The sequence below is a fragment of the Staurois parvus genome, unplaced genomic scaffold (assembly GCF_062004578.1).
Source record: "Staurois parvus isolate SC_StPar_1 unplaced genomic scaffold, SC_StPar_1.0 ptg000014l, whole genome shotgun sequence".
Lineage (NCBI taxonomy): Eukaryota > Metazoa > Chordata > Amphibia > Anura > Ranidae > Staurois > Staurois parvus.
In genome coordinates, this window is record NW_028317810.1 from 13,519,544 (window position 1) to 13,591,632 (window position 72,089).

Genomic DNA, 72,089 nt, shown 5'->3' on the forward strand with positions numbered 1-72,089 from the left:
CAGAGACAAGGCTAAATCAGGCCATAAATGTGATACTTCCATAAAACACTAAAACCTTTATCATTGAAACAGTGAAGTTTGTTGGCTCTTTCCTACTCTTTCACAGTATTATTGATACTTAAAGTACCCAAAGACATGAAATGACAACTGACCTGATCAGACTGTTTTCAGTGTCTGGCAAGCTTATGTTTGTAGGTTCCGTCCTGTGTTGCTGTTGGTGAGAGCAATCAGAAATTCTGTCCGGGTCATTATTATTCCTCCCCTAAGCTACCTGCCTTTGGCTTACAATCCCTCCCTTCTCCAAAAACAAATATGGTAGGCTTTTTAACGGACAAATAGTCTCTAAATTTTTTGGACAACTTTAAATCAACTCTAAACCAACAGAGAGACTGCACAGTGGGCACCATGAGACCTGCACATCCCTTCCTTGCATTCCTTGATCTGCTGCCAGAACTCCTCAAATTTATTTTGCAATTTCAAACTTTCACAGGGGTAAGCAAACTTCACCCTGGTATTTAAATCAAAACCACCTCCAAATATACTCATATAAAATTCAACTCCCCCACAGCACAATCAACACCCTCCCCTGAAGATGTACAAAATAATATAATGTGAAAATGCTATAAAGAGAAAAATTATATAATACAACAACAGTGAAGTCCAATCCCTAATCAGTCCATCAAATATGAGCCATAACCTTCCAGTGTAATCACAGTGAAAAATAAAGTCCAAAAGTAAAATATGATATAATTAATCCTTCCAGCGATATCCACGATGTATATACCTCAAAAAAAAAAAAGAAATATCATATAGTGCATTACCTTTTATAAACAAATAATATCACTCTAGTGAACACCCCATACAATTTATGTAGTGAATATCTGTGAAAAATTGTGAGAAAACATGAAACAATCAGTGAAGACATTGTGTATGTGAATCACTCTTCAGTGCCACACAAAAAAGAAACAAATCAAACTGGTGTACACTTCTAATTGTAGTAAGGAGTAAATACCCTTACCAACAATCCCAATAAATCACGCCTGTAACAATCCAGGAACTGAAAAAGATAGCCCTCCTGTGGATCCTCCCAAGGCACATATGGTCTCCACGGCACTACCTGGATTCCTCAATCACAGTACTCCAAGTGTTCCCAAACACTTAACTCCATCCAGAGATAAAACATGAGGGACAATAATAGTGTAATACCGCCAACCACAGTACAATATACACTTTATTATAACTGCTCACATTAATAGCCTTTAAAACCGCTTAATATATAAATGAAGGAAACTTCTCTGCCATCCAGGAAACGTCCAGGTGATCAGATGTGATCTTTTCCCTTCTCCAAAATGGCCGCCAGTCAACTTCCGGTTCCCGTGTGCGTCTTGACGTCACTTCCCTTGACGTGTTTCGTCATCGACTTATCCATAAGGGATCAAAAAGGTGATTGCCAACAAACAAAATGTCTGTCCTGTGCTGCCATATTAACCTGATGGCACAGAGGCAAGGCTAAATCAGGCCATAAATGTGATACTTCAATAAAACACTAAAACCTTTATCATTGAAACAGTGAAGTTCAGAGTTTGTTGGCTCTTTCCTACTCTTTCACAGTATTATTGATACTTAAAGTACCCAAAGACATGAGATGACAATTGACCTGATCAGACTGTTTTCAGTGTCTGGCAAGCTCATGTTTGTAGGTTCCTCAAATTTCTTTTGCAATTCCAAACTTTCACAGGGGTAAGCAAACTTCACCCTGGCCCAGTGTGACTCAGACCTGGCAAATGGCTCTGAATTGTGGGAGGTGTGCCCCATATATAGAACTATCAGGCATTTCTCAGGGCTACAGCAGTGGAAAGGGGAGAGGGGGGAGGTATAGTATGAGTAGGCACCCTATAGTACCTGAACAGCAGCATCTTCCTTAATTTGTTTAGTGCTTACACTGTGAATTACTCTTTAATGATCCCGCAAAAATGCAAGCCTGTATATATCCAGGGACAAGAATGCGCACATTTATATAACCTTTATACAACTGCATCCTCCATCCTGGCCTTTTGATATCAGAATATCAATAATTCTTGAACAGTGGACAGAGTCTTAAAAAGCGACTATCTTCTGAGAAAGTCTTCATTAACCTTTCTCTGTTGATTTATTTATATACACCTTCATTTCAATTGTGTTTGCACTGACTGTTCCAAGCTGAATAAACACAAGATCATTAGAATAACTATGTGCAGTAGTACATAATCACATGTAGAGATTGATTATATTAATGAGCGACTAAGATATTGCTCACCTCATCTAATCAACAGATTACACTGGTGTGAGTCATCTGCATGTGTCATCCTAGCAGTGAAATCTCATGAAATCTATCTTGTTTTTGCTCAGAAAACAAGATATTACAAGTAGGAAGGAAAAATCAAAGCAATGCCAAGAAAGAGTAGGAAAAAAAACAAGCAGGCTGAATTTCATTTCTGTGCTTCCCTGAAATTATACAGCTTGGTAGTGTTTTACCTTGCAAACTAGTAAAACATAAGTTCAAACTGAACCTGTGCGCTGTTTACGAAAACCACCAATGTCTCAGATGGAATTAGTAGGACGAATGTTTGTGATTTGTAAATGAGATGGCAGCACTTCAAAGCACTTGCAGGGCAGACAAGTAAAGATGGAGTACATGGGGCGGAGTATTACCATTCAATCACCCATTAAGCACATTTACGTACTAAACACACCCATATCTGTCAAGAGCCTGTTTTTCCAGCCCATAGTACAGATGTCACTGGATACATAAAATATCTTCTTCTTTTTTTTTTTTTTTTAAACCCTGAGGTCATGAGTAACCATGTATTAATTTTTTTAAACAAAGGTTGTAAATTAATTATCAAAAAAGCAATGCAGTTTAAAAACGTACAAACCTGCATATAAAACTAAAAGTGCATTTTCCCTTTAACCTCTGCCCACCTCCCATTGTAAATGAAATTTCTGGGCAAGTTCCCTATGGCAGGATGACATTAATTAAGGTCTTTTTGAGGCAGCTGCATCACCCTCTGGAGATTGCTCTGAGAATTGGGCTGCAGAGTGCTGTGGGGAGATCTAAAGACTTGACTGCGCTAAAGAATGGCATATTTAACCCTTTCACTCCCCGCCATAGCTATGTTATGGCAGTGAAAGGATTAAGGATTTGTTCACACTATAGCGGTGTAGTAACATATGATAAGTCACATGTTCACCAATGTGCTGGGTGCCATTATTTGTGAATGCAACCTGAACACACAATAAGAATATCAGACAAATTATTTTTTTTTTGCATGCTAGTCTCATATAGAAAATGATTAGATTACTACAGTTACAAAATTTATCGTAAAACAGAAAACAACTTGAAACAATGATGTAATGTATTGTATTGTATTGTAATTGTATGACCGCTCTTCCTCAGCCACTGCAATGGCGGTGCTGGGATTTTCCCACACCATCTGACTTTCCCAAACTCCAGTGTCACTAAGTTATTTGACACAAATATTTTAGGCTTTTGGATCAAAAAGAAGAAGTTATATGAGGTATAGAACAAATGAAAAGATGATGGAAGACTGCCTAAAAAATGGTAGTAAAGTTTTAAACTGTACTTACAGGTAAATCTATAATAAGGCGTATCTGCAGGTACAGTGAATATCTCCTAAACTTACAGTATTTAGGAGATATTCACATGGGATGCAGTTGTTAACATCACCAGTGCAAGCACTCTGAAGGGACAACATACTCCTGCCATCCCTTCAGAACTCTGTGCCGTGGCTTGACGGATGGAACCCCGTGAACATGGAAGGAAGACCGGGTGAAGATGGAAGCCCTGTCAGCGTTGACAGCGTACCTACTGTAGGGCTTTGTTTTAAGGTAAGTATGCCATAATGTGCTAGTATGCAGTGCATACCAACACAATATACTATTAACTTGCAGGTGGACTTTTTTTTATTGTTGTTTATGGTCTTTACTACCACTTTAATGTCTTGTATTAGGCATGGCAGAGTAAATGTAATGGCAATGCTGGAATTTAGATCCAGTTGTTGGGTCATTCCCAGAATCTCTACATCTGTGGAAAGCACAATCTGTGTGATGCTACACTGTGAATTGGAGCAGTTGCTGGCAGAAGAGGAGGATGGGTCAACTATTATGCACAGGCGCTGTGCCTGCAATGTTTTCAAACATACAAGCGGCAAGTGTGATGTCATTCTTGAGAATCATGTACACTGCACTCTGTAATGAGGGAAAGCCATAGGAGAATAGGGGAGGTCAGGGGTCTCTGGGCCAACAGGAACCCTTAGGCTTCATTTACATCTGACAGTGCCATTGATTGTTAATGGCACCTCAAATGCTGCCAGTAGTCTTGAGTTTTTTTGTGGCAAAATGCGAAGTAAAAAATGTGCAAAGCTCAAAAAGGTAAAGGATCTTCTTTGACACGATTCTTGTGCACAGACCAGCACATTCATCTGAATAAGTAGCTCTATGCATGTAGTTCGAAAGTGCACAAAAAAACACATTTACATGTAGTGAGGTGTGAATGGAGCCTTACTGGTCAGGGTAAATGAGGGCAGAGCCAGCAGCTAGGTAAAAGCTCAGCAAGAGAAGGCCTGCTGTAGCCTAGGGGGTGGTTGTAGTAGGCAATTGGAGGGACCCAGGGAAATTTGTCACTTACATGGTGGCAGGCAGATACAAAATAGTGGGGGATAGGTAGATGTCAACTAAGATGCACTGTCAGCTTCTCCGGAATACTCTACACACAGTGCCCCTGCCTCCCACCTATTCATAATTCCGGTGACACTGACAGTGCACCTGGCTGTCACCTACAGGTAACATTGTTACTGTGGAATGGAGGATAGGTAGAAGCCAGGTGCACTGTCAGTGTCACTGGATTGGTCTGTAAACTCTAGGGATCTATCCTTTAAAACCCTCCTACTTTAAGCACAATTTTACCAAAGCCAAAATTTGGCATGTGAAGCGTGCTGCACTTACGTCTACCACCTACTCCACCCCAAGTCTTAGGAATCTAAATTTCCAAACGTTGCCGGGTATGGTAATGGTAAGGGCTGCTTTAGTGCTGGTAAGGAAGAAGACTTGGTGTACACAGGGTGCACAGAATAATGAGCTAGAAAGGTTTCCATTCTATTTTACAATTTCCTGCTCTACCTGTGGCCAACACATATTTGGTGCATCTTATACAGCAGTACAGTACTGTAAAGCAAGCTTCTAAGCTATCCAAAGCCTAATTGGTGGACAAACTGGAAGCTTGATGCTCTGATGGACTGATTGATGCAATCAGCATATCTCAGTTCATTTAAGCTTTGTGCAGTAATTCCACTGGAGGATTCTGTAGGCACATTATCTTCGGCACCCAAAGAAACACCCTTCTCCTTTAGGGACCTGAAGAATAAAACCTAGGCTTAAGATGTTTCACAAAAACTGGTTATACCACTCACACCTGCTAGCTTTCTATTAGGTAATGAAATGTTTAAGGAAGGAGGAAGTTGGACATGAATTGGGTGTAATCCTTCTTAGTGGCTGAACACACTTTGCATATATTACAACACACCTTTACTTATTTACCTGTCTACTGTATATCTACATAACTATCTGAAAAGAGAAAGAATACACAGCTTTTACTTTAAGAGATGGTTTATAAAGATTCGCAAAATCATTACTTTCTGTTTTTCCTTATTTTAATGTAAGATTTTTCCACAGTTATTAAAAGTTGAAAAACTTTTATAGTCTACTTTCTGGCTCAACATCGCAAATGATAAATTGGTCTCAGAGTGGCCTAAATAATTAGCAACATTTTAGGAAATAAAAAAGTGTAAAGTATTTTTGAACTGGCAAGGCTGTTGGGTCATTGTCACCAAAGCTAAAATATAGTAAAAATGAGTGGAGAAGGTGTCTAGAGTACTTTTAAAATAGTCACGTATGTTTATACCTGCAATGGACCCACTGGTGTATTTAGGTTTTGTGCTGCCCTGGGCAACACAAAAATCAGACACCACCCACGGAGAGAGCCTGACAGTGACCAACAACACCCCATCCTAGAGAGCCTTCCACTGACATCCACCACTCCCCTCCATGGTGACAGAGACACTCACTTTTACAGCTCTGGACAGGGGTGGCCAACCTGCGGCTCTCCAGCTGCTGCAGGACTACAAGTTCCATCATGCCTCTGCAAGTCAGTAACTTTCCATCTTTGCAATGCCTTATGGGAAATGTAGTTCCACAACAGCTGGAGAGCCACAGGTTAGCCACCCCTGGCTCTGGACATCCCGGGGAACGACAATCGGGGTCTGCATACACCAACAAGCAGCCTGCAGCCTCTCTTGGATCTCACCAGGTCCCTGTGCTGCATATGTCCCTTCTTCCAGGGGGAAGTGCAGCCCCTCTAAAAATGCCGCCCTAGGCACATGCCTTGTGGTAAATATACCCCTGTATAGACCTTTGATTAGTGCTACCCAATCTAGCCATTGTGGCATAATTAGGGACCATTTTATGTCTCTGCTACCAGCAGAGAATACTGACCAACTTACCTCAAGCAACAAAGACTGACTGGACAGGGTTGAATTCTCCCTCAGGTAGCTTTGCAGCTGTATGCCCACTTTTTTTCCCCTCTCCACATGCCAGAGTTTAGTATAAATTCTCATGATACAGCTGCCAGTCTAGTTTGAGGGTATCATGCCTGAATATCCTGCTACCTTCTTAAATATATGGGCAATTTAGGGCTCATTCTCATCAGAAGACATGCATTGAATTGTTTCAGATTTTGAGAGTCCTTTTGGATTGAGATTAACAGTGAATTGCATATGCATTCAGCATACAGGCCATTTTGCTGGAAACAGACTCTATTCAAAGCTAATATCACTGCATTTTGATTGTGCAAAATGCATGAAATTGCATTTGTTGGGAACACGCCTTAAGGCTTGTTTACAATGTTTATGTTAATTTGTGATTTTTTTTTTACAAAAACAGCCAGTTCCTCAAAGGAAAAGATAGGCAGTTTAGCATTCTTAAACAAGTGAACAATGAAGTCTGCTCTGGAGCAATTTGAACATGACCCAATAACAATCTTGTCATTACCCCAAGGACCCAGGACCCTTTCACAGGAGTATTCAGTCTGGATGAGTCTGTTAGTTTCTCAGATGGATCCAGACTAAACCACAAGGTATGTCTAAGGGTGGGCAGATGTAAACAGATGTACTCTATGTCCGTTTATATCCACTTACATCCAACTCAGTTTATACCCGCAGAATTTTACTATTTTCACTCGTTAAAATCACTCCTGTGGTTCATTGGAGAAATATAGCTAAAAGAGCTTTGGCCATACTTCTCCATTAAACATTAAAAAACTGTAGCTGCTGACTTTCCTGTCCATCGGTCCAGAGGTGTCCTTACTACAGCTGGTTTCACCGGCCATCTTCTCTCCTCGGCGCTGGTATCCTTAGTGTGGGCACCCGGCTGTGACAGCTTGCGGCTTCACAGCCGGGTGCCCACTGCGCGAGAAGTGCTGTGCTTTGTGAATGACGCCATAGTCTTCTGGGACCTGTCACATGTCCCAGAAGACTACGGGAGGGAAAGGGGGAGGACAACTTCTGACTCCGATTGTCTAGACAATTGCAACAGGTACCTGTCAAATTTGGGTACCCGCTCTTCAAAGGCGCCAATCCTTAATGGGGAGCAGGGGAAAAAGGCTTAAAGCGGAACTTCCCCTTTTGGGTGGAGCTTCACTTTAAAATACAATGTGAAACAAAGATTAGAATACACTGTATAAAAAGCATTTAACTATTAATGTGCTCTGATGTTATGTTAAACTGGATAACTAATTAACTTTTTTCCTGGAACCATTAAATCTCCTAAGAAGGGTGACCTACTGATGCATGTTGCACGCCCATTTTTCCACAGGTTTTCATTACCTGCAGCCAATTAGCAGCTTTACTGGTTTCTGATCTATGCCATTATAGTGGACCTTTGTAATTAAAACAGATTAACTAGTATGCAAATTGCTAACTGGATTACCAAAAAAGATTATAGTCTTTCTTGTCTCTTGTCTGCCATTTAGACAAGACAAAGCATTATCATTAACCATAGTATAATTTTCAATATTGCTATGGATTTCCATCAAACCTACAGTGCTAATCTGATCACTGCAATGAACCTTACTATTGTGGACAGAAAACAGTATATACTGTAGCTATTGATGCTCATAGACTTTACATGACAGTATTTTGCTATCATTTCAGCTGGATTGGATGACAAGCTAATGTCTGCTGTGCTTGGGAACCGTCAGACAAAAATGGCTGAAGTTCAAGGGGAAAATGAATGATCACACGGGTCACTAAAAAAGCTCCCCATCTTTCAAGGTAATTTCTTATGCACTCTTTTGTGGAGGAAGCCATGTATGGTGCCTGGCAGCATCTTGAAAACGTTCTACTTCCCCTTAAACAGTTTGATCAACAGTATCTGATGGAAGAGGGGCTTTGTAAAAAATTCTTTCTGTGGATACTGCAACTGCCTGCCTTAACGAGTCTCCTAAGTTTCCAGTAAAGGACATTACGGTCTTTTAGACCGTAAGGGGTGGAAAAGAGACCTAAATCTCCTATTCCTTCTGTACTGAAATGTATTGTAATTGTACTGTCTCCCTTATATTGTAAAGCGCTGCGCAAACTGTTGGCGCTATATAAATCCTGTATAATAATAATAATGAATCTCTTCTTTTAGTCTGGCTATAGATTATGCAGTTTTGTTTTCTTCAACCATGGGTTGATTTCACACAAAAAAAACATATTGACTTTAGTACAACCAGCCTGCCCATGGATGGATCAAAATTGGGTCGGTTCCTGCTGAAACCAACCTGATTTTGATCCGTCTATGGATGGCTTAAGGCTTCCTTTGCACTTTCAGTTGTGTTCAAAATAATAGCAGTCAGATATCACTAACCTGATCAATCACTGTTTTTGGTAGAAATGATATTCCTACATGGCAAATAATTTACTAGCAGGTGTAGTAGAGTAATAGAAATCCAACAGACCCAACAGTCATGACATGCATGCTGCTGATTCTGTGTAATTGAATCACTAATTGAAAGGGGCATGTTCAAAAAAATCGCAGTGTGGAGTTCTATTAGTGAGGTCATTCATTCTTTGAAAAACAGGTAGCAATTATTGCCCTTATTTGAGGAAGGAAGGCAGAAAATGTTGTACATGCTGGTTACCGTGCATTTCTCTCTGAAATTCTGAGGAAAATGGGTCGTTCCAGACATTGTTCAGAAGAACAGCGTACCTTGATTAAAAAGTTGATTGGAGAGGGGAAAACATATAAAGAAGTGTAGAAAATGATAGGATGCTCAGCTAAAATGATCGCAAATGCTTTAAAATGGCAACCAAAACCTGAAAGACGTGGGAGAAAGCGAAAAACTACCATTCGAATGGATAGAATAGCCAAAATGGCAAGGACTCAGCCAACAATCAGCTCCAGGAAGATCAAAGAAGGTCTAAAGTTCCCTGTGAGTACTGTTAGAATTAGAAGACACCTATGTGAAGCCAAGCTATCTGCAAGAAGCCCCTGCAAAGTCCCACTGTTGAAAAAAAGACGTGCTGAAGAGGTTACAATTTGCCAAAGAGCACATTGACTGGCCTAAAGAGAAATGGCGCAACATTTTGTGGACTGATGAAAGTAAGATTGTTCTTTTTGGGTCTAGTGGCCGGAGACAGTTTGTCAGACGACCCCCAAACACTGAATTCAAGCCACAGTACACTGTGAAGACGGTGAAGCATGGTTGCGCAAGCATCATGATATGGGGATGTTTCTCATACTACGGTGTTGGGCCTATTTATCGCATACCAAGGATCATGGATCAGTTTGAATACATCAGAATACTTGGAGGTCATGCTGCCTTATACTGAAGAGGAAATGCCCTTGAAATGGGTGTTCCAACAAGACAACGACCCCAAACACACCAGTAAACGTGCAACATCTTGGTTCCAGACCAACAAGATTGATGTTATGGAGTGGCCAGCCCAATCCCCAGATCTTAATCCAATAGAAAACTTGTGGGGTGACATAAACAATGCAGTTTCTGAGGCAAAACCAAGAAATAGAGAAGAACTGTGGAATGTAGTCCAATCATCCTGGGCTGGAATACCTGTTCACAGGTGCCAGAAGTTGGTTGACTCCATGCAACACAGATGTTCAGCAGTTCTCAGAAACAGTGCTTATACAACTAAATATTAATTAAGTGATTCAAAGGAAAGCAAAATCTTCAAACATTTTTCAGTTTATATAGTGAATGTCTGAGTTTGTAAAGAAGAATACAAACACTGCTATTTTTTTGAACAGTCTAATTATCACTTGTCTTCAATTTTTTTAGAGGAACAACACAAATTTGATATATTTTTCTTCATGTTTTGATTTGGAATAGAATGTGTAGTGTTCCCAGTGCATTTGTGTGTATGGAAATTATTATTATTATTACTACGAGTTTATATAGCGCCAAAGGGTTTGCTCAGCGCTGTACAATAGGGGGGACAATACATGGCACAGTACAACAACAACAAACAACGTACGAGGGGTAAGAGGGCCCTACTCTTACGAGCTTACAATCTAGGAGAAATAAAATAAAGAAGAAATAAAAGCTATTAGAAGGATTTTGAGCTTTATTCACTTTTTTCAACACACTGCTATTATTTTGAACGCAACTGTATATGTCCTGCTATTTCTGACATGGAAGTTTTTGAGACCCTAGCTGTCTGCTCCAGGTGTATAGCCCGCAATCTGGACTCTCCTTTTCACAGTCCCTGTTTTTTTATAGTGTTGGGAATTAATTCCTACTACACCTGGAAAGAATGCTCTTAGCAGGAGAATGTCTCTGTGGTGATCATCTGCCTCCAACTCTGGTAAAAGTTTCACCGCAAGCCCTGAACTCCCAAGCTGACCAAGTCTAATTCCAAATTCTCCTTGCTGTGACAGAACATCCCCACTTCTACCTTCATATTCATCTAGGGATAGGTCATCCCTGACCTGAGGATCCAAGACATTGTCTCTAGGGGGTACAGGGTGAAGTTTCACAAATGCACACACTCCTTCTTTGCAATTCATATCCTTAAATCTGCCCTCTTCTCAGAAGAAATTGGAGAATCTGCAGGCTCTGCAGCTGGCCTTGATAGTGAGCAGATCCAGTGTTTCTATGCCAGCTAGGATGGCATTTGTCCCATCTTGGACCTGAAGTCAGTCAACTTCATTGCTCCAGTTCAGAAGTTCCAAATGAAATAAGCAAGGTTGGTCATCTCCTCAACTTCAGCAGGCAAAGCTCTTTGCTTCCACAGATATCCAGGATGCTTATTTGTACATTCCTAATATTTTCTTGCACTACCACTTTGCGATTTGTCTTGGGCAAATGTCACTTTCAGTTTACCACTCTTCCCTTTGCCCTAATCCACAGCTCCATGGGTCTTCACCAAAGTGCTGTGCAATGGACAGTGCAAACATTGCTGGTCTTTGGGTCGATCCTCAACTTTAAGAAACCTACAATAGATCCGATTTACTGCCTGCAATGCCTAGGGCTGGTTCTGGACACAAGCCTAGGGAACAGATCCTATACCTTTGCTCTCAAGTGCAAACTCCTTATTTCAGAAAGCGTCCCTCAGTTTGCTTTTGCATGAAGGTAATGGCACTGTGGCTGTGCCTTATGCCCAGTTTCACTCCAGGCCACTTGTCTGCATGAGACAAGTAAAATCAGTCTCCCAAAGCCCGACTCTCCCTGGTGTGATAGATATCCAACCCAATCCTGGAGTTGGATAATTCATTTTTTCCAGTGACTTCAAAGAGTCTCATGATGGATGCCAGCCTGTTAGACTGGGAGAGGGAGGTTTGTGGGACCCTGACCAGGGAACCTGGTCAAGAGGGTTCCAAATTTTACCACCAATGCTCTGGAACTTGGGGCCATTCTCCTGTCCCTTCACTGCTGAACTGCTCAGTTCTGGAAGCTAACGGCAAGGGCATTGGCTTACATCAACCACCAATGTGGCATCAGAATTTGCACAGCTCAGAAGAGGCAAATCTAATTCTGACCTTAGCAAAACAACAATTTTCCAAACCTGACCACAGTGCACATCCCAGAAGTAGAAAACTAGCAGGTGGACTCCCTCAATCAGTGACTGGACCTATGAGAGGGGTCCCTTCACCTCCAGGTATTTCAGGACCTCTGTTGCTCTAGGGGGACACCAGACATGGATATCCATGAACCCAGGTTCAAGAACAAACTGGACAGGTTTGTTGCCAAGTCCAGGGATCTTTATTGTGGATGTACTACTGACTCAGTGGGATCAGTTCTCCCTGATTTATATCTTTTCTCCAGTAAAGATCAAGGTGGAGGGCATTTTGGTGAGAATGGTACTCAGATATACTAAGCTGCTGACAGACACCCCGTGGTTCCAGACCACCTAGACCTTTTCCTTTGACAGCTGGGCTGTTGATGCCCAGGTCCTGTGGGATAGGTATTTATCGGATTTGGTTATTCCTATGTTTATCCATGCTAAGAAGTCCACTTCTTTATAGCATCTCTAAAGCTTACTTTGCTTGGTATGAGCAGAGGAAGTTCCATGTAAGACAATGCTTTTTGGGAAGTGGGCCATGCTGTCCTCTTTCTGTGACTGCTGGCCTTTCACTCCCCAGTGAAGGCCTTAGAACAGGGGGTCGCTTACTTTGCTACCCTCAGACATTCTCAGCTGACACCATGTTATCTAAAGCTGGTCCTATCATTCCTCCAAGACCCACCCTTCAACTCTATCAGGGATATTAGCTTGGCTGACCTTGCACACATGGTGGTTTTCCTTGTCGCAATCACCTTGGCTAGTTTGGTGTCAGAACTGGCAGCCATGTAAGGAAACATTCAATGTGTTATACAGGATAAGTTTCTTTTTTGATACCTAAGGCCTAATTTTTGCCAAAGATGGCCTCTTCTTTCACTTTAACTAGAACATTGCCCTGCCATCCTTTTTCCTGGATCCAAATACATCCTAAAGAGGTTTCTCTCCATCGTTTAAACATGGACCATGTTGCATGAGTTTACCATTTAACTTTCAGGCAGCGGGAGACACTGAACTATAGGATTTTTTACTTACCTTTAAAATCTGTTTCTCTGAGTACAAAACACAGAACCCCTTCTGTTTGTGTATTTTCTTACGGCTTGTTAAAAAAATGGAAATTTCTGAGAGGGAAGGGTTCTATGAGGGTCCTGACAACTCTGCATTGGCAATGTCCAATCACCTGAAGGTAGAGGCATAAAACCCAGTTATCTAAGACTCTGCCTGTATTCTGTACTATACTCCAAGAAACAGATTTTACAGGTATGTCAAAAATCCTGTATTCCAGTACCACCTGCTACACTGACCTACAGCTTGAACCACATCCAAAATCCTGTATTTCTTGATATGAGGTATAATTATACTTTTTCTCCACCTCCCAATGTGTTCAGTGCCAATCGTCAGACCAGAACACCATCATATAGGGGCATGCTAAATGCTAAGCACATACAATCTTTCTGAACGTTTTGAGCAGCTCTGAGATGCCCACTGTACAGCCACATGTTACTATTTATTTATTTATGTCTGGCACAGGAGCAACTTATCGTGTTATCACATTAATTTAAACAGCAGTTTGGACACAGAACGATCTCTGCTGAATGATGCAAGACCTCAGCAACATTTCACAAACAGGAAAGAGAATACAATCTCTTAGGTATAAAAAATTTTACTTTTAGTAGTTAACAGTTGTCAGAAACTTCCTATTGCAGAAAACAGTTTTATGAGTCATAAACAATAGGTAGAGGGAAATGTTTCTGCACCAACAATCTGAAGCTTACTGAAAAGCAGCCATAAAAATCTGCACGTATGCTGTGTAGAAAAAGTACTACAAACGTCAAACTTGGACCTGCCACCTACAGTGCCTTGAAAAAGTATTCATACCCCTTGACATTTTCCACATTTTGTCATGTTACAACCAAAAACGTAAATATATTTTATGTGATAGACCATGCAAAGTGGCACATAAATGTGAAGTGGAAGGAAAATGATAAATGGTTTTCAATATTTTCTACAAATAAATATTTGAAAAGTGCAGCGTGCATTTGTATTCAGCCCCCTTTACTCTGATACCCCTAACTAAAATCTAGTGGAACCAATTAGTAAAAAGAGTCCACCTAGAGACCACCTGTGTGTAATTTAATCTCAGTATAAATAAAGCTGTTCTGTGAAGCTCTCAGAGGTTTGTTAGAGAACATTAGTGAACAAACAGCATCATGCAGGCTACGGAACACATCAGACAGGTCAGGGATAACGTTGTCTAGAAGTTTAAAGCAGGGATAGGTTTTAAAAAAAATATCCCAAGCTTTGAACATCTCACGGAGCACTGTTCAATCCATCATCCAAAAATGGAAAGTGTATAGCACAACTACAAACCTACCAAGACATGGCCGTCCACCTAAACAGACAGACCAGGCAAGGAGAGCATTAATCAGAGAAGCAGCATTAATCAGAGAAGCAGCCAAGAGGCCCATGGTAACTTGCCGAGATCCACAGCTCATGTGGGAGAATCTTTCCACAGGACAACGATTAGTTGTGCATTCCACAAATCTGTCCTTAATGGAAGAGTGGCAAGAAGAAAGCCATTGTTGAAAGAAAGCCATAAGAAGTCCCGTTTGCAGTTTACGAGAAGCCATGTGGGGGACACAGCAAACATGTGGAAGAAAGTGCTCTGTTCATATGAGACCAAAATTGATTGAACATTTTGGCCTAAAAGAAAAAGGCTATGTGTGGTGAAAAATGAACACTGCACATCACCCTGAACACACCATCCCCACCGTGAAACATGGCGGTGGCAGCATCATGTTGTGGGGATGCTTTCCTTTAGCAGGGACAGGGAAGCTGGTAAGAGTTGATGGGAAGATGGATGGAGCCAAATACAGGGTGATCTTAGAAAGAAAACCTGTTAGAGTCTGCAAAAGGCTTGAGACTGGGGTGGAGGTTCACCTTCCAGCAGGACAACAACTCTAAACATACAGCCAGAGCTACAATGGAATGGTTTAGATTAAAGCATATTCATGTCTTAGAATGGCCCAGTCAAAGTCCAGACCTAAATCCAATTGAGAATCTGTGGCAAGACTTGCTGTTGAAAATTGCTGTTCATAGACGCTCTCCATCCAATCTGACAGAGTTTGAGCTATTTTGCAAAGAAGAATGGGCAAAAATGTCCCTCTCTAGATGTGCAAAGCTGGTACAGACATACCCAAAAAAAGACTTTCAGCTGTAACTGCAGCGAAAGGTGGTTCTACAAAGTATTGACTCAGGGGGGTTGAAAACAAATGCACGCCACACTTTTCAGATATTTATTTGTAAACAATTTTGAAAACCATTTATCATTTTCCTTCCACTTCACAATTATGTTCCACTTTGTGTAATGTGGAAAATTTCAAGGGGTATGAATACTTTTTAAAAAGGAACTGTATGTACAACAGCACAGCATATAATTAAACATATGGCCATGTTTCTGATTATTGGTGGGCCTGCCTCCTGTCAGAGTGACCCTCTAACACATTGAAGTATCTCTGCATACAATAGGTAGCTGTTACCTTGACTTTTGCCTGTATGTGTAACATATTCCAACATCAGTTAAACAGGGAAGACAAACTGTTGCAGGTCCCAGTGTAGAACAAGGATATTTAGGTATACTGTGTGCTAATCTGGCCACATACTTTTGAAACACAGAGGCCACTTTCCCTAATTTTTACCTGCACTTACATAGTTGTATCCCATGAGTTATGGGGCCTCAGGTCAACTTTTGACACCAGATTCACTAGCCAAGAGACATGATAGTTGTTGGAAGACAGGCATGTAATGTCTTCAATACTTTTTACATATGATGTTGCTATCATATAGACAACAATAAATATACACTCAGCGGCCATTTTATTAGGTACACCTGTTCAACTGTTTGGTAACACAAATTGCTAATCAGCCAATCACATAGCAGCAACTCAATGCATTTAGACATCTAGACATGGTGAAGACGACTTGCTGAAGTTCAAATTGAGCATCAAAATGGAGAAGAAAGGCAATTTAAGGAAACAGTAACTCATATAATCACTCGTTACAACCAAGGTATGAAGAATACCATCTCTGTCATGAAGAATTAAGGCAGTTTTGAAGGCAAAAGGGGGTGAGTGTATAATTAATAACCCCTTTACGCCGGCCGCGCACAAATGTGGGGCCTCCCGGCGTCTGGGCCAAGACGCCAAGGGGCAACCCATTTGCGTTCAGGTAAGAAAAAACATATGTGCTGAGAGCGCTCCTAGCACACATGCGCAGTACTCATGGAAAAGTTCCGGTCTGCTCTTTCGATCGGGACCTTTCCCGATCATGTGACCGCCGTGACAACGCGTCACGGCGGTCACATGATCCCTAAACCCTGCCCTGCCTCCCGGCTTCTGAAACTCTTGAAGGGCCGGGAGGCGCCGGCGGGAAGGGGTTAAGGAGTGCCTGTGAGAGGTTTCCTCTTACTTCCTGTTGTGTCTCCAGGACAGAGATGATATAAAATCTCCACATTGGGACACAGATACCTTTACCACACTATTAAAAAAAAAGTTTTGGCTTTTCACATACTTTTAAAAAATACAGGTGGACCAGGACCACATTTTTGTGCATGTAATTTACCTGCAAAAGTGGTGTTTTCCCAAATCACTAAACACCTTGCCGTAGTACTAATAAAGTATTGAACATTACATTCAAGACTCAGCTGTTTTTCTGATCATCCACACACACCTCACATGGAAAGACAAAACAAAAATGATCGTAAATCAAGCTTACAAAGAAAGTCATAATTAAGTCTATTTTGTGTTGGGGTTTTTTTGTTTTTTTTTTATGAAGAAAACTTCATTGCATGGAAAGCTTGGGAGTGGTAGAAATCACTTCCTTATGCCTATCTGCTATATTTTGTGTCAGCCCTATACAGGTTTATAAGAATAGTATAACATCCATCATAAGGCATACATTGGAGGCATCTGGTCTTGATTTTGAATAATGAAGATGGCATTCCAGTACACATAGACATTAATCATCAACCAGATTAAATGGGCAGCACAGTGGCTAAAAGGTTAGCACTTCCGCCTGGCAGTACTAGGGTCGTTGGTTCGAATCGCAGCCACGGCACCACCTGCCTGGAGTTTGCATGTTCTCCCTGTGACTGCATGAGTTTCCTCCGTGTACTCCGGTTTCCTCCCACACTCCAAAGACATGCTGGTAGGTTAATTGGCTCCTGTCTAATTTGTCCCTAGTCTGTGTACATATGAATGTGAGTTAGGGACTATAGATTGTACGCCCCTTGAGGGTTAGGGACTGATGTGAATATACAATATATATGTAAAGCGTTGCGTAAATTGACGGCGTTATATAAGAACCTGAAATAAATAAATAACAATCTTCCAGTTAGTCTATGCTTATTAACCCCCCCCCCCTTCCTTTTCTCCCCAATGTCCAATCAGTAATTAACAGCAATCAGCTGCCTTTCATAATTTTTGCGAATCAGTATTGATTTCCTTAAGCAGGCGCCAGAAATGGTCTAATATACAAGATTCTGTGCACCAATCTATACATGTGTATTGAAAGATCTATAGAAGCCTACCCAATTTACTTGGCCTTTGTGTAGGCAAGAACAATGCTGTATTAAGTACTAATGGTAGCACCCTTCTCATCCCCAAACACAGCACCTTGAAAAGGTAAACACATGTATGTACATAAGATTTCATTAAACACTTGTATGGGAGGAGTGGGCTTTGAAAACAGTGATGTTGACTGTATTGATCTAGGGAATTTACTTTGATTCCTGTGTCATAGCCTTGAGCATGTCCCCTTATCTTCTTGTTCCTTATGTCATCAGTATAAGTAGTGTGCAAAAAGTAAACAAAACATCAAAGGATTCAATTATAGTACAAAAAAAATGAATTAGGGATTTTTACAGTGCTGATACTTTCTCTCAGAAGAATTGGGACAAACACAAAATTTTAAAATAAATACATTTTAATACAAAACTGTATCCTTAAAAAAGTATTTTAGGGTAAAAATACTTAAAAGTATTTTAAGAGTCCCCCAAACAACACAATAAAATTAAAATAAGAAAAAAACACCATTTGTCCTCATGCACACTGGACATTTTTTCAGCGGCTGTTTTTGGCTTTTGACGGTTTTGTCTACAGCTAGTAAACCCCCCAGGGTGTGTGAAGATGACACATGACCACTGTTTTTCACTTCTTTTTGCACAGCGCCCTAAGGACCAGGCCTTTTGGCTAGGACCAGGGCAATTTTTGCTACAGGCCTCAGGGCCTGGTCTGTGCACAATTCGGCACGGAACCACTTTTTTATTTTTTCTTTATCTTTATTTATTATGCACTTCCCACGTTTGACACTTTTTTGTTATCCTATGTGTCCATGCACACATAGACTGTAATCAACTTTTTTGGCAGGGACGTTTTTGGCTGGAAAAAAACCCAGGACTAGTGGGTTTCTAGAGGAGTTTTTTAGTTGTAAAAATGCCCTTAAGCTGAAAAACGGTAAAATGCCACAAACTGGCATTTTTTTGGACGTTTTTCTGACCAAAAAAAAACACTAAAAAACGCAAACGCAGCAAACCGCTAATGCAAAAACGCTCAAAAATGCTGACAAACTCACATTTTTAACGTGACTTTACACAGCTAACGTTATCAAAACACCCAGCGTGCATGGATCCTTAGTTGCACAATGCACATAGCACCACCTCCCAACTTTACCTATATCATCATATAGTATGATCACAAGGTCAATGTTGACATACAATGTACATATAAATCTGGGGAAGGGGGTGCAGAATCCAACAGCATTACTCCACCTTACTTATATCATCATATAATATGATCACAATTATAATGATGCATTATATATAAATATATATATATAGAGAGAGATCTCAAGAAGGGGTGCAAAATCCCAACAGGTTTCACCCTTAGGTTTCTTCAGGGGTTCAGGAGGTGCAATATGAAGATGTCTGTTGAAGACAGAAAAACAGTGACAACATACAAATATATAGAACAGTTGCTATTACACATAATGTAGGGTATAAAAAGCTCTCAAATAAAAAATGTCTTCAGAACAAACATACCCAAATAAGAACAACAAACCTTAATCCAATAAAAGCAATCTCCCATAGTGTGTCAAAAAGCATAGAGGGTCAAAGATGGAACCAAAATGAAGCTGGCACCGGAGATCAAACCCCAGCCAGTCAGGGGTAGCACGCAAAGGGGAGGAGGAGTTAATGCTCCCCTATCACAAGTAACCTCCATAATATATATATATATATATACAGTCATGGCCGAAATTGTTGGCACCCTTGATATTTTTCCTGAAAATCAAGTATTTCACACAAAAAAGGTATTGCATTAACACATGTTTTGCTATACACATGTTTATTCCCTTTGTATGTATTGGAACAAATATAAAACAGAGGCAGAAAAGCAAATATGACATAATGTCACACAAAACCCCAAAAATGGGCTGGACAAAAGTATTGGCACCCTTAACTTAATATTTGGTTGCACACCCTTTGGAAAACATAACTGAAATCAGTCGCTTCCTATAACCATCAATAAGCTTCTGACACCTCTCACCCGGAATTTTGGACCACTCTTCCTTTGCAAACAGCTCCAGGTCTCTCTTATTGGAAGGACACCTTTTCCCAACAGCAATTTTAAGATCTCTCCACAGGTGTTCAATGGGATTTAGATCTGGGCTCATTGCTGGCCACTTCAGAACTCTCCAGCGCTTCTTTGCCATCCATTTCTGAGTGCTTTTTGACGTATGTTTGGGGTCATTGTCCTGCTGGAAGACCCAGGATCTTGGACGCAAACCCAGCTTTCTGACACTGGGCCCTACAGTGCGACCCAAAATCCTTTGGTAATCCTCAGATTTCATGATGCCTTGCACACAGTCAAGGCACCCAGTGCCAGAGGCAGCAAAACAACCCCAAAACATCATTGAACCTCCACCATATTTTACCGTAGGTACTGTGTTTTGTTCTTTGTAGGCCTCATTCCGTTTTCGGTAAACAGTAGAATGATGTGCTTTACCGAAAAGCTCTATCTTGGTCTCATCTGTCCACAAGACGTTTTCCCAGAAGGCTTTTGGCTTACTCAAGTACATTTTGGCAAACTGTAGTCTTGCTTTTTTATGTCTCTGTGTCAGCAGTGGGGTCCTCCTGGGTCTCCTGCCATAGCGTTTCATTTCATTTAAATGTCGACGGATAGTTCGCGCTGACACTGATGCTCCCTGAGCCTGCAGGACAGCTTGAATGTCTTTGGAACATGTTTGGGGCTGCTTATCCACCATCCGGACTATTCTGCGTTGCAATCTTTCATCAATTTTCCTCATCCGTCCACGACCAGGGAGATTAGCTACAGTGCCATGGGTTGCAAACTTCTTGATAATGTTGCGCACTGTGGACAAAGGCAAATCTAGTTCTCTGGAGATGGACTTGTAACCTTGAGATTGTTGATATTTTGCCACAATTTTGGTTCTCAGGTCCTCAGACAGTTCTCGTCTCCTCTTTCTGTTGTCCATGCTTAGTGTGGCACAGACAGACACACAATGCAAAGGTTAAGTGAACGTCTCTCCTTTTTATCTGCTTTCAGGTGTGATTTCTATATTGCCCACACCTGTTACTTGCCCCAGGTGAGTTTACAGGAGCATCACATGCTTGTAACATTCTTATTTATCCGCAGTTGTGAAAGGGTGCCAATACTTTTGTCCAGCCCATTTTTGGAGGTTTGTGTGACATTATGTCGAATTTGCTTTCTTTCCTCCCTTTTTTTGTTTTGTCCCAATACACACAAAGGGAATAAACATGTGTATAGCAAAACATGTGTTAATGCAATACGTTTCGTGAGAAATACATGATTTCCTGGAGAAATATCAAGGGTGCCAACAATTTCGGCCATGACTGTATATATATAACAAAATTGAAAGGATAACACACCTCTAGTATATTCAAATATAATTCCATAGGGTACAGAGTATTACCTGTGTAACAGTGTTCTTAGAGCAAGGTCATAAAAGGCCCCACACAAGACCATGTGACATCTAAGCACAAAAGCATAAAAAGAAAGTGCCCATGAAACAACACCAGTAAACCAGCAGTTCTAACTGAAGAACCAAATAGACCAAGGAGAAAAGACTGAGGCACCATTCAAGCAAACACATGCCATCCCACAGGGTGCTTAGATATAACACACTGATCAGTACATGCCATGATGTGTGATCTCCATCCATGAGGGTGCCTCCATGATGGTTTAGCTTGGTGGAGCGGGGAATCCGCCGTTGTCCCACAAATATCGTGTATGTGGGTAACGCATCCAACGGGTCCGTCCGTCATTGGAGTCATTACGCCTAGGGGCGGATGGATGGGGAGGAGGAGGTGCTGCTCTGAGCATATTTAGTGCCAGGCTGATGTGGGGCAATTGGTGGGGTTTTTTGCTATGATCTTTATTTTGTCGTTATTGACAACTACTGTCCCGATTTGTCTAAAATCGTCTGTTATCATTCCCATCCCTAAAAAGTCAGTTGTGGGTGGGTTGCATGACTACAGACCGATAGCACTAACTTCAGTTATTATGAAATACTTTGAGAGATTAGTTGTGAGGTATGTTAAACTTAGTTTCCCAGGCAGTCTTGACCCCCATCAGTTTGCATATAGAGCAAACAGAAGTCTTCTCGGCCTTTTGGCTAAGATCAAGTGTAGTATCTGTTCTTATCAGTGTCCAGTGGGGGTGCTCCCGACCATTCTAGCTTTGCGGGGATGGTTGTTGTATAGTACCCTCACTTGTATGATGGGGGTCCGGAAGGCTGAACCGGAGGGACAGAAACCAGGGAGCGCCATGATGAGCTCTGGGGCCTTGGGAGTAATTCCTCTGGTGAAGCTGGAAAGACCCAGTACCTCCTGATTCGGACGGATCTACCTTGGTCTGGCCTGGGGCTGGGGACGCAAAAAGTCCGCAAACTCAGTGCCCCCTGGGGAAGACGCTCTCAGGGGTGTCACTAGTAACACTTGGGTGTGGGACCCCACGGTGTGAAGATGACACATGGCCACTGTTTTTCACTTCTTTTTGCACAGCGCCCTAAGGACCAGGCCTTTTGGCTAGGACCAGGGCAATTTTTGCTACAGGCCTCAGGGCCTGGTCTGTGCACAATTCGGCACGGAACCACTTTTTTATTTTTTCTTTATCTTTATTTATTATGCACTCCCACGTTTGTCACTTTTTTGCTCTTATGTGTGCGTTTTTCACGGATGGAGGGTGTGGGTCCTCGCGCCTACCCTGAAGTCTAGGGGGAGGATGTGTGGCCATACGGTTCCTTCCTCCCCTGATCCCTAGGGGACTCTTCTTCAGGAGAGTCCCCTTGCCTAGTACTGGATGTCCGGCTTCGGCTGGGCATAGGGAACGGTGGTCCACCAGGCCTTTTGGCCAGGAGGACCAATTGGGAACCTTGTCCCCGTCAGGAGCTTCATTCCCCGGGGGATCAGGGTAAGCGGTCCAAGCCCCTTTAGGGGTAGGACACAGCACACCCCTAAGTGCACTTTTTCGTGTGGTGTTTTGCACTTGCACTTTTTTTGTGAACACTTACGGGTTTTTTCGTTATAGTTGCACGTTTGCGGACTTAAAAAAAATAAATAAATAAATAAATAAAAATAGAGCAAACAGAAGTATAGAGGATGCCATTGAGGTGGCATTACAAGTGGCACTGAGGCACATGGAAAGTTCTGGTAGCTACGTGAAGATTCTGTTCATAGACTACAGCTCTGTTTTTAACACCATTATTCCAGATTTATTGTTTGAGAAATTAATGAAACTGGGTCTACAGGCATCTGTCTTTGGATTAGGAATTTCTTGGTAAATAAATCTCAAGTGGTCAAAATGGGTCAACATTCCTCTTCTGTGTGACAGTTAAATGTAGGAGTTCTCTTCTTTATGCACTCTATACTTATGACTGTAAACCGTACCATACATACATTATTAAATTTGCTAATGATACTACGGTACTCGGTTGTATCAGAGGTGGAGATGAGGAATACTATAGAGCAAAGGTGGAAAAGATAGCTGAGTGGTGTGCAGTGAACAATTTAACGTTGAACACAGGAAAAACTAAAGAGTTAGTTGTGGATTTTAGAAAAAACAAGATTGAAATAGCTCCATTCTTCATAAAAGGCGAATGTGTGGAAAGGGTTTCTGTTTTCAAGTTTCTCTGTGTATAAAATTCTGAGAATCTTTTATGGTCAGTAAATGTACATGCAACTATAAAAAAATCCCAGCAACAATTATACTTTCTTAGACAGTTCAGGAAAAATGGTTTAGGGCAAAAGGTATTAGAGAATTTTTATGGCTCTTCAATAGAGAGCGTATTGGTCTACTGTGTCATGGTATGGTACCCAAACTGTACTGTAGCGGACAGAAATGCTTTGCAGAAAATAATTTTTACTGTGCAGAAAATAGTGTATTGTAGATTTTCATCCTTGGCAGAAATGTATGATTCCCGCTGTCTTGGAAGAGCTGAGAAAATAAGGAGTGACTCATTTCATCCTAGTTATCACTTATTTGAGTTGTTGCCCTCTGGTAGACGATATAGGAACAATAAAGCCAGAACAAACAGATATAGGGAGAGATTTTTTCCACGGGCAATAAAGGCAATAAATGGAAATTTAATTTTAGGTTTGGTAATAAATGGTAATTTTTTTCTGCTATTTTAAGGGAAGTTTGTAATTTTTCTTTTTTTATGAAAATGTGTGTGTAGTTGGATGTCATTTTATTTTTGGTTGGAGTTCCTCTTATTGTTTTATAATTTCATTGTGATATTTATTCACAATGACAATAAATAATCTAAATTAATCTAATCTAATTTGTATATTGTCATTGTTTTTCTGTCTTCAACAGCCATCTATATACTGCATCTACTGAACCCTGAAGAAGCCTACGGGTGAAACATGTTGGGATTTTGCACCCCCTTCCCGACATCTATATATATAATGCATCGTTATAATTGTGATCATATTATATGATGATATACGGTAAGTAAAGTGGTGTGGTGCTGTTGGGATTCTGCACCCCCTTCCCGAGATTTATATGTACATTGTATTATTGTCAGCATTGACTTTGTGATCATATTATATGATGGTATAGATAAGGTTGGGTGGTGGTGCTTTGGGGGCATTGTGCAACTAATGGTGGTTTCTTCTTATTTTAACTCTATCATGTTGTTTGGGGGGCTCTTAAAATACTTTTAAGTATTTTAAGTATTTTTACCCTAAAATACTTTTTTAAGGATAAAGTTTTGTATTCAAATTTATTTATTTTAAAATTATGTATTTGTCCCAATTCTGAGAGAAGGTATCAGCACTGTAAAAATCCCTAATTCAATTTTTGTACTATAATTGAATCCTTTGACGTTTTGTTTACTTTTTGCACACTACTTATACTCGTGGCATGAGGAGCAAGAAGATATCATGTTGTTTGGGGGACTCTGTTACCCCAAAATACTTTTTTAAGGATGAAGTTTTGTATTAAAATGTATTTATTTTAAAATTATGTGTTTGTCCCAATCCTTCTAAGAGAAGGTATCAGCACCATAAAAATCCCTAATTCTTTCCTTTGTATTTTTTGTTTTTGTATATATTTTGGGAATGTGGTGACTGTATTATCAACTGGACCTATGTTTTGATTTGTAGCGGATTCAATTACAGTAATAAGTCCATAGTCATTCCACTTTTCCTTCATTCAACATGGACTACATGAAGAAGAAAATGACTTGTGTGTAAATTGAATTCTTTTCTGCCCATACATGATAAACAATCAATCATCCAATTTATTTACTTGTAAACTAGAGCTGAAACAACTAATAAACATAATCAATTATAAAAAAAGTTGTCAACTATTTTCATTATCAATTATTTGGTCACCTGATTAGTTGGCCTGCATACAGAATGCATTTTTTTATTTACGTATCAGGAATATGTTGCAGCGCACATTCAGCTCAGTACACTATTCATAGATGTCAGTATACAAAGTGCAGCACACATACAGCTTCTTACACCCTCCATACATGTCAGTAAGTGATTGAGAACTTGTGAATGGGAATGTGTGGGGAGCAATGCCTGGCCAGGAGAAGGAAGTAATTTAAAGTGATTCTAAAGGCAGAAGTTTTTTTTTTACCTTAATGCATTCTATATATATTCCTGTATATTACCTGATCCCGATCTCCATCTAGTGCTGTGCCAGAGAGCACCAGAACTGCTCTCTCTCTCCATCCTCACAGGACTCAGATGCAGCAGAGGGAGCTATTGTCTCCCGCTGCTGTCAATCACAGCCTGTGAGGAGGGGGCGGGGCCAAGGTGAACTGAGTGTGTCATCAGAAGAACACAATGGGGCTAGGGATCAAGCCCGCATGAGTACCCCATATAGGGTTGCCACCTCATCCCTTTAAAACTGAACACATATTAAATACACAGGTTTTGAGGCTTATTTAATACAGATAAGGCACTAAGTGATTTTAATTACCACCTAACTCAGCCATAAAACCTTTGTAATTAAAATGTGTTCAGTTTTAAAGGGATGAGGTAGCAACCCTAACTCCATAGCAAGTGGCTTGCTATAGGGGCACTCTGAAAACAGGAGGAGCCAGAAGAGCCAGCAGGGGACCCCAGAAGAGGAGGATTGGGGTTGCTCTGTGCAAAACCATTACACAGAGCAGGTAAATATGACATGTTTGTTATTTCAAAAGAATCCAATGTTTAAAATCACTTTAAGGCCTCTTTGCAGGGAAGATCAGCATCTGAACCCAGAGAAGCTGGAGGCTAATAGACTAGAGGTAATATACGGCATTACAATTCAAATGATTATATCCATGCAAAAAAAATCTCAGCCTTTAGTACTACTTTAAGATAAGGAATTGTTCACACTGGCAATAAAAGCAGGAGTTTGGGGCATGTTTTTAACTCTCCTAAAACTTCTAGTAAAGCAGTCTGTGATTAATACTATACTGTTCACATTATCACAGCATGAAGAGTTTACATTGTGTGACTCGTGTCCCATTGCTACGCTTCAAAAATTAAGCTTCATATAGAGTTTGGAAGGAATTGAAGCATCTCAAATCCTTCTATTCAAAGCACTGAGCAAACTGTTGGAACTATATAAATCCCGTATAATAATAATAATAATAATAAAAGTCTATGATAATGCACCATAAACGCACCGGCATGTGTTTGCAGCGAGTTTGCAATGTGCTTGCGACACGTTTCAGGGAGTTAGTCCTTGTTCACAGCAGCCAAGAAAAAACCTAGGCATCTGAGGTGCGGTTTTAACTTGAGTCAAAAGTGCATAGAACATTTGGGGGTGTTTTTAACTCGCCTTTAATACACGATAAACGCAACAAAAACTTACTGTATGTGTTCAAATAGATGGCATATGTACTGAAGAGCCACACAAACATAATATAAAGGCATCTTCAGAGTCGTCCGTCTCACCAACTTATCCACAAAAAATATATTATTCATTTAAATAAATTAAATGAAGAAAGAGCGAAAGGGAGCCAATATATAAGAAAACGAAGACAATAAAAACCTGGCTAAGGCTCTACTCCTACATATAAATCAAAAGGGTGTAATTTCATTTAAGGATCTCTGAGAGACAACTTGGCATATATTTTCATATAAACATCCTTTATTCATTGTACAAAAAAAAGAAAAAGTAAAACAAAAAAAATCTCACTTAACAGTCACTCACAAAATACATAATTGGGCAATTATTAAAAACAGCAGCTACAAAGAACCGTGAAAACTGCGTATCGCAACTGGCACACTAATGATGCAAAAACCGAAAGATCTGATGATCAACAAGAATTTTCATTTGGTTTTCAACTTGTCTATGGCTTTTTTGCCAGGTTTTTATTGTCTTCATTTTCCTATGTACTGAAGGCAAACATGAATGGCAAGTGTAGCTATTATAATTACAATGGAATAAATGCTTTTTAGAAAGTTCAGCAGGATCTCTTGAGCTAATGCAATTGTTTGCGTAGGTATAGGATGAAGGTATACTGGTGCTTGATGTCTCCATTCCAAAGTCTTTGGGTTTCCTTTACTGCTTGTCTAATAACAATTTGCAGCCACTGGATCATTAACCTCTTGTCTACCAAGGTACATTTATAAATGTCCTGGTATTCGAGGGGTTAAAACAAGCACATGACTGCTGCTGCAACCACCAGCTTTATATGTTAACTGGCTTCTGCCTTTCATGTAAAAGTGCCACCCAATTACTTTTACGGTACTGCAAAGTGCACAAATGTAATATATTACAGATTACCAGTCCTTCAATGTGGTGTCTGAATTAAGCTGGGCATACATAGGTCAGTGTTTTGTTCAGCGATCAGTGAGCTGATTGAAAAAATTGGACACATTCCTCCATCCAGACAGGTGAGGTGAATGACTGAACCCTCCTTGCTCTGTTATTGTATTCTGAAGGCAGGAAATCCTCCGATTGGCTGCAGTACAAATATTTTCCAACAAGCCTGTTTGTGAGAAGCCGATCATTAGACCGACTTCTCACAAATGGGAATGGCCATATATGGATTGAAATTGGACAGATCCCTACTAAACCACCCGCATTTCGATCTGTCTATGGCCTACTTCAGTGTTTATGTTTCAGACCAAGAATATTTTCATCAAGTACATAAAATACTTGTCAGAAATGCAGTGTCCTTGTCACCTGTAATGTTAAAAGAAAGCACAAAGAACCTTATCTTTATTTTGTAAAGTGCTAATCCCATCAATCCAGTCTTGGACATAAACAAAGCAGACATGTTTGATGTCCAGGATGAGTGACAACCATGGCTCTTTCCGTAGATACTGTGGAGAACAAAGTGGAGACATGAAGGGGGTAGTGTGTTAGTAACATGATTACCAGAAGAAAAAAAAAAGGAAAAAGAACAAGAAATCTAAAGCATACACCACATCTAAGGAATGGTAAACTGCAAAATTACATTTTTGTTTTTGGCTTTAGATAAGTTTTATTACATCTTTGCTTTTATTTTTTTCTATTAGGTGACTATGCATTGCCTCAACTTTGCCACCACTAACTGCCAACCTATTAATTGAAACAAATGGCATTTGCTAGCTGCAAAGGCACTTCAGAATTGTTCACCACTGGTGTCAGATCCCTGCAGCAAGTAACATTTACTTCAATTATTTACAAAGACAGGCGTCACTGCAGAAGAGCAGGGAAGATTTTCCAGTCATTTGTGTATCTTGTAGTGGTCAAACAGGCTTGACAAACAATGCAGCAGATCCAAGCATTGCATTCAATAATTGAGCTGCCTTTAGGTAAAACAATAAGAAGAAGAAAAGCAATAACAATTATGTTTAGGAAAACCTTATTATTGCACAAAATTATCCTCCAGTATGATGCTAAAGCTACTTGCACCCTTAAGCCTAGTACACATGATCAGAAAACCGTACGAAAAATACTGCATTCGAAGCGATTGTATAATGTTCTGATTGTTAGTAAACAGCTTTCGTCCGAAATTATTCTAAGGGATAAGCAGGAAAATGTTTCTTGTACAATACCAGATCGCATTATTTTAATTTAATCAGTAACGTTTTTGGTTGAAAATACAATACAAATACATTACATCACTTTCAAATTTTTATTCTGTCATACAAAAATTTTTGTAATTTTAGTAACCTCTTCACTTTCCATATGAGACTAGCATGCAAAAAAAAAAACAGACGATCATTCGTCTGATATTCTCATCATGTGTGCGGGCTTTATACTCACGTTTTCTAGTTTTTGGCCATCATCCAAGATGATAGCGGTGTGTCGGAAGAGCTGTTATCCTTATCCTTGCCTTGGTGACTCACTGACTTGGAAGAAGCATTTTCACAACAGGCATCCTACACTTCACTAACTGCATTTTTGTTCCAGATCAATGACTCGCTACAAGCCTGCACCTTCAAAAGCAAGGCAGCAGAAGCAGCTTCTATAGCTCTAGGTTCCTTTTCACAGATGCATTGTCAGGTAAGTCTGGAGACCAGGGGCGGACTGAACATTCGAGCACTCGGGCACTGCCCGAGGGCCCGGGGTCAGTAGTGGGCCCCATGAAATGCCCTGGTACCTTTTATAGGCTTTTTTGGGTGTGTTTTGAGTGTGGGGAAGGACACAGGGGCTCCATGATCCCCTATTGCCGGGGGCCCCATGATTTGTCAGTCCGCTCCTGCTGGAGACTGACTCGCAGATAAAGTTGTGTAAAGTCTTACAGATTGTTTTTAGAACACAGACACAGCCCGATTAAAAAAATGCCTGCTGACAGAATTTTGTCGAGAAGGGCTCTTGCTCTCTGGATGGAAGCAGCGGACTTTCTGCAGAGGTCTGATACACCCCTTGCTGAGTTAAAGTGCCTCAATCAGGGAGCAGGAGCTTTGCTATTTGGAGTTCTCTAGATGTGACTCAGAAAGGGATGACTACTGCAGAAAGAGCTCTGCTTCCACACAAAGAGCAAGAGTCCTTCTCTGCAGTATGCTGGCAGAGGGCAGCAATTTCTACTCATTATGTTTCTGCTTTCAAGCAAAAGCAAACTGTAAGGGCTCATGTACACTGCAGCTGATAATCTCACGTTTAGGAGCTGTTCAGCGTTTTTTTCAGCAGCCCCTGAACTCACCCTAATGTTTTCCTATGTGTCCATGTACACATCGTCGTTTACAGTCGTTTACAGGCAATTGAGTTTACAGGCCTTTTTTTTTTAAAGCACAAAACAAGCGTTCAGCAGTAGATTTTATCAGTGTTTCAAATGCCAAACGCTTGTAAACGCGGCAAATCGCGTTTATAAGCTTTTACGGTTGAAATTTTTTTTAACTCTTCCAGTTCCCAATGCTGTCCAGAGCCTTTTTTCATCGTGGAGAATGCATGCAAAGCGTTTTCAAGGTACTCAAATGGACAAAACACTGAACACAGGATGTTCCTACCAAGCTTGTCACACATTGTAATGACCAATTCACACCTCAGACATCTCCCACCCTTGGAAACAAAAGATATGTTAATGACCATTCACACCTCAAGTTCCTCATGAAGACCCCCTGCCAGGTGGCCTTAATGACTCACTCCACCAGACACCTTTCCCACCCTTGGAAACAAAAGAAATGTTAATGAGCAACTCACACCTAATTATCTCAACACATACTGCTGTCTCTGCTTCTACTCTCTGTATTTCTCTGAAACAGTCTGAAATAGTTAATAATTTACCACGTTTCAGAGCATTCTGGGCATTTGGGAGGTTCTCCTGTGCTTATATTTAAAAAACGCTTCTAAATGCAAACGCATATAAACGCGTCTAAACATGTTATGCAAAAGCGGCTAAACAGATGTTTCTTAACCTACATTTTCCAGCAGTCAGTTTCCATTGTTCAGAAGTGTCCCGTGTACATGGGGCCTAAGTCCTCATGCACACTGGACAGCTGCTGTTTTTGGCATCTTTTTCTACAGCCAATAAACTCCCCAGCATGTTATCCTGTGTGTCCATGCACACATAGGTTATAATCAGCGTTTTTTGGCTGGAGAAAAAACCTAGAACTAGTGGGTTTTTAGCTGCAAAAATGCTCTAACACTGAAAAACCCGGTAAAACATGTCAAAACGCAGCAAACCAGTGTTTTTGGACTTTTTTGAAAAAAATTTAGGGGGAAAAAAATGCTAAAAAACATAAACGCAGAAAAACGAGGCAAAACGCTAATGCAAAAACTTGCATTCTTAATGTGACTTTACACAGCTAATGCTACCAGTGTTATTAAAACGCCCAATGTGCATGGAGCCTAAGACATACAAGCCTCTTTTTTGATGCATCTGGAATAGATTTAGCTGATATCCCATAATCCAGCCAATTACAACACTGAGAAGGGATAGGTAGGAAAGGAAGAGCAGAAGGAAGGAAAGGGAAAGAAGGGAAGAACAGAAGGAATGAAAGGAAATGGAATGAAGGAAAGGAAAAGGAACAGAAATGAAGGGAAATAAGGAAATGGAAAAAGCAAATGAAAATGGTTCTAAAGGCAGGTTTTTTTTTTACCTTAATCTCTCTCCAGCAATGTGCATGAGAGCTGTGGCTCTCCCTCTCTCCCCGCCATTGGCTCCTGCTGCTGTCAATCACATCCAGTGAGCCAATGAGGAGAGAGTGGGGGGCTGGGCTGAGCCGCACTGTGTGTGAATGAACAATGTCCATTCACAGGAGTGAGTCTGCACAAGTGCCCCCATAGCAAGAAGTTTGCTATTGGAGGCACTTGGCTGGGGGAGGAGCCAGGACCGTCAGTGGGGGTCCCAAAAAGAAGAGGATCAGAACTGCTCTGTGCAAAACCATTACTCAGAGCAGGTAAGTATACCATGTTTGTTATTTTTTTATTCCAACCTTTAGAATCACTTTAAGGAAAAGGGAAATAAAAGGAAATGAAGGAAGGAAAAGAAATTAATAAAAGGAAAGAAAACAATGAACGAAAAAAGTAAAGGGAATGAAAGAAAAAGGAAAAAGAAAAGAAAGAAAAGAAGAAAGAAAGAAAAGCAAAGAAAGAGGAAAGGCAAGATGGTGAAGAAAGGGGAGGAAAAGAAGGTACAAAGAAAAAAAAGAAAAGGGAAGGAAGGAAGGAAAGGGAGAGAGGAAAGGGAAGATAAAGAAGAGGGGAAAAAAGGGAAGGAAAGGGAAAGAAAAGATTAAAAGAAAGGAAAGAAAAGCAAAGAAAGAAGGAAGGCCAGATGGTGAAGGAAGGGAAGGAAAAAAAGGTAGAAAGAAAAAAAAGAAAAGGGAAGGAAGGAAAGAGGGGAAGGAAGGAAAGAAGGAAAGGGAAGGAAGGAAGGAAAGGGAAGAAAAAGAAGGAAAAGAAAAGGGAAGGGCAGGGAAAAAAAAGAAAAAGAAAGAAAAGCAAAGAAAGAGGGAAGGCCAGAGGGTGAAGGAAGGGGAGGAAAAGGTAGAAATTAAAAAAAAGAAAAGAGAAGAGAAGGAAGGAAGGAAAGGGAAGGAAGACAGGAAAGGGAAGAAAAAGAAGGGAAAAAAGGGAAAGAAAAGAGAAAAAGAAAGAAAAGTAAAGAAAGAAAAGCAAAGAAAGAAGGAAGGCCAGAGGATAAAGGAAGGGAAGGAAAAGAAGGTAGAAAGAAAAAAAAAAGTGAAGGAAGACAGGAAAGGGAAGGAAAAGGGAAAGAAAAGGGAAGGTTCACCCCAGAATTGCACAGGAATGTGGTCTGCATTTGTGTGTTCTGTAGTGCAATTTTCCAGCCCATGGGTTTGAATGGGCTGCAAATCAAACTCTGAAAAGTGCAACAAGTATTGCATGCACTACAATGCGCCATGCCGAATTGCACGGCACTGTGGTACCAAGTGATCTGGTGCATACAAACGCACTGTCTGCGATCTGCATTTGCGGTGCTGTTAACAATAAATTTGCACCTACAGCAGATCACAAAGGCAGTGCGTTTTGAACGCGATGTGGGAACGTGCACAGAACGCGCATTTCCTGCACGGCGTAGTGGTGGGAATCGGTGTAGCGTCAAGATGTGTCTCCCATGTAGGTATGTCCCCCCTGAAGCAACTGTGCATGTCCCGATTCAGGCACGATCAATCGATGATAGAACTACTGTCTCTGACCATGTGGTGAAGTAACCCCTTCCATGCCAATTTGCTTCAGGGGGGACATATCTACAAGGGAGACATCTTGCCGCTACACCGGCCCTTAGGAAGGGATGAATGGGGAGGAAGGAAAGAAAGGAAACGTATAAGGAAGGGGAAGGAAAAAAAGTAAAGGAAGGGAAAATGTAAGGGAAAGAAATGAAGTGGAAGGAAAAGACAGAAGACATTGAAGGGGTGAAGATAAAAAAGAGAAAGAAAATGAAAAGCAGAAAGAATGCAGAAATCCCAGCTCTTCATCCGCTCTCTATAACACAACCCCCCCACACAGCCCATAGCCCCGCACACACCTCCATCACTCCTCCCCCTTCCCCGCACACCAATAGTGGTGAGCCGGCCGTGACATCACTGGGTTTGTCCAATAGGGAGGAGACACGCTGGGTAGATATGAATGGCCTCAGTGCTCAGTGGTGTAGTAAAGTCTCCCCGTCTAGTCCGCCCCGCTCCTCCTCCTGTCCCCGCTCCTCCACCCCGACACCCATCCCAGCTATGGTGGTCATGGGAGCCCCCAAAGTCATCTTCATCCCCGGAGGACAGTCCGAGCAAGGGGAGTGCAATCCGCTCACCTCTGTCATGTTACCGATACACAGCCCGGGCAGTCCGGAGTCAGCGAGCAGCGATGTACCGCCGAGGAAGAGGCAGAGGCTGACTCATCTCAGTCCGGAGGAGAAGGCGCTGAGGAGGTGCGGTACATAGCATGGTGTGTGTGTGAGCGTGCTGGGACTTGTAGTTCACCTCTGGTGATCTCTGTGATTGGCTGTCAGCTGAGATGGCGGCTCCTCTGTGTGTGGGGATAGGCTGTGTTGTGTGATCCCCGGCCTCTCGTGATATGGAGGAGAGGGCTCCCCTGTGTCCTGCCTTCTCTGCAGCCGGGCACCCCCCTCCTCTCCAGGCATGAGGTCCTGCAATGGACGGGGCCGGTGTATGGAGACCAGGGAGGGCTGTGTGTCCGGAGCAGCCGCAGTCCGGCTGTCATTGGCAGTGCGGCTGTAACTGGGCAGCAATTCTGTCTTAGCAATGGACCGGCTAATGCCCACTTCACATGTTGTCTCTACACCCCCCCCCCCCATACCCCATGGTGGTGGCAGCAGCTTCTATTACACCCACACCCTGTCCTCGGAGAATGGCCCCTGATATTCTGTTCTCAGGAAAGGTACCCCCCTCCGCCCCAGAGACCAGGAACGCCGCCCCCCAAGATCCAGAGATCTAGAATGCCCCCCCCCAAGATCCAGAGATCTAGAATGCCCCCCCCCAAGATCCAGAGATCTAGAATGCCCCCCCCCGATCCAGAGATCTAGAATGCCCCCCCCCGATCCAGAGATCTAGAATGCCCCCCCCCCCCCGATCCAGAGATCTAGAATGCCCCCCCCCCAGATCCAGAGATCTAGAATGCCCCCCCCCCAGATCCAGAGATCTAGAATGCCCCCCCCCAGATCCAGAGATCTAGAATGCCCCCCCCCCAGATCCAGAGATCTAGAATGCCCCCCCCCCCAGATCCAGAGATCTAGAATGCCCCCCCCCCCAGATCCAGAGATCTAGAATGCGCCCCCCCCCCCAGATCCAGAGATCTAGAATGCGCCCCCCCCCCCAGATCCAGAGATCTAGAATGCGCCCCCCCCCCCCCCAGATCCAGAGATCTAGAATGCGCCCCCCCCCAGATCCAGAGATCTAGAATGCGCCCCCCCCCAGATCCAGAGATCTAGAATGCGCCCCCCCCCAGATCCAGAGATCTAGAATGCGCCCCCCCCCAGATCCAGAGATCTAGAATGCGCCCCCCCCCCAGATCCAGAGATCTAGAATGCGCCCCCCCCAGATCCAGAGATCTAGAATGCGCCCCCCCCCCAGATCCAGAGATCTAGAATGCGCCCCTCCCCCCAGATCCAGAGATCTAGAATGCGCCCCCCCCCAGATCTAGAATGCGCCCCCCCCCAGATCCAGAGCTCTAGAATGCCCCCCCTCCAGATCCAGAGATCTAGAATGCCCCCCCTCCAGATCCAGAGATCTAGAATGCCCCCCCTCCAGATCCAGAGATCTAGAATGCCCCCCCTCCAGATCCAGAGATCTAGAATGCCCCCCCTCCAGATCCAGAGATCTAGAATGCCCCCCCCCAGATCCAGAGATCTAGAATGCCCCCCCCCCCAGATCCAGAGATCTAGAATGCCCCCCCCCCAGATCCAGAGATCTAGAATGCCCCCCCCCAGATCCAGAGATCTAGAATGCCCCCCCCAAGACCCAGAGATCTAGAATGCCCCCCCCCCCAAGACCCAGAGATCTAGAATGCCCCCCCCCCCCAAGACCCAGAGATCTAGAATGCCCCCCCCCCCAAGACCCAGAGATCTAGAATGCCCCCCCCCCAAGACCCAGAGATCTGGAATGCCCCCCCCCCCCAAGATCCAGAGATCGGGAATGCCCCCCCCCCCCCAAGATCCAGAGATCGGGAATGCCCCCCCCCCCCAAGATCCAGAGATCGGGAATGCCCCCCCCCCCCAAGATCCAGAGATCGGGAATGCCCCCCCCCCCAAGTTCCAGAGATCGGGAATGCCCCCCCCCAAGATCCAGAGATCGGGAATGCCCCCCCCCCCCCAAGATCCAGAGATCGGGAATGCCCCCCCCCCCCCAAGATCCAGAGATCGGGAATGCCCCCCCCCCAAGATCCAGAGATCGGGAATGCCCCCCCCCCCCAAGATCCAGAGATCGGGAATGCCCCCCCCCCCAAGATCCAGAGATCGGGAATGCCCCCCCCCCCCCAGATCCAGAGATCGGGAATGCCCCCCCCCCCCAAGATCCAGAGATCGGGAATGCCCCCCCCCCCCCAAGATCCAGAGATCGGGAATGCCCCCCCCCCAGATCCAGAGATCGGGAATGCCCCCCCCCCAGATCCAGAGATCGGGAATGCCCCCCCCCAAGATCCAGAGATCGGGGAATGCCCCCAGATCCAGAGATCGGGGAATGCCCCCCCCTTCCCAGATCCAGAGATCCGGAGATCGGGGAATGCCCCCCCCCTTCCCAGATCCGGAGATCGGGGAATGCCCCCCCCCTTCCCAGATCCGGAGATCGGGGAATGCCCCCCCCCCTTCCCAGATCCGGAGATCGGGGAATGCCCCCCCCCCTTCCCAGATCCGGAGATCGGGGAATGCCCCCCCCCCTTCCCAGATCCGGAGATCGGGGAATGCCCCCCCCCCCCCTTCCCAGATCCGGAGATCGGGGAATGCCCCCCCCCCCTTCCCAGATCTGGAGATCGGGGAATGCCCCCCCCCTTCCCAGATCTGGAGATCGGGGAATGCCCCCCCCCTTCCCAGATCCGGAGATCGGGGAATGCCCCCCCCCCCCCCCCGTATCCGGAGATCGGGGAATGTCCATCTCCAAACCCCCCCGTATCCGGAGAGCGGGGAATGTCCATCTCCAACCCCCCCCCCCCCCCCCCCGTTCCAACACCAGCCGGATCCCGAGATCGGGGAATGTTCCCCCCCTAGATCCAGAGAAACCCTGTGATCATGGAATGTCTATATACCCAGTGATGATCAGAGAATGTCATATCCTGAGATCGAGTGTCCACTGTAAACCCAGTGATCAGGGAATGTACCCTATGTATGTATATATATATATATATATTAGTTCATGTCTGCCATAGATCCTGTGATCAGGAAATGTCCTATGATCCCTGATTATGAGATATAGAGGGAAGTCTCCTATATATCAGTTTGTCTCCTATAAAGGGAATGTCCCCTATATACCCTGTTCTCTGTCCCCTGTATATCCTGTGTATATGGGGGATTCCAGTAATAGGTTGCTGGAGGGGGAGGATATGCTGATCCTGCCTGCGTGGCAGCTGAGGGAGCTGGCTGCCTTGACGTCACTTACAAATGATGAATATCTGTTGGTTTTATGCCAGCCCTCCTCTTCCTGGAACTTTTTAAGTTTGCACAATTTGTACCATTTCTCAACCATGTGGCTTCCAGGTGGTTGCTCTTTGGTTAGCCTATATAACTATTTATTTTCATGAAGGGGTGTAGGTAGATGAGTAAAGTCCTAGTGATCTCGGTTACTAGTGATGGGTGTTGTTGCTGCACCCAGTTAATCTCTCTATAAAACGTATGTGCAGTTTAAAAATAAGCTCCTTTACAAAGCAGCTCAGATTTTTCTGTCATCTTCTTTTTGGAATGAAGCACACATTTACTGACCTGTACACAGCTGTGTGCATGGGTCCATAGAAAACTACACAGCTGTGCTCAGATCTGAAAAAATTCAAAACAATTAAAAAAAAAACAAAAAAAAAAAGTCCCTTTTGTGTGCCCATGTTTGTTTATAGATTTTTTTTTTTTATTTTTGTTTTCTATTGTCAGGGCTCTCTTTTCATTCCTATGACTTGTATTTGGTGTTATGTTTGTGGTGCCGATCAGAGCAGATCAAGCTACAAGTTGTGTAGTATGAGCTCCTGCTGTCTTGTCAGTTACTTCTGTGTTAATCCTCCAAGGACTAAAATAAACTGCCAGTGTGTCCAGCACCCAGCCCATCTCATCATCTGAGAATAGTATCCTGTTTTAAAGAGAAGTGAAGCTTCCAGTTAACTGCTGAAAGAGGAAATGAACTTTGGGTTTTACTCAGAAATGCTTGTGATGTATGCGTCATCCTTTTGTCATTATAGCCAGGAATGCTAGAAGTTCATTTCATTTTCTTTAACTTCCTTGAAGTAAATGATCACCGTAGGACTTTTATACAGGTCTGTTTTTAAAAGAATAAAGGGCTGGATCAAAGGAAAATACGTTGGTCATGGCAGCCAATTAAAGTCAATCAAACATATGGAATCAAGCGCACATGACATGCGTGTCTATTTTGCTGTGTACCTGAATTGGCACATTTTATGATCTGTAGGGATTCACAATTCTACCCAGGGGATGTCCAGCCCTGGAAAAGACTTGCAAAACATATTTATTTATTTCAGGTACTTATATAGTGCTGTCAATTTACGCAGCGCTTTACATATATATTGTACATTCACATCAGTCTCTAACCCTCAAGGGGCATACAATCTAAGGTCCCTAACTTACATTCATACATACACATACTAGGGCCAATTTAGACAGGAGCCAATTAACCTACGAGCATGTCTTTGGAGTGTGGGAGGAAACCGGAGTACCCGGAGGAAACCCATGCAGGCACAGGGAGAACATGCAAACTCCAGGCAGGTGATGCCGTGGTTGGGATTTGAACCAACGACCCCAGTACTGCCAGGCGGAAATGCTATCCATTTAGCCACTGTGCTGCCCATATGTTGTGGAATATGTGTAAATGCTATTAGCAGGATGGATATGCATTAATCTCTAGACTGCAGCCAACACTAGGCTATTACCCAATATGCTTCCCGGTAATCTGGAGGAACATATGGTTGTCTGCTCTTGACATATGGTTGTCTGCTCTTAATAAATGAGTTAAGAAAGTGTACATAGCTTACAGTTGTAACCTCTCCTGCAGTGCAAATACCCTCACACCCATCTAGGATCCGCCACTGTACACCCCTTATGTTAATATTTGTACACAATTTTCCTGCTTGTGTTCCATTGCAATACTGTAGAACTGTACAAAGCCATGACCGTGGCATACCAGTTACTGATCTCTTTAATACTGTCTCCTTGGCTTCCAGTAAGACCCCTATCACACAGGCAGACTATGTCAGCCAATCTGCCTGCTCAGCGTGGGCTCTGTTCTCTGATCCTGCTCAGCAGGCTGATGACAGGTCTATGGCCGCTCCTCTTATGCAGAGCAGATACAGGCTGCTTTCCTCTATGGGTGGTCAGATGTAAACTGACCACCTGTCCCTTTACTGATCGCTGGTCTGTTTACATCACACTGACATCCAAGCTGATCTGCTAGACCACGGGTGTCAAACTGTTGGCCCTCCAGTCCCATGAGGCATTGCAAGATTGACAGTTACAAGCATGACTCCCAAAGGCAGAGGGACTTGTAGTTTCGCAACAGCTGGAGGGCCGCCATTTTGACACCTATGCGCTAGACAGATGGAGAATAGATTCCCCCATCTGTCTGTTTTTAGCAGATTGGATGCATTGTCCATTTACATCCAATGCTCCATAAAGGGCAGTGTATGGTCTGACCAGGTCAGCCTGAAAAACGGGCAGGGGGACCCATTTGGTCCACCCATGAGAAAGAGGACTAAGTTTGCTTTCACACTGAGATTTTCTTCTGTTTTTGCATTAAAGGAAAAAAAACTCATGACCGTTAAATTCTATGGAACTCTTAACACTGGTCAGTTGCAGGCCCATTGGGTTTTTCAGTGCGGTTTTGGTGCAGTAAGAAAAAAACACACCTCCCCATTGAAAAGTATGGAACCATGGGTGCGTTTTTTATATATTTTTTTTGAGTCGCATGTCCTTTCACACAGGTGCAAAATGTACTGGAAATGCAGCGCAGGAAAACTGCATATGTATTTTTATTATGTTTTTGCGATGGAGTAGTGTGAAAGTAGCCTAAAACTTTAGCCTTTACAATAAAGTCAGTAAAACCTCTTTCTTTTAACACACAGGTTACTTGAGGAAATATGCGACTAGAGAGAACTTACAATCACGTGGATGGCCAGTTGTTCATTTTTGGAAGTTTAGGTCAGCCAAAACTTTGAACCTCTGTTTAACCTGATGTACAGCTGAACGGCTGGATTGGAAGCAGTGACACTTATTACAGCTATGCTGTATATTTCCTATAGATTGCACCTTTTTTATGTATTTTTTTTTTTTTACTACAGTTGATTGATGCGAGTGGTACATGAGTCAGTAGTTACTAGGACATCTGTTTATTACTTATTCAGCAGCATCACTTAGCTGATGCAACACTCTGTAATTAGTCTCCTTTAGGACTAGAAGAAACCTGCTCATGATGACATTTGCCTAGGGTTGGCAAGAAAAGAAGATAGTTTTCCTTCCTGATGTTCTAGAAACCCCCCAGCACATGTTTCCTATCATTAGAGGAACTGTGCAGTATCTACAAATAATCTACAGGATTGTTTCTTTAGTAGAGTGGTGGGTGTAGGGACTGTGCTATTGGCTTGGCCACGTTCTCTGGTCTGCTTGCTCTCAATAAATTACGTATATGTAAAGATTGGAGGTAAACATAAGGACCGTTATTTGATATTTCCTATGCCTTTAGGGTGAAATAAAAGACAGCAATCCAATTACTCTCAGGCTGGTCAAGTTTTATAAACCTGGGGGACACTAGCGATGTTTGCTTGTGCATCTAAACACCAAATACTCAACCAAATAGTAGGTCACATCTTGTTGAATATTATGGTCTTCTTATGTCCTTAGAGACCCTTATCATTGAACAGATGTTACGAAGCACAGAATGGCCATATCTGTAGAATCTAACAGTACACACATATGGCCATCTGACAGACATCTGGATTATAGAGAAAAAAAGGTGTAACCAGGTGGCAAAGTTGTGCACTCCCTATGCATTTTACTACCACATCATTGCCCTTCAACTTGTGTGTTTTATTTATTTTAAGTATACTTTGACCATGTGTCTGCTTGTCCTGTTAACATATGATTATTAATTTTTGGGGTTTTTTTTAATAGGAAATTAAAAAACAGAGTTGCCGCACAAACGGCACGAGACAGAAAAAAAGCAAGAATGAGTGAACTTGAGCAACAAGTTTTGGATCTAGAGTTGGAGGTATGTTCTGCAGTTTTGTGTTTCTCTTTTTATTAGCCAATATGTAGGCTTTATGATCCAGTAGCAAGGAATGTTGCCTTCATTTCACTTTAACAAGAAATAACCTTACGTTTTGACTGGTATTTAGCAGCAGTCAGATCTGATGGCTAGAAATGTGAATGTCTTTTTTCAGCCCCTTTCAAATTGGTAGCAGTATTCGTTTAATAGGCACAGCCCACACACCCTGTGGATATAGCAGCACTAAAGATGTGTGTAATGTCTATTTACTGATTTACAAGGTGTGACACCTTCCCCCCCCCCCCCCCTTCCTTTTTTTTATTACCTAATGCCCCCTGGGGTGGTCTATAGAGGGTGTTTACACACATTCCAGGTCAAGTTTGTCCACATTCAGTGTTTCTCAATCTTTTTTTCAGTCAAGGCATCCTTTAAAGTTATGATCTTGTGGCACCCTTTAGGATTATGGACCGTCTCAAGGCACCCCATTTTAAAATGTAAAAAACTATTTTAATAGTTTTACCTAATGCAGCAACACCCACACATGTAGGACACCCAATGTTAGAGGGGATATAGTCTTCCAAAGCAAATACATTTTTGCACACTGATACTGAATAGTATTCCAATGTTTCTTCAGTTTCTCTCAGATCATCACTCAGTTAATGCGACCCCATTACTGACAGAGGGGCAGGGGAGGGTCAAACAAGGATGCTGTGCAGGCGACCAACATCCTCCTTATCAACTGATGATGTAATTGGTTGTTAGGATGCCGGTGGCTAGCAGGTCATAATGGTGCACAATGAAAACCTATGGCTTTGTGTAACTAAAAGGCAGGCTTATTCCACCTGCATGCTTGTATACAAGATTTTGGGCAATTTTTAGGCATTCTGCCAAGGCTCCCCTGAAGAGACTTCAAGGCACCCCAGGGTGCCTGGGCACCCTGGTTGAGGAAGGCTGCTCTAATTTTCAACTCTACTAGTTTCAATTCACTACTGTCTTACAATGCTTCATTATACTTTTTTCTCCTTTTATGAGATTCTACAGTTCAAAGTACATGTAGCTTGCTAATGCTGACTTCATTCAGAAATAATCATTTCTTGGCTGTCATGCTGAAGCTTTTAACACCTCCTGCCACAGAAACTCAACTTGTCTTGAGTAGTCCGATTCCAATTATTTAGCTTTCTTTTTAGCTCTGTTTGGTTTAAAAACCATCCATATGTATGCCTGCTCATACTCACATTGGTGGCATCACTCAGGATATTTCCACACACTTAGCAGGCATCCAATCACGAACTAAAGCGCCATGTAAACTGTTGGCACCATATAATTTTTGTATACTAATAACAAAGAGTTCTTATGGAATAAATGGGTGATGACAAGTGGGTTTCATCATCTCCTTAATCAAAGTTCATTTCTATCCCTAGAACCTCAACAATTAGAGCTCATGTCTCCAACCCTAGTCCTTCTCCCAATAATAACTTGTGTGGCCAACCCTAGGCCTTCCCCACTTGTGGTACTAGTACAGTGACTGCTGGAAAAAAATGGTTCTGCCACAGGTGGATACATCATGCTGTGATATACCTCTTCCATCTTTGCACACCCCTAGGGCAGTACAGCGGCTAAGTAGTTAGCACTTCCGCCTGGCAGTACTAAGGTTGTTGCTTCGAATCCCAACCAGGGCACCACCTGCCTGGAGTTTGCATGTTCTCCCTGTGGCTGCATGGGTTTCCTCCTCCTCCTGGGTAGGTTAATTGGCTCCAATTGTCCCTAGTATGTGTATGTATGCATGTGAGTTAGGGACCTTAGATTGTATGCCCCTTGAGGGTTAGGGACTGATGTGAATGTACAATGTATATGTAAAGCGCTGCATAAATTGACAGCGTTCTATAAGTACATGTAATAAAATGCAGTGTTATTTGAAAAAAATACACGTGCAATGCTCCAAAGGAGACTAAATTGTACCATTCTTTTTCTGACTTTTACGTGAGCGTGAACCACCCTTTCCTTGTCATGAGGTCTTCCTCTCCCACCTCTCTTAGTTTGGTGCAGTCATCATACTTTCCCTATAGTAGTTTCAAATTATTACAAACCTTAATTAGTGCCAACTAAATATTGTTTTTTTTGTTTAATATTTTAAACCTCTTTCTGTTAATGCAGTTTATAGAGCATGGAGGTTAGGGAGGCGGTTTTGTGTAATTGACAGCTTCTTTATTATGTTATCCATGCTTGGCGTTAACACATTGTGTTCCTTTTCCAGAATGAGAAGCTCCTGATTGAAAACAAGCTCTTACGAGAAAAATCCCACGGTTTAATAACCGAAAACCAAGAACTACGCCAGAGATTGGGCTTGGATGCCCTTGAAGTAAAAGGGGAAGAAGAGATTGAGGTAATTGTCATAACATGATCCGATATCATCCTGGGCAGGCAATAATAGACTTTAGCTGGGAAGAAATGATATGCATGCAAGCTTATTTAAAACAGGAGCAGAAAGCATAAGGCCAATACCAAAGGGATTCCAATGGTTGATAGGGGTACTTTACACCTTTTCTATTGTGTTGTGTTTATTGATTTTAGCCCATAAATCACACTGAAGCTAGGTCATGGACTCTGAAAGGGGACTTTAATCCCTTGTTAGATCTGTACGAATGTTGCTAGGATTGAAAATCGGCCTTGCCATAATCTGATTATAATAAAGCTTTTGTGGCACGCTACGGAATGTTGAACAGAATTGTCTCTATCAACATTCTAAGGTAAACTACCAAGAACTCAGAAGAGACATTAGTTAGATATTTTTAATTAAAAAAAAAAAAAAAAAATTACTACTCACTGCAGGACTTCAGAACTTTGTATTTGAGTTTGCAAATGATTACAATGTTTGGTTCACAAAGAGTAACCTGGAAGAACAATACATTGTATCAGGTGATTTGATACCAGGCTGTAGGCCATCATTTATTTTATTTACTTATTCATTCCCGTAATGGAGTTAGAGTGTGGGATGCTTCTATTTCCTTGTCTTTACAGGAAGTCAAGTTTTTAGCATTTATTTGCTCACAGGTGTGCCGAATTGAATGGAGGGTGTGTGGAAACAATATTCCATGAAATGCATGCAGTGTTCTTTGTAGCTCTGTATTGTGGCATTGTGAGTTTCTTGAAACTGACTGTTAGTAACAGACACTCACATTTTTGTTTACGGGAAACTATTTTTTGTGCTTTTGGAAGCACAAATTACACAACAGCAGTGGATTTCATGTTAATGCAAGGCTTCAAAAAAATGCATCTATTACCTAGTTACTGCTATTTTATTATGACCGTTATTTAATATCTGCTTGGCTGCCATTGTTGACTTTTTTTTTTTTTTTTAAATGTTTGTATTTCCTGTAGGTTCTGGTTCAGTCCAGAGAAGATGAAGTCAGTCCAGTGGCCGGGTCCGCTGAGTCCGCAGCACTCAGACTACGTGCCCCTCTGCAGCAGGAGCAGGCCCAGACGTCCCTGAACTTGACAGCATCGACATGGATCCTGACAGCCCTGGCTCTTCAGACAGTGAGGTAAGCAGCCAGATTCTATTCTCTAGATGTTCAGGTCCTCTATAAAGTGTAGTCCTGAAATGTCATCAGTAAGAAATGGCCAATAATCATCCATGCAATAACCATGAAGCTGCTGCAGCTTCCTCTTTCATTCAAAAGATATATCTTTCTCTTACAGTAGTAAAAAGTAATTTTTATTTTGTCAGAAAACTGTCACTATTTCCTTTTAATTAGTTCTCAGATTTGTTGGGATTGAAATTTTTGGCAAACGTTTTTCTGACCGTAGATTTTTTTCCAGTAAGTGATGGTAACCCTGATTTACTAAGGAAGTAGTGAATGCAAATGAATTTTCTTCTTATAACCAAGAAAAATGTCAAAACTCGATTTCTGCTGGCACATATTTCAACTTCACCTCGTTCAGTACGATAAGTGAAAAGTCCCTTTTTGTAAAGAAAAAAAAAAATGTCTCCGTTTTGCTAAAAATCACTTTACATTGAACATGCTGTACTCCTAGTAAATTAAGGTGATTATCTCTTACTGGAAAATATCTGCAGTTGGAAATACATTTTGGTAAAAAAAAAACCGCTTTGCTTGTTTAACCTTGCTGTATGAATTTCTACAAGTGGTACTTAAATTTTTTGTTATTTGGGGTGAAAATGAGCAGAGCCTATAGCTACTTGCACTAAACTGTTTCTTGCTGTTGTGAATCTGGGATCATCGCAATGCCATGAAGGGATTTAAATAAATTCATACTGTCTTAACAATAGGTATGAAATGGCCTAATTCATGATGTTTGCTGTAGGGGTGAATGTTACATAATTAAAATGTAATTTTATGCTTAGAGATTGTGAATATTTGATCTGTCTGTTGGGTGTGATTGCAGCATTTTAGATGAATAATGAGACCCTTTATATGGATTCGCAGCCCCCAGCTATTGATACCCTCCAGCTGAGCTATACTGTACAGTCAGCTGCTTAGTTTGGTGACAGGATGCACCAGGGCTTAGTGAAGTAAGAACAGCAAACAAACTGTTAAATCAACAGAGACTTTAAACAATAAGACATTGAAAACCTCACATTTTAAGAATAAGGTGACCTTTTTAAAAGTACCATGAAATGCTTAATGGTGGAATATGGAGGTGATGCCAAATAAAACATTAAACTGCCCTTAACAAATTCTAAGTTGTCCTATAATGTTTGTTCTTTTCAGAACAATACTTGTTTTATCTAAAACAATTACACATTTGTCTCCGCAGTGGACTTTTTTTTTTTTTTTTTTCTTTTGATGTTCAAAGCAGCAGTTTTTTTTTTTATTTACTGTTTTTATATCCTTTGTTTTATGTATATTGGTAGATTATTTTTATCAGTTTAAGATATGTGTTGAGCATTAATTGTTCCATTTTAATATTTTAGTCTGATATCTTGCTTGGCCTATTGGAAAGCCTGGACTCGGAAATCTTACTTGGCTACCATGGAGTGCTGCCCTGGAACCAGCAGCAAGAAGTTAGCGATGAAGCAGATTCCATACCCACCGCCCCATCTTCTCCAGTGGGGACCCCATCAATCAAGCTGGAAGCCATTAATGAACTGATTCGATTTGATCATGTCTACACAAAGCCCCTGTGCTCTGAGCAAGATTCAGAGCTAGGAATTGAGTCCAGTGTAGTCATTAAAACAGAGGAAGCATCTTTCAATACTTCTTGTGTTGCCCCCATCTCCGTGAAGGAAGAGTTCCAAGAAGAAGAGCCCACCCCTGTCCCTGGGATACAGAGCCTATTGTCCTCTTCAGAAAACAACATGGAAAAACCAGGAAACCTGCTGGATACAGGCAGTGACTCTGGCTATGAGGGTTGCTCATCCCCTCTCAGTGACATGTCCTCTCCTTTGAACTGTGACCAGGTCTGGGAGGACTCTTTTACAAGTGAACTTTTTCCTCAGCTCCTCAATGTCCACATGCACCAATCCAGTGCTACTTCGCCCCTCAATGATCCTACTCTCTTCTGGAATCCCAGCCCAGAATTTGAAGATGAACCGTTTTAAATATCAGTCTGTGTTGTCTGACTCCTACGAACTGGTTATATTATTTATACATATCTAAACGTCTATTTTTTAATCTAAAATTATATTGTAAAGTATTGTTAAATGTTAACAATGTAACAAAAATCAAATCGGTGCCATCCAAACAGGTTCTTTAATGAACTGTGCTAATGTTGCTTCTTCAGTCCATGTAAAGCCGTTTAATAACTTTTTAAGTGTTTCCTTTGTAGAACTGATAGAAGCATATTTCATGTAACATATTGTGGAGATCTCTTTGGTTTGGATGTGGGTAGTCACAGCACTGCTTCACTGTAAACCATTCTTGAGTAATTCTCAAAGATATTGTACTGTGGAATCTTTGCTTATCTGGAAAGTCTATATAGATTCCACTACCACCCTTCTTATATTGGTTGTGTGGGAAGTACAACACCTTCAGTTTTTCTCCATGTTCTTGATAAGTTCAAAGTCAAGCATAATCTAAAGAAGCCCTTTTCCACTAACCACAGTCCGAATGGTGGTGTTTCATGTTTAAGTGTTCATCTTCAGATATTTTGCTCAGCGTGAACATAACATTTTGGTCGCTGTGTAAGAAATCAATATGCCTGCATCACCAGAAACTAGGAAAAATTTCAGCACATACACATTTCAATACACAAACTGTCCAGTCACCTGTGAATTTTGGGTACATGAAACAGAAGGAAGTGACCCCTTTTTCCATAACGTGTTTTTTTTTTTTTTTTTTTTTTTTTTTTCTGTTTAGCCTTTTTGTTAAAGGCAATTGTTTTTATTCATTTGGTGAAACAGATGTCCTGCTATATCGGTTAGCTTGCAGGTAGGGGTATTAAGCTTTGAATTGTTAAATTTAGCAATGTGTTTGAATATCCCCACAACTCGGATTTATATTTAGTAAAATTTACTATGTAAATGAATTCATCGATTTTTTTATATCCCTCCCTGTATATGAGTTGCTTCCTCAGTTTTAATATTTAAAAAAAAAAAATAATTAAAAGAGCATTAAATATTTAATACATTTCGTGCGTTTATTCCTGTATAAAATAACTTGGTGCACGTGTGTGAAGTATGAATGTTTGTGTTGGACTTGGACATCTGTATAGGAAGAGCCATCACAGATTGGACTACTTTTTTCAGGCAGTTTAACAGTCTACATTTTTTTTTATCATTGCTAATGCTGTGCAGAAATATGAAAAATTCATACAGAAAAGTCAATTCTTAGGTGAGTAATCGTCCCCCAGCATCATCACAAGTCATTCTCCAGGACAGTTCACTTGAGTGATGGATCTGCAGGAACCACAAGACCTAAAAGCCCTCATATAGCTCCCAGCCCTCACTTCTTGTGGTTCCAGCCTCCTGAATACACTTCTGTACTTGAGTCAGTTTGTAAATTGTGAAAAAATTTAAATAATCTCAAAATCACGAACTGTGCATCCTGGAAAAAAATAAAGAAACATTGCAGTGTTAGTTTACCACTTGCTGACCCTCTCACAGTAAAACATACTGCAAGTGGGTGACAGGTGCAGACATGACAACGTACATGTGTGTTGCCTGCTTTCTTTCAGGTTTAGGGCGTTTTGACCTGTGCTGTGATTGGGCATGGCATGAGTTTGTCAGCAGGTTTTGGCCAATTATTTTACAAATGCACAGAACAGCGATCTGGCTGTTTCTTCTTCCTGGAAAGCAGGGAGAAAAAGCCAGATCTGTGAGTAAAAACAACATGCATTACACTTGTCAGGCACACAGTTTACCCCTTAAGCCCCTTCCCCGCCAGTATAATTAGTACAGTATTTGATCACTGTATTAATGTCACTAGCAACATCAGTGTCGCTAACGGCCAGTGTCTGTTAGTGCCAGATTGTCTGTCACAGTCCTACTATAAGTCACTGATCACTGCCATTACCATTATACTGTCTATAGCTGCGTAAATTCAAATATATATACTATAGTTAGAAGCCTCTATAACTTTCACGCAAACCAATTAATATACACTTACTGGGGTTTTTTTTTTTTTTTTTTACCAAAGACGTAGCAGAATCCTTTTGGCCTACATTCATGAAGATTTTTTTTTTTATATATTTTATTGGATATGTTTTATAACCGTAAGTAAAAATATTTTTTTCCTGCTTTTTCTATCTTTCTTTGTTTATATAATAATAATAATAAAAAAAAAACAAGGGTAATCAAATACCAGCAAAAAGTGTGTGGAAAACAATATAAATTTCATTTGGGTACAGTGTTTCATAACCAAGCAATTGGCAGTTAAAGTAGCACAGTGCTGAATAGCAAAAAAAATGCTCTGCTCATGAAGGGGGTAAAATCTTCCGGAGGTCAAGTGGTCAAAACACAATGTGCATAAACAAAATATGCCAAATACAAGTGAAAAATTGGCATACAAATTAACTGCAAATACAAAGTCCATGCAAAAACTTTACAGTAGGTGCTGGTAGTGAGAGAACCTTGTTATCAATGTTCTTGCTTGTGCCAGGCGGTAATGATTGAACCTCTCCAAGGATTAGATACCGCTGTGAACCGATCCAGCTGCTGGATGTGTACCCATGTATATTCTATGCTATGAACCCGCCCTCTGCATACCTACAGGTCAGAAGATCTTGTTGGGTATACTGGTGTTTCCAGTATTTCCTGCTGGGATCCCCTAGCTGTACAGTAGTCTGACTTCTCTGGTCACATTCCCCATAGTAAATCCCTCCCAGGGTGCCCTGAAGGGAAGTGTTAGAACACTTAAAGAGGGGCATTCATGTCAAGTAGGAAACCTTGACTCCCACAGTAAAATGTGAAGGTGGTTCCCCTTTCCAGTAACACATAAAATAGTTAACAATTTTCTGTTCCTGCATTGATGATTTTAGCCATTGTGATATAATTTCACAGTCATAACCTTGCAACATATTTGGTGATGCTTCATGTTTTTTTTTCATATTGTGAATATTGCAGTTTACTAATTTTGCATTCTCAACATTTTTGTTGATGTGAAATGATGCTATAGCAGTGGCTTCATCCATATAATCCATTCATCCATCCACTCGCTTGAGGTGATCGTAGCCGTATTAGTGCACTTGCAACAGAAAAAGATTGTGTACTATCCAAGATACTTTTTTTTTTTTTTTAATTTACACGAACATGCAATTTTTCAGGACAAGCTGTGATTAGTACCACTTGGACCTTGAAGCAGCGGATACACCTCGACAGCTTGTCCTGAAAAATTGTATCATGGACAGTACTGTTTCTGATCCATCCACTCACTACTTATGTGGTGTTTTCATTAAGACTCTAAACTGACATAAATGTGATGATTTAGTATAGTTAGTATACTAGCCTTGCAGCATTGGGACCCTGGCTTCAGGTCCCATTAAGATAACAATCTAAATGAGCATAAACGTTTATGCAACTTTTATTAACAATTATACATGTAGTATGTGAAGTCTATCCAAATCTAAAAAAGGAAGTTTTGGCTGATGTTTGGCTTTTAGGACTCTATTATACTTGATTCAACTTTAACACACATTAAAGCGGTTTCAACATGTTGTTTTTAATGTGTGTTTGATGCTTCAGTGATGCTTTTTTGAAGCTTGGCAAATGCCCTGTGTGTGTTGATTTTCTATTTGTTTTAAAGGAGCCCAGTAGAACCCTGACTCTTTAGTACCCCCACTCAGCAGATCCCCAGCTCCATTTGAACCCCTGTTCAGCAGATTCCCTGCTCAGTAGTACCCCCATCTCTGCTGATGCCCCACTCAGTAGTACCCCCAGCTCTGCTGATCACCCATTCAGCAGTAACCCCCCAGCTCTGCCAATCATGTTTACTAGTCCTCCTCTCTCTCCAGTCCTTGCCCATCCCACCCCACCCCACCGCTATATTGCACCCATGTTGCCCACCTTGTGGGACATCTGCTAGTTTTACTAGCTCTGCTGTTCCTCTGCCAGTCCTCTCTCTCTGGTCCTCACTCACCTTCCGCTTTAGCATTCCCATGTTGCATACCACGTGCCATCTGTTAGTTGCTCTACTCCAGTCCCGACCCTGTTCACCTTTCTGCTGTCCATGTGGCACACCAGATATGATGTCTGCACCAGACACTTAATATATACACATGAACTGGAAGTGAGTGTTGAGGACATTTTTTCAGTTCACTTGTCTTCCCAGTGCATCCTGGGATATCTCATACCTGCAATGCCTCCAAAACAACCCCGCAAAGACTGCAAGTACTGTAAACCACGTGCCCTCCAGAGGATTTACTCCCCTTCCTGACCAAGCCATTATTTGCGTTACGGCGCTGCGTTTCTTTGATTGACAATTGCGCGGTCATGCAATGCTGCACCCAAATTAAATTTAGGTACCTTTTTCCCACAAATAGAGCTTTCTTTTGGTGGTATTTGATCACCTCTGTGTTTTTAATTTTTTTGCACTATAAACAAAAAAAAACCCAACAATTTTGAAAAAAAACCCCAATATTTTACTAGAGAAACATGCTGCTTTGTACAAAGCAGCATGTCCGTGCTCACAGGGGAGAGATCTATGTTGTTTACGCACAGACTTCTCCCCTTTCACTCTTCCTCAGCGATCACCAGGTGCCAGTGAGGAATCTCCGTCCAGGACCCTGTGTTCGACAGCTGTAGCTGCCTAGGCCGGTACGGGTAGGGAGGCACGTGCACGTGCAGGCATGTCCCCTACCTGGAAATGCGAAATTACGCTTATATACACATGATTTTGCACAACCCTATGCAGTAGTTCTGCTATAGGGCAGTCGGGAAGCGATTAACAAGCTTTGTTATAGACTTATGGAGACTTTGGAGATGCTTTGAAGCACCATGGGATATACTTTTTGAAGCAAAGCAAATACAACAGTGTAAACAGATTTGTAAGGTAACCATTTAGATTAATTTTCAGAACACTTTAAGGCTAGGGTTACACTTATGCAGTTTTCAGTGTGTTTCTTGGTTTGCAAAAATGCACTACAGTCCATTACCATGATTTCCTATGGCTCTGGTTCATGCGCTTTGAGCCGGAACGGTTTTTGGAAAGGGTCAGGGACTTTACCTGCAGCAGATTGCATTTTTGGTTCAATACATTTTAATGGATTGTAAGCTCGTAAGAGCAGGGCCCTCGATCCCCTCATGTTTTGCATTGTATTGGTATTGTTCTGTCACATGTTCTGTCCCCCTTTGTAATGTACAGCGCTGAGCGAACTATTGGCGCTTTATAAATACTGTATAATAATAATAATAATGGAACCGCATAAAAAACGCATGTACATGCGGTTTTTGTGCATTTTTGTTGCATTTCCTGCATGACAACAGACGCCTCAACCTAGCAATATTAACAAATCCCAAAAATGCAAAACACATGAAAAAAAACACATTCAAAATGTGTGCGAAAAAAACACAAACTTTCCTGGGAAAATACTTCAACCGCAACCTACATAGGTGTGAATCTAGCCTAAAGAAGCGTGTCAAATGGCACATTTTGAAGCAAGTGTAAACGAACCCAAAATGGCAAACTAGTGTGAGATGTGAGCTGCATGTGGGGGGTAAACTGCAAGTAAATTACAAGAGGATCTCACAGTCAGTTACAAGGGGCTAGATTATTATTATTATAATACATGATTTATATAGCGCCAACAGTTTGAGCAGCGCTTTACAAAATGAAGGTAGACAGAGTTACAATACAATTTGATACAGGAGGAAACGGAGGGCCCTGCTCGTTAGAGCTTACAATCTAGGAAAAGATGGCAGAATTGAATTACCTAGTCAATAATCCTAGCAAGCATATTGCATCTGCTATATTAACCTCCTCCCATCTGGCCCATGTTGATTAACGGCCGGATGGGAGCATTGCCGATGCGGGTGGATGTTTCTAAATGTCCCCCCACATCCATTGCCCGTGCGCGCTCCCTGGGAGAGCACTGCTCCACGATCAGTTCCTCACTTCCTGACATCAGTGCTTACTACATGTGAAATCTGTGAATGATCACAGAGGTCACATGATACTAGGATATTCACAACAGCCTTGTACCATGTGACAAGCTGTGACCAATCACTGTTGCACCAATTATTCACTTGTTGGGACTGAATATTAATATTGTATTTGTATCTTGCTCAGTATTATCACTTTAAAGATTGCACAATTTATTTTGTCTATTTGTAACCTTAGTCCATTTTTGAAACATATGTGACCAATCACAGCTCGCACAATTTTGCTCAATGGCTGCAGGAATGCAGCCAGAGAGAAGGTGAAATGATTGCTTTTACAGCCTTTATGGATGTAAAAGCAATCAGTGTAAAAAAAGAAAACAAAATATTCATCACCCCCCACAAGTAGTACTGCTAGGATGACACTGTACTGCTAGGATAACAGTATTTAAAAAAAAAATATAATAATAATATGAAAAAATAAAATAAAAATGTAAAACAAAAATTAGAAAAATTATATTTTTTGGTTACAAAATAATTTGGGTTATTTTTTTTTTTACTATAAAGATTGATTAATACATTTTGGCCAAGATTTATGAAGAAAGATTATTTATTTGCAAAATTGTATAAGAAAAACACTTGTTTGAACTTTTTCATTTATATAGAAAAAAAATAAAAATCCCAGTTGTGAACAAATACCACCAAAATAAAGTTTTATCTGTCTCAAAAAAATTCTAAAAACTTAATATGGGTACAGTGTTGCATGATTGCGCAATTGTTATTCAAAGTGTGATAGCGCTGAAAGCTGAAAATTGGCCTGTACTGGAAGGGGGTGAAAGTGTCCGGACTGGAAGTGGTTAAGGTGAATGCCTTCCTTATTTTAAGGAGCCTGATGTAATTGAAGGAACAAAAGTGGAATGGCTTGAAAGAGTAGTTGACATCAGTAGTTGACAACTGAGTGACTGAATAAGGGAAGACACCAGAGTGGGGCAGTCTGATGGAGGAGATTACATCACAGTCATGTTACTGTCACAAGATTGGGCTAAAGCCGCCAAAGGTGACTGTAGTTCTGTTTTTGCTAAGCAACCTGTCCAGCTCAGTTAGTTGGGGTACCCTTGCTAATAATGGTTTACGTGTGACTAACACTTTTATGTATTTATTTTAACTTTAATTTAAACCATTAAAAAGAATGTTTGGAAATGGGGGCAAAGGGATATGGTTACTGGTTACAGTAAGGTTTGGTTTGTACTGTAGACTGCATCAGGAGCTAAGGGTTATGAATAGGTTTGAAGGCAAATGGACAGAGGTTGCAGTTAAGGCTTAAGATGGTAATTAGGTTTTAAATAACAGTTGCACAGATGACCTCCTCTATGTAAAACAGAATAATGTAAAGTGTCTGTTATCCCAACATTTCATATTCCTGGTATGTTATTGTTGTACCATGTACTTGTGTTAAAAAGTATCCTATTCTCTTTGTATTTCTTCCTTTGTGTGAAATAACTGGTGATTATGCCAGTCCCTCTGCTTTCCTATTTCAAATTGACCACGGTATGTCATCCATCCCAGTGTGGTCAGTTTTCTGGCTGTTCTGGCAGGACAACCTGCCTGTCCTTCACTGGTCAAACTTGTGCTGGGACACCCCCAGCACAGCTCTTTACTGGGAAGATCAGCTTATTGCTCTTTCTGCTAACATGCCTTCCCTGTAGTCATCATCCCCACCTCTCTAAGCCACATGTGCAGCTGAGAACAGACATTATGTGATCACTTATTAAAAAAAGAAAAAGAAAGGCATTTATAATGTTTTATTTGCATACACAAATGTGTTGCCTTGCATTTCTATTTTAAACTGAATAAGCTGTTGTACAAGGTGAGGGTTCAAGTATACTTTAACCTCTCTAGCGGTATGATTATGTCAGTATTTCTGTGCTCAAAGCGGTACATTGTTTTCAATGGAAATATGTTGTTTTTTATTGTAGGCCTGTAATTCTTAGGAATAACTCACTGAAATCTGTCCGAACAAGAGTCTAGTAAACATCCCGGGTATGATAAAATTTGAAACACGAAATCATAAATTATAATATAATAAATAATCATAAAAAATAATAATATAATAATACATTTAATTCATTAATGTAATCAAACCAAAAACACTGAAATTTGAAATATAGCGCCAAGTTCACACATCACTGAGCAAAGTCGCAGAATCGTTTTCAGTGTCTGATGACGAATTTCTCTAGCTGGTCCAAAACCGCTTTTTATCTAAAGGGACGCTTTTTGGACGCCATGGACGTTTCTCAGTTTCCAGGCAGAAAGAACAGTCAAAATGCAGGCAGGGCACAGGACAAAGCAGTAGGGACAAAATGTATGTGAAATGGTTTGATACAGTAATGTAATACTATCAGATTTTAGTGTATTATGTGTATGTAAAATTTTGACATTTTTTAATCTCCCGCCATTTCCGTCCCCCGTACGTCCCGACGCTCGCAGGGAACGGAACCCGGAAGACGGATGCTGGTGTTGGCCGGAGGACATGGCCGGGGACGCAGCGGGAGGACAGCGCGGGACCTCGGGACAAGGTAAGTGATCCAGGGATCCCAGAGCAACGCTGCAGTGTAATCCCAAGTGTAGCTCGGGGTTACCGCTTCTGGTACTGAAACTTTACCCCCAAGCTACACTTGGGAATACTGCCAGGGGGGTTAAAGGACTCCAGATAAGGGAAGACTTCCTTCAAATTACTCTGTTCAAGGCTACCATGTTCTTAAGAGGACATGTTTACAATTATGGTGTCACTGTGGTATTGAGGGTGGAATTCTGATGATATAGTGTAGTGTAGTTGTAGTTTACATGACATGCCATTGGCAAGACCTTAAAGCTAGCCATTCAAGGGACCAGACAAATTTTTATCCATGTATCTCCTAGATTGTAAGCTCGAAAGAGCAGGGCCCTTGACCCCCTCGTGTTTTGTTTTGTTACTGTATTGTCTCATGTTCTGTCCCCCACTATTATGTACAGCGCTGAGCAAACCTTTTAGCGCTATATAAATACTGAATAGGAATAATAATGTATGGACACTATGGCTGTACAAAAATTGACCTACTAATTGATTTCTGTACAAACATCCTTTCGGGTTTTCCCTCGCTCGATCTGCACTGCAGGCTATAACCTGCAATGCTGATCAGTGTATTCTGATGGTGTGGAAGTCTTCTCACTATCAGAATACAATAGTTCAGCGGGGAGAATTCCCTCATCCACATCAAGTGTGTGGATGGGGGAATTGGGCCAGTTTTTTCTTCACCTGTTTGATGAATGAAAAAACACAGACTCATCTATGGGCTGTTTTAGCGTAAGCACAGGAGCTGAAAAAACATTTCTTGAGGACAATTTGTGAAATGTCTTTGCATACACCACTCCAACATTGCACACAGTGAATATTTTCCAAGAACTGTCTTGCTGTTTACAAAGCTATTTATTGAACTTTACCCATTTAGCAAGCACAGGCCTGCAATCTGCTGACCCTGGGAGGAGATGCAGATAACCAGGTACATGTAAAAAGCTAACCATCTAATGGAGGTTGTAAGGTTTTATTGCTGTGTGCTAATTAGATCATTTTCTAAACATCTGTTCTCTTCAACTTCTTCTTCTAGAGAAGACCAGTGTATTCCATACAACTGTTTTGAAATCTAGTTTGCGTCTATAGTTTTACAGGAGTAATAGAAATGAGAGTATTCAATGTGTATGTATCAGAATTTTTATGAAGATCATGATAGATACTGTAGATAGATAGTTGCGTTAAGATGCAAATAAACTGTTCAATTACCGCACAGATTAGGCATAACCTACTGAGCTGAGATGAATAAACATTTGAGGTTTTTTTTATTGTGGTCATTGACCCCAATGGGTAAATGTTAGCTCACTTCCTGCCCCTGTGACAACAGGATAAGGAATGGTGGGAAGGATGGGATGTTGTCACCTTGTACCCACATTGGTAAGATTTCTTATTGCCTCCTGTTCTGACAGGAATTGGGGTGAGATCTTCTTAATAGGCACACAGATGGCAATAAAGCCATAAAAAAGCACTAATATTTCCCTGCTGTATCCAAAATGAAATAAAAAGTATTGGCTGGGGTTATGCTGATTATGACTGTGCCTGAATGCTGCTAGCAGTAGATACTGCCTAGGACAGGGGTCTCAAAACTTTCTAAATAAAGAGCCAGTTTACTGTCCTTCAGACTTTAGGGGGGCCTGAATATGGCCTGTGTATATAGAAAATGTCCTGCTGTCAGTGGGAATAAACAATGCCCCATCATTAGTGTCAGTGGAAGGAATAATGCCCCATCATTGGTTTCTGAGGAGGAATAGTGCCCCATCATTGGTATAAGTGTGAGAAATAGTGCCCCATCATTGGTGTTAGTGGGGGGGGGGGATAGTACCCCATCTTTGGTATCGGGGGGGTATAGTACCCCATCTTTGGTGTCAATGGGTAGAATAGTGCCCCATCATTGGTGTCAGTGGGAGGAATAGTGCCCCATCATTGGTGCCATAGGCAGGAATTGTCCCCATTGTTGGTGTCAGTAAGAGGAATAGCGCCTCAAGGGCGATATAAATTCAAGCAAAGGGCTGCATCCGGCCCCCGGGCTACAGTTTAGAGACCACTGGCCTAGGATATCTAACCACCAAAACAGAAAAGAAAACAGAGCCTTAGAGATATCCACAAGTGTCAGTCATTATTAAGCTACCTCTGCTCTTATATCCCTTTGTTATTCTAAAATTTGGGGACCAGGGTGCCTACTGATTTGGGCCGGTATCTATCTGAGAACATTGGATAAAAGAGAGATACCCGCCCCTAGGTGCCGCCAAAATGTGAATAGGCCTTAATTTTCCATTTCAACAACTAGACATGTCAGACTATACAGTCTCCATAAAATAAATGTTTACGTGTGAATGGGCCTTAAAAAAAAAATCCATTGAAAAGTCCTTCCAAAAAACCCTCTGAATGCTTATTTCTCCAGCAAGCAGCAAATTGGAACATCATTGTCTTCAAGTGCTACCTCATTTAAATAAGAACTAAGGGCTCATTCAAACAGTCACAGAGGCAATACAGTTCATCCCCGCCAGGTGACAGCCCCTCTCTGACATGTTTCACCTTTATGGACTTAGTCATAGAAATGGACTTAGGACTAAGCATGTAAGGGTGACACGTGTCGGAGAGGGGAGGTCCTCTGTTGGCAATGAACTGTTTGCTTTATGGTTAAATAAAAATTGACTGAGACAAATTACATCAATGATGTGTGGCTTCGTCTTTTCAGGAGTTTCAAATCAATGACAGATGCTGAGGCTGTAAATACATCTGAGATATGACATGCGTATAGGAAAGGATGAGTAACTCTGGACATAAACTCCAGGCCCTCTCCTCTATCCCTGTGTGCATGTATCCACTTGGAAGTGCATACAGCCATGAAATCTGCCAGTGTTGGAATAAAATGTTCATATATTTTGTGCAACAACTACTGTACATCAGTATAAGTATTCAGTAGCGATATAGTCTTCAACCAGTAGGTGGCAGTGTTTATAAAATTGTAGCAACATCTATGGTAAACGCTATGTCTTTTCTCTATAAAAAAAGTTCCTGTTTTCTGTTTGCAGAGAAGCAGCAGATAAACACATATGGATTGTGCACAGCCTGTTCTCTAGGGCAGAATCTCTAACTGTCAGCCTGTCATTCATTTGTACAGGCCGCTGGCCACAGTTGTATGAAAACATATGTGACTCCTGGGTGCAGATATACCCTGTATTCTGGCATTGTACTGCCATCTGTGCCTGTGTGAACCAGTCCAAAGCCACAATCAAAGAAGTCGTATCTTTTAACTCCTTCCTGCTGGCTGCATGCATATATGCAGCTTCTCGGTGGGTGGGCCTTAACACTGAGAGGCCACATATATGCACACCCAAAAAACAGAACTGTGCCCAAAGTGCGCACCATGCACAGTTACGAAAAGCTCTAAATCTCTACTTGCGATCTGGAGCTTTCCAATCATGTGACCGCTGTGAAAGCCAATCATGGCAGTCACATGATTTCAAACCCCACCCCCTCTCCCAGCATCTGAAACCCCTTAAAGGGCCAGGAGGGTGCTGGCACCAAAGGGTTAATCATCCCCAGTACAAGTTTCTTTGGGTCAGAAAAGACAATTCTTTTTTTTCCAACACATTTCTAGCAAGAGTCTCACTATAGCGGACAGATTTTTAGTGGTAAAATCAAGTTCAGTAAACACCTTTACAAGCCAGCATCAATGTTTACAGCATTTCATTCAGTTGCCCCTGCTAATGACAAAGGGCACAATGTGGAAACAGCTGGAGAGCTGAAAGTAAAACCACATTATCTTCCATGACTGATTCTGAAATGAACAGCTGAACCACAAATAAACCGGTACAACATTCATATACAGTACATTACACGTTAGATGCTTCATCTTGGAATTTACATTGCTCTCGTATTTCACTTCCTCAGTTTTGTTTAGCAGTTATTATAAGACACTATCAGATAGCTGGGGATTTTACCAGTCGCCTTTGTGCCAAACTATTTTTTACTAAGGATATTAATTCTTCTTCTGCCTTAAACCAGAGCTCCAAGCAAAGTGTATATTGTCAGGAGCTCAAATAAATGGACCACATATATGTCCTTAAAAGCTGAAAGCATCCTCCATGCTCCTAGTTCAGGATCCGTCTCCTCTTCTAATTATGAAGATGGCATTGATATAGGAAAAATGTCTGTTGGAGTTCAGCTTTATTAGGATGCTCAGAGACCTACAAAGGTGGGCAGATGTAAATACACATCCTAAACTCCCTCAGGAACCACAAACTTGACCTGGCCCAAAATGTTTTCTTTTATATCAAAGGAGGACGGGAGAGGAGGGTATCCAAGTACTGCCAAATCAACAGTTCTGCAAGACAGCACCTGGCTTATGGGATAGGGATCCCCCATAGAGATAAAACTGTAGGCACATCAAGCTGACAACAGCTGAATTTGGTGATGGTCATTTCATATCTAAGGATACTTTCAGTCAACTTTCCTCCAGCCTGCTGTCTCAACAGTAAATGTGCATTAGCATATTGATGAAGTTATCCCTGTGCTCATTCCTTTTAGCTTATTCACATTGCAAAACTGACAACTTTCTACAAAGTCTCCCTCTCTGACTATAAGCAAGGTGAATTATTGTCATGTGGCAGTATATTGGAGTACAGTGAGGCAGATAGAGCTACAAACGTTACCTATAGACATTAGGAGACAGCCCGAAAAAAACAATTAGAGTGGCAAAAATGCCATTTGGCTCTGGCCCATTAGGAAAAGCAGGGCATATCATGGCAGTTGCAAACATAGAGCTTGGATTCAGTAAATAATTCATAGTTGAGCCTTTTAAGAGTAGTCATAGAGGAGGGTGCAATGCACAAGCATTGAAGTAACTTCTTTTAATCGTTCTCTTACCTTTTTGACTGATTATCCCCTTTGGGAGCAGTCAACTTGAAGTGTTCACAAACACACATACAATACATATACAAGGCCCATCTTCTGACTAAAAAAAATCTTTTTTGTTTTGAATCTTAGATCTATGGGACCTTAAATACTCTATGCCACAATAGAAAATATACTGTATATTGACTCATTTTAACAAATCCATGATATTCCTAAAAAAAAAGAATTTTGAGCATACAAATTGCTGTGTCCTTGAAATGAAAAGTCTAAATTGTCTTTTACGAAGACGGCCAAGGCCTGATCTTTGCCCTGGGCTCACTTATATCTTAAAGTGGCTCTGAGCCAAACAAACAGCTTACCAAACATTCTGTGTGCAATGCTACCATTATCCTGGAGAGGAGTTTGCTAGCTGAAAAATCAACCCAACTGAGCTTCTTTTGAGATCCATTGTCTAGGCATTTATGTTGAAGTCTGAAAGAATTTGCACTTGTTTTGTACATAATTTTTTTAAATAATTTATCGTTCAGAATAAACAAAATACATTTTACAGCCCATCTCCAGACCAAAACCCATTTAGCTGTTTACTTTATTTTTACCTTTTATAATTCACTATCTGGTTCCCTTGTCCTGTTTCTGGACACGTTGCTTACTCCCTGGTAGTAACCAACACATCTGACGTCACTGCTCAGATTCTGCTTCTGGATCCTGAGAGCACCCCAGCTGCTGGATATTTATTTATTTATTTCAGGCACCTATATAGCGCTGTCAATTTACACAGTGCTTTACAATTATATATATATATATATATATATATATATATATATATATATATAGTACATTCATATCAGTCCCTCAACCCTTAAGGGGCATACAATCTAAAGTCCCTAACTCACATTCATACTAGGGCCAATTTAGACAGGAGCCAATTAACCTACCAGCATGTCTTTGGAGTGTAGGAGGAAACTGGAGTACCCAGAGGAAACTCACGCAGGCACTGGGAGAACATGCAAACTCCAGGCAGGTGGTGCCATGGTTGGGATTTTAACAAACTGCTCTAGTACTGCCAGGTGGAAGTGCTAACCATTCAGCCACTGTGCTGCATGAAGAAAGATTCTGGCCAGGAATGTCACATGATCATGGATTTAGGTGAGTAAAAGCATTTAGTTAAAGGGAGTGGGTAAAACAGTGTTCAACTTTTAAAATATTTTCTTTAAGGTACCTTTTCAGGTAAATATGAGATGCTGCATATTAATACATGGCATTCCCCTTTTAAGTCAACAGAGAAAGTTTACAGGTCTTTTTCACATGTATAGCTTTATCAATTCACAGTGTGTTTAAAAATCCTTCTGTTTACAAGCTCCATAGCTCAAGCTGCAATCAGCAATGATTAATTCCAGTGACTTATCCCTTATTGTATGGCTCAATCAGACTTTGGGAGCCCCAGGCAGGCAGCCACTGCTGTATTAGATGTTTATTTTGTAAAACTTGTATTGTGAATGTATAGCGTATAGTAAAAAACAAACAAACAAATATAAAGCAACAGTTTAAAAAGATATAAAGATAAGAATTAAAATATAAATGACTCATAATCATTACATTTAAGCTTTACGACACCTATAAAACCCATCATTGCCACATGATCTTGCCAAAATCGGAAAAAAGCAAAGATCTTGTCATGTGTATGGCTTCAGTGCTCACCTTCTACTTTGGTTAGAAATATAATTAATCAGCAGAACTGTGGCTTTATGGTTAGTGCTCCTCCCTTGCAACACTAGGATCCATGGTTAGCATCTTGGCCAGGGCAATATCTGCTTGGAGTTTACAGATCTCCCTGTGCTGGTTTGAGTTTCCTCCAACACTCCGAAGACATGCTGGTAGGTAAATTGGTCCTAGTGTATTCATGTGAGATGGGAACCTTAGATTGCAATCTCCTTGAGGGGTGGGAGTGTTGTGAATGTACAATATGTTAAGTGCTGTATAAATAGTTGGTGTTATAAAAATGCCTAAAAGTAATTAAATACATGAATTGCAGTTATAAAGACAGAGTTTAGATAGCAGTCACATGTTAGCAATCTCCAAAATTCAAAATTATTTCTTTAGAAAGAGAAGCTGGGAACAAGGGGGAGGACCCAGCCAGCAGGGTTATCAGTAGCTTTCCAGCTGGTGTCATAGGTGGCCCACAACACCCCAACCAGGAGATTGTCCTCTTATGTCTATTTGTGCCTTATGCATAGCAATCTGCATGAAATGGCTAACCAATAACAATGGATATAAAGGCATTTGCTGATACTTTAACAAGGGTTTCAATATGTTTATTAAAAAATTCTTATTTTTCGTACATTTTCTCTATAGAAAAGAAAACAGTTGGCTTTCAGTCTTAGATTAGTGGGAAACTCTAGGTGACAATAATCACTCTTACCATTAGAAGTGCCTTTATACCACCTAACTCTCACAGCAATGCAGAAAATGGTCCATATTGCTTGTTTTTATCAGGCTATAGGTTGGCAAGCTAAATGTATCCTTCAAAAAATATATCCTTCAAAAATGTAGGCTTCTGATACTGGCTACTTTAACAATCCTGAACGTCAGTCTCCCTCTCTCTGTCTATTCAAAAATGGAAAGATCAGCATCACAGTGGTAATTATAATTGCCATGGGTCCTGGATTCAACACTAAATACAATGTCTACGTGGTGTTTGTATATCACAATGTCTATGGGTCAAAAAAAAAAGAAAGCAAAACTCATTGTGATAGACTGCCTGACACCCCGACTGAGTATCTCTGCCAAGGTACAGCTTCCTCCTCTCTGGAACCAGAATATAGTAAATTTACCCCAAGCATCAGACAGAATGTTGGAGTAAAACAGGACTGAATTTATTAACAAACAGCACAGCATTTATGCACAAAAACCTTCCCCCTAGACAGGTATGGCCCACATTACAACTCCCAGGAGAAAATTAGATTATATAAACAAATAAACAATCAAACTCAAGAAAAAAAATTGATTCCTTCCCAGCACCTAGCAGTCTGGAAGTGATTAACCACCTCCCGCCCGCCATATAGTAATATGATGGACGCAAGGTGGTTCTCTCGTTCTGGGAGGACGTCATATGACATCCTCCCATTCTCACCATGCAGTGCGGCGATCGGCGGTGCGCTGTGTCCCTCGGACACAGCGGATCACCGATCACGGAAAGAGCCGAAGATGTCATGTGATCAGCTGTGTCCAATCACAGCTGATCGCATGTAAACAGGGAAATGCCAGTTATAGGCATTTCTCTCCTCATGAGCTATCACGCTGACAGCTCGAGAGGAGAGGAGAGCCGGTAATTGGCTTCCGCAGAGTGGACATGTACACTGATCATCAGGGCACTGATGATCAGTGTGCCCTGATGATCAGTGTAGCCCCAGCAGTGCCACCTGTCAGTGCTCATCAGTGCCTTGTGCCAGTGCCCATCAGTGCCACATCAATGCCACATATCAGTGCCTACCAGTGCACATCAATGCCACATATCAGTGCCCATCTGAACTGCCTTTCAGTGTCACCCATCAGTGCCAGTCAGTGCCACCTATCAATGCCAAGCAGTGCCACCTATCAGTGCTGCCAATCAGTGCCGCCTATCAGTGCCAGTCAGTGCCACCTAACAGTGCCAGTCAGTGCTAGCCGCCTATCAGTGCCAGTCAGTGCAACCTATCAGTGCCAGTCAGTGCCGCCTATCAGTGCCATGTATCAGTGCTGCCTTTCAGTGCCCATCAGTGATGCCTGTCAATGCCCATCAGTGCCACCTATCAGTGCCTCCACATCAGTGCCCATCAGTACCACCTACCAGTGTCCATCAGTGCAGCCTCAGTGTCCATCACTGCAGCCTCATTAGCGCACATCAGTGAAGGAGAAAAATCACTTATTTACAAAATTTTATAACAAAAACTAAGAAAAAACTTTTTTTTTTCAAACTTTTCAGTGGTTTTTGGTTTGTTTAAGAAAAAATAAAAACCCAGAGGTGATTAAATGCCACTAAAATAAAGCTCTATCTGTCACAAAAAAATGATAAAAATCTCATATGGGTACAGTGTTGCATGACCGCGCAATTGTCATTCAAAGTGCGACAGTGCTGAAAGCTGGAAATTGACCAGGAAGGGGGTATAAGTGCCCTGTAGGCTTGTGGTTAAACAAAATGAGTGCTTATCATTTAAACCTAATTACAGCAAACAATAGTTGATGCCAGGAAACCTGTAACAGAAAATAAAGTTTCTTAACCCCACATGCTGGAATTCACCCCCTGCACATAACACATCATTCCAGGATAATAGTTCCACTATGCACAGAATGCCAAGGGGTCCCAGAAACAGTCCCTCCAGCCCTGATTGCATGGAAATGGTAGCTGGTATAATTCACAGCCAGCCAGGTACCCAGGGAAGTGATATAATGCTCTTTTGGAAAAGGTTCCTTGTAACCCCAAGAGGGGGGGTCTCCTTAGTCTTGGGTCCATAGTCGGTGGGAAGGAGGCTGGCCCCCAGGAACCTCCAGGAACCCAAGTATCGGTGGTTTCCGTGACACTCATGTACTTTTTTGAGAATAGGGTGTACAGCATAGAGTGACTGATCGCAGAAGTGTGAACAGGGACAATTAGAAAGAATGTGATAAACATTCACTGCACGTGAACCAATCAGTCTAATTTAAAACACATGCACCAGAAAGACTGACCTGCGGTGAATGTTTAGTAAATGTCATGTACTGTATACTGTTTTATAAATGTATCCCACAATGTGATCCAGTACATTTATCTTGCTTCCCATCTGGGGAATTATAGTGACCAGTGTAAGGTTATATGAAACATACAAAAACTTTCTTCAGTGATAAGTCACTCTGGACCCAGGCTGTGATATTCTGCTCTGGACAGCCTGAAGCCATGTGATGGGATGTTCAGAGAAAAACTTTGAAAAATGTCTCTGAACTTCACTAAAAAGGAAATATCTTGGCCAAAGGCAACGTGAGTTCATTCTGAACAAATCTTATGAACGTCAGCAGCTGTTTCAAGAACTGCATGTGCTCAGGGAATTTGACTGCCTAAAAACAACTTATGCTCCTACAGCCTCATACTGCCTTGAGACCTTCTGATCAGGATTAGGAAAAACATTTAGCTCAGTCATTCTGAAAAGTCTTTTTACTGAACTTTAAATAAGCTGTTTTATGTAGTGCAGTAACGCAGTTCCGGCGCCTCCAGCATTGAATGTACAGTATGTAGTAACAAGGGGTGCTGGGGTGTGCTGGAGGTTCTATTGATAATGGTTGCTAGGAGATCTATTGTTGCTGGGGGGTCTATTGTTGCTGGTGGAGGATCCATTGATACTGAGCAATCATTTGTTGCTGGGCGGGATCTACTATTGATGGAGGGATCTATTGCTGCTGGAAGGTCTATTGATGCTGGCTGCTTGGAGATCTATTGTTGCTTGTGGGGTCTATTGTTGCTGGTGGGTAATCTATTGGTGCTGAGTGATCAATTGTTGCTGGGAGGGATCTATTGTTGAGGGAGGGAGATGTATGACGTTGCTAGCTGCCAGAGGGTCTATTGACACTGGCTGCTAGTAGATCTATTGTTGCTGGTGGGGGTTTATTGTTGCTGAGGTGGATCTGTTGTTGCAGGATTATTGTGTTGCAGAGGGTATTTGTTGCTAGGTGGTCTATTGCTGCTAAAGGGATCTGTTTCTGCTGGCTGCAAGGGATCTATTTGACTGCTTTCCTTGTTATTATTAACCACTTTGCGCTGGCGCCTATCGTCCTTTTAAGGGTTTCAGAAGCTGGGAGGCGGGCGGGGTTTTAGGGTCATGTGGGTTAACAAATTCCATACAAATTACTTAGCACCACAAAATGATACTTGGTTCTGTATTCTCTAAAAGGAGCGGTACTGGGAGATGGGTAAGGGGTGGAACCAAGGAATGGTGCTTGGAGGTGGGTAGGGACAAGGGGGGAGTACCTGTACCGAGAAAAAAAGCCCTGAGTGCAATTCATTGCTCTTCACTAATAAATAATTCTTCTATAATTTTCAGAGTTTGTAGGCACCAAGAAAAAGGCAGGAGGAGAAGGAAAGCTAGGAGTATTACTAACAGCAACCAGATTATAAATGCTAATAATCTAGCGAAGGGTTAAAAATGGAAATTATTTGAAAAATTAAATCAGATCTTCAGCCATAAAGTGAATGTGCCTCCTGCCCACCCCTCCTCCACGCCACTACTTGTATAATGGGTTTTTTAAAATCTTTCTACCCTTTTTTTTTCTTTAAAGGATTTAGACCCGCCCCCAAAACATGCCATTTGCCTAGGTGAATGACGTGTACTGTGCCAGCTGTGCCTCCTAAGATATGGATGTCACATATCTCAGAAGACTTTACTGTGTAATTTACAGAAGAGGAAGAAGGTGGGTCTAGTGGTACGTCATCAGGAGGTCTGCCCGCTAAACTCTTCGGATGACGTCGTAGATAACATGGCGGCGCGGGACCAAGCAGTGGCAGGGCATGAGAGGATCTCGGCGGAACAATGCTGGATCCGCTGCATGGTGGGAATAAAAGGAATAAAAAAGGGGGGGGGTGGAGATCCACTTTAAAAGACATCAACTTTATTGTTTACCTCATCAACATTTATAGAATTGCCATTGCCTGGCAATAGAATGGTAATTTCTTCTCTCCAATTACATAATGAGAGATGTAACTCCCTCATCACAAGTCTGAACAGCTTAGCCAAGTTTGTGCACACAGTGCCAAGACCATTCCCTCAAATAAGCGGTCTCATAAAGAGTAGGAGCATGGATGGCCACCTTTTGCAGCTGAGAACAGTGGTCACTTGATCACTTCTACAAAAAAAAGGAAAAAGGCATTTATAATTTTTTTTAAACAGTTACACAAATGTTTTGCCTTGCATTTCTATTTTAAGTTGAATGCCTTGTTTTAAAAGGTAAGGGTGCACATATACTTTACAACAGCGGTCACTAAACATAGAATGTGCCCATCAGAGTGCCCCTTAACATAAAATGTGCCCATCAGAGTGCCCCTTAACATAACATGTACCCATCAGCATACCCCTTATTTTATGTTAAGGGGCACTCTGACAAGCACATTTGATGTTAAGGGGCATTCTGATGGGCACATTTTATGTTAAGGGGCACTCTGATGGGCACAACATAGAATGTGCCCATCAGAGTGCCCCCTTAACATAAAATGTATCCATCAAAGTGCCCCTTAACATAAAATGTATCCATCAGGGTGCCCCTTAATATAAATGTGCCCATCAGAGTGCCCCTTATTTTATGTTAAGGGACACTCTGATGGGCACATATTATGCTAAGGAGCACTCTGGCTGGCCTATTTTATGTTAAGGGGGCACTCTGACAGGCACAAACTGTGGAAAGGGGCACTCTGATGGGCAATATGATGTAAGGGGGTACTCTGATGGGGAAATATGTTAGAAAAGGGTACTTTGAGTGTAAGGGGGCACTCTGACGGGAATACCTGATGTAAGGTGGCAATGTGATGGGGTTACCGTATGTAAGGGGCACTCTGATGGGGATACCTGATGTAAGGTGGCACTGTGATGGGGATACCTGATGTAAGGTGGCACTGTGATGGGGTTACCGTATGTAAGGGGCACTCTGATGGAGATACCTGATGTAAGGTGGCACTGTGATGGGGATACCTGATTTAAAGGGGTACTCTGATGGTTATACCTGATGTAAGGGGGTACTCTGATGGGCACACCTGATGTGATGGGAATACATGATGTAAAGTTGCACTTTGATGGCGACACCTAATGTAAGGGGGCACACTGATGGGCACACCCTATTCGGACCTTGGCCAGAAGAAAATCTTAGTGACCAGACCTCCTTGAATTTTAATTCAATACCCCTGCTTTACAGTGTATTTAAACCTTGTAAAACAACCTATACTGTTAAATATATGGGCAGCATAGTGGCAAAATGGTTAGCACTTCTGCCTGGCAGTACTAGGGTAATTGGCTCAAATCCCAACCATGTCACCACCTGCCTGGAGTTTGCATGTTCTCCTGTGCCTGTGTGTGTTTCCTCTGGGAACTCCGGTTTCCTCCCACACTCCAAAGACATGCTGGTAGGTTAATTGGCTCCTGTCTAAATTGGCCCTAGTATGTGTATGTATGAATGTGAGTTAGGGACCTTAGAATGCATGCTCTTTGAGGGTTAGGGACTGATGTGAATGTATGTAAACTCTAACGAGCAGGGCCCTCTGTTTCCTCTTGTACCAAATTGTATTGTAACTGTAATGTCTACCTTCATTTTGTAAAGCGCTGTGCAAACTGTTGGCGCTATATAAATCCTGTATAATAATAATAATATAGAGTGCCTTGAAGAAGTATTCATGCTCCTTGAAATTTTCTACATTTTGTCATGTTACACCCAAAAACGTAAATGTATTTTATTGGGATTTTATGTGATAGACCAACACAAAGTGGCACATAATTGTTAAATGGAAGGAAAATGATAAATGGTTTTCAAAATTTTTTACAAATAAATATCTGAAAAGTGTGGGTGCATTTATATTCAGCTCCCCTGAGTCAATACTTTGTAGACCGACCTTTCACTGCATTTACAGCTGCATGTCTTTTTTGGGGATGTCTCTACCAGCTTTGCACATCCAGAGAGGAACATTTTTGCCCATTCTTCTTTGCAAAATAGGTCAAGCTTTGTCAGATGGGATGGAGGGCATCTGTGAACAGCAATTTTCAAGTCTTGTCACAGATTCTCAGTTGGATTTAGGTCTGGACTTTGGCTGGGCCATTCTAACACATGAATATGCTTTGATCTAAACCATTCCATTGTAGCTCTGGCTGGAAGTTTAGGGTCGTTGTCCTGCTGGAAGGTGAACCTCCGCCCCAGTTTCAAATCTTTTGCAGACTCTAACAGGTTTTCTTCTAAGATTGCCCTGTATTTGGCTCCATCCATCTTCCCATCAACTCTGACCAGCTTTCCTGTCCCTGCTGAAGAAAAGCATCCCCATAACATGATGTTGCCACCACCATGTTTCACGGTGGAGATGGTGTGTTCAGGGTAATGTGCAGAGTTTTGAGCCACACATAGCTGTTTGCTTTTAGGCCAAAAAGTTCAATTTTGGTGTCATCTGACCAGAGAACCTTCTTCTACATATTTGCTGTGTCCCCCACATGGCGTCTTGCAAACTGAAAACTGGACTTCTTATGGCTTTCTTTCAACAATGGCCAATTTCTTGCCAATTTTCCATAAAGGCCAGATTTGTGGAGTGCACGCCTAATAGTTGTCCTGTGGACAGATTCTCCCACCTGAGCTGTGGATCTCTGCAGCTCCTCCAAAGTTAGCATGGGCCTCTTGGCTGCTTCTCTGATTAATGCTGTCCTTGCCTGGCCTGTCAGTTTAGGTGGACGGCCATATCTTGGTAGGTTTGCAGTTGTGCTATACACTTTCCATTTTCGGATGATGGATTGATCAGTGCTTTGTGAGATGTTCAAAGTTTGGGATAATTTTTTAAAACCTATCCCTGCTTTAAACTTCTCCACAACGTTATCCCTGACCTGTCTGATGTGTTCCGTGGCATTCATGATGCTGTTTTTTCACTAATGTTCTCTAATAAACCTCTGAGGGCTTCACAGAATAGCTGTATTTATACTGAGATTAAATTACACGCAGGTGCACTCTATTTACTGATTAGGTGACTTCTGAAAGCAATTGATTCCACTAGATTTTAGTTAGGGGTATCAGAGCAAAGTGGGCTGAATACAAATGCATGCCACACTTACAGATATTTATTTTTAACAAATTTTAAAAACCATTTATTATTTTCCTTCCACTTCACAATTATGTATCACTTTGTGTTGGCCTATCACATAAAATCCCAATAAAATACAATTACGTTTTTGGTTGTAACATGACAAAATGTGGAAAATTTCACTATGTATATATAAAGTGCTGCGTAAATTGACGGTGCTATATAAATACCTGTAACAAATAAAAACTTTTTTTTTCTTTTTTGTAAGTGATCACATGACCTCTGTTTTCAGCTGCATAGGGGACATAGAGAAGTGGGGTGGAGACACCTTCTGACAATGAGTGGCGTAGCAACACGAGTTTGCACTGGACACAGGCACAGTCCTGTATAAAATGCAGACAGAAATAGGAGCTGGGCAGGAGGACGTGTCAGCAGAAGTCTGACCATTGAAGTACAGGCAGGCTGTGCTCCCACATAGAATGCAGAAAAACAAACTGACCACGCTGGGATGAATGTAATTCTATGCCCTGGCGTGCATGGCAGCATCAGGACTGGCATGACCACCAAACACTTCACACAAAGGAAGCAATGCAAAGAGAACAGGATACTTTTTCATACAAGTACATGGTAACATATCAGAATTATGAAAAGTTGGGGCAACAATCATTTTTACAAAGAGTTGTTCAGGCATAAAACATGCAGCACTCTTCCAAAGAGAGCAAACATAGCAGAGTCTGCTGACAATTAATAAAAGGTCACAAGTCTCTCTGTTAATTAGGAGTGATTGCTGCCTGTTTTATGCTGTGTCTATGACAGACACAGCACAGATCAGTTCAGCAGGAACTGCATGCTTGAGTTCCTCTGCCCACTTCCAGCTCATCTGAGTGCATGAGGGAACTGACAGGGTGTTTACTCTGCAGAGTCAGCCCTGCAGGGTCTGCCGTTTCACATTCTGCAATCCAGATCTGACCTGGTGAGGATCTGTGGCAGTTTTCTATATTGAAAACTGCTTTGATTCCTTTGTTTTCTGTAACAGTGAAGTGGCGAGCGGGCGACCAGATATGATTATTGCACCACATCCCTTAAAATTGCAAATATTCAATAGAGAAGATGAGACTTTCAGGGTGCTTGAACATGAATACCAAATATATTAAAAAGTTATATAATTTTATTTCATATTTTTGTAAAAAACACAACAAGAAAGGAAAAAATACAGAAACATAAAAACAATTTCAGTACTAAGGGTAAAACTGAGATTCAAATCTCAGTTTTACCCTAAGTACTGAAATTGTTTTTATGTTTCTGTATTTTTTCCTTTCTTGTGTTTTTTACAAAAATCTCAGTTTTACTCTAAGTACTGAAATTGTTTTTGTTTCTGTATTTTTTCCTTTCTTGTTGCGTTTTTTACAAAAATACGAAAAAAAATTATATTACTTTTTAATATATTTGGTATTCATGTTCATGCACCCTGAAAGTCCCATCTTCTCTATTGAATATTTCCTTTGTTTGCTAGGTGAAGACCCTGTGCCAGTTTCTATTTCACTCTGTAGTAGAAATTGGTGTGGGTGACACAGAGGGGGTGTAGAAGTACTCACACTGTCCTGTCCTGTTATTGTGGTGGGTTGGTCGTTGCCTTCAGGCCTTACACTGGGCTGGCTCCTTTCTTGCTGCACAGGCTGTTATCCTCAGAGGACGGTGGGACAGTGGAGTTCCTCACTTCCAAGATCCTACCTGTAGATAGGCTCCCCTCCCTGGGGTCTCCTCCTAGGCTCCACACTCCAGCCTTCCTCTCATTCCATCTTCCACCTGACACTACACACTGATCCCCAGGCTCTTTGTTATTTAAGGGTTGTCCATGGTCACATTGCTCAGTCTCCTGCCAGGGCATTGGCCAATGTCCCATAACATACAGATCTGGGTCTCCTCTCCTCCTCCACCCCTATTCCAGAATGTTCTCTCAGTTTCTGGAAAGGTGGGAGGGCTGCAGAAGCCCTGACCTGTAGAACCACCCAGTCTGTCTTGAGGTGAACTCCTGCCTGCCTCACTCACTCCCCGGCTGATTCATTCCAGGCTGCTACCCAGCCTCTAACAAAAAAACCTATCTAGCTAAACCTAGAAGGTGTTCCACTAATTTCAGATAACAGGCCTTAGGACAGGAATATGTGTGTGTGCCGGCTTCAGGCCATGACACAATATCACAGAGTTTCTTTAAAACAAAAGGCAGGTGACTGTCTTATGCAAGACGAAGCAGGGCAGTCTCAGGGTCCACATGGCATCAATAGCCAACCAATGTGGACCCACCTTACATGTTATTCCTATTACACTTGGTGAGACAATAGCTGACAGGCAAGGTCATGGTCAAACAGGAAAAAGATCAGGGCAGGTGGATAACAAGGACCCTGGAGAATCAGGCAAAAGATCAGCGCATGTGGATAACAAGGATCTCACAGAAACAGGCAAAAGATCAGGGCAGGCAGAAAACAGGTATCTGGACCAAAAACCACAGGTACAGGAGCCTGGGAACAGACAGACAGTCTAAGGGTCTGTTCACACTTGGGGGGGGGGGGGTAACATTGGCTGCTGAGCTGTGGTTTAACAACTCCTCTTAAAGGATAAGTTCAACTTTTTGCAGGTAAAAAATGTGCATGTATTATTTTTTTTATTAGGCGCCTATAAAGCATTCAACCCGCAATAAACAGATCCTGGGTGCAATGCAGGACTCTTGCAGACTGTCAGTGTGAGCAGTCTGTTTGTACCTTGTATGAGCAGGCAGTTACACAATGACAGGAAGCATCAATGAACTACCTAGAGTGCTCAACAGCCTCATTGAGAACTACAAAATGACAGCCGCAAAGGCTGTCAGTACTTGTAGTCCATTCATTCACAGAACTCTGAACACAGAACGC

General features: G+C 41.7%; 1 protein-coding gene and 1 pseudogene across 1 annotated transcript; both read left to right on the top strand.

Moving 5' to 3' along the window:
• Window positions 1-21,798: 21,798 nt before the first annotated feature.
• Window positions 21,799-21,914, top strand: LOC149473536 (U2 spliceosomal RNA; annotated as a pseudogene).
• Window positions 21,915-33,159: 11,245 nt separating this feature from the next.
• Window positions 33,160-45,721, top strand: XBP1 (X-box binding protein 1). Its single transcript, XM_089677393.1, has 5 exons — window positions 33,160-33,470; window positions 40,371-40,467; window positions 42,719-42,847; window positions 43,843-44,006; window positions 45,398-45,721. Exons 1-5 carry the CDS (start codon window positions 33,175-33,177, stop codon window positions 45,573-45,575), a joined length of 864 nt encoding a protein of 287 aa, XP_089533519.1. The 5' UTR covers window positions 33,160-33,174; the 3' UTR covers window positions 45,576-45,721.
• Window positions 45,722-72,089: the final 26,368 nt, after the last annotated feature.

Bases quoted from the DNA above. Each gene is read 5' to 3' on its own strand.
- XBP1 (XM_089677393.1), top strand. From the start codon at position 33,175: ATGAATGGCCTCAGTGCTCAGTGGTGTAGTAAAGTCTCCCCGTCTAGT. The intron at 42,848-43,842 runs GTAATTGTCATA...TATTTCCTGTAG, and splicing joins AAGGGGAAGAAGAGATTGAG to GTTCTGGTTCAGTCCAGAGA. The intron at 44,007-45,397 runs GTAAGCAGCCAG...TTAATATTTTAG, and splicing joins CTGGCTCTTCAGACAGTGAG to TCTGATATCTTGCTTGGCCT.